Genomic DNA, 70,654 nt, shown 5'->3' with positions numbered 1-70,654 from the left:
CGCCATACAACAACGTGCATCAGCCTTAAGTATACATATATCCCCTCCTTCTTGAACCTCCCTTCCACCCCTCACCCCATCAGTGGTTGGCACAAAGTACAGGGTTGAACTCCATGTGTTATACAGCAACTTCCCATTAGCTATCTACTTTACATATGATAATACATGTTTTCTGCAAGTCTTCTCTCCATCTGCATCTCTCTTCTTGCCCAGCAAATAGGTTCATCAGCACCATTTTTCTAGATTCCATATATTTGCGTTACCATATGATATTTGTTTTTCTCTTTCTGACTTACTTCACCTTGTTTAACAGGCTCTAGGTTCATCCACCTCACTAGAACTGAATCAAATTCAGTTCTTTTTGTGGCTGAGTACTATTTCATTGTCTATGTGTACCACATTTTTATCTATTCATCTGCTGATGGACATTTAGGTTGCTTCCATGTCCTGCCTGTTGTAAATCGTGCTGCAGTGAACTCTGGGTTACATCTGTCTTTTTCAATCACAGTTTTCTCAAGGTACATAAGCATCTCTTTTTAAAAGAAAAAGTTTCCAGTTGAGTATCTTCTCTTACAAAAGGCAGCCCCACAGCATCTTGGTCCCTGGATGGGAAGAAGGCACAGACCTGGAAGCTAAGATGAGACACAAAAAGGAACCAAGTTCAGAAGACAAACCTCACCAACTACCATAGGCATTGGCAGGTCAGCTTGGGGTGGCTACACACCCCATTTGGAACCTAGGAAGGATTTATCATCCTTGCAGAGGCAGTTCTTGGCTGTTCACAAAGCACAAAGCACATTTTTAGGTGCTCTTCTCAAACCTCTCAACCTAGAGAAGTAGGTCTATTTAGACCCATGGCACAGAAGAGGAAACTGAGTACCAGAGATACGGACTTTTCCAATGTCACCAGCGTATCAGTGGCAGACCTAGGGTCGACCCAGCTCTGGCTCCAAGCCTAGTGCCCTGCGCATTCCACTACCGCCTGAAGCACCAGGAACAGGCCATGGTGAGCAGCCCAACCCCACCAGTGCCACTGTATCCCGCTATGGGGAAAACTTCAGGGGGCTCAAAGCCTAGGCCAGCAACTATCTGGCTAAGTCACAGTAGTAGGATTCTAACAGGTCCAGGTAAAAGCCCTGATCCCTGGGAGAAGTCTTTGGTACCCAAAGTGAAGGAGCGAAGTTCCCTGTGGGTCAGGACAAAGGGAGGGCAGGCCAGGGCCCCAGAGAGCAGAACCCACCCCTAGCCCTGGAGCAAGCAGCAGAGCCGCTGGTGGGCAGGCCCCGGACCGGGATGGCAGGGGGCCCGTCAAGCACTTTGACTGCAGGGGGAGGTCTGTGCAGGTCCCAGGAAGGAGCAGCATCAGAGCAGCTGCTGGCTGAGCATCAGCGGCTCCTATGGGTCACCCATGTTTTGGGGATGTCAGTCCCCAGAAGCCCCACAGCTCAGGGATCCACACAGTCTTCCTAATGAGACAGGAGAATCGCTCCACTTCAGCTCAGAGGCCTTGCCAGTGAGGTCCAGGTGAGCAAGCCCATCACCAGGCAGTGGGCTTGGAGACGGGGCTGCTATGCTGCCGGGTGGAGGGTGTGTTCATTCATGTGTGCAAATGCAAGGGGGGAGTGTCTGCAGGAAGGATGAGTGGAGAGAGTCCGGCTGTCCATGGGAGCCCTGAGGTATGTCAAGAGTACAGGCCTGCGGCTGTTCCTGAAAGGCAGAAACAGTGTGTGCCTCGCTCACTCCGCCCCGTGTCTGTCACAGAGCACCATCACCCGGCTGTGCAGCCCTAGGCAAGATGCTTAACCTCTCTGTGCTTCAGATGCCTCTTCTGTAAAATGGAGCTAGTGCCAGGCTGCAGGAAGCACTTAGCATGACAGTGAAAGGGCCTGGTACACTACCTGTGCTGGCATCCTTTGTACCCCCCCAGCCCAGAGCATCTGAGCTCCTCCTGGTTCACCAGCTGTTGGGAGAAGGAACTTCTGATCCTAGAAACCGGAACCACCCTCCAAAGAGAAGGTGAAAGGAGTGGAAAAGGTGACGCCTGGGGAATGTTGTTTACAGAGCACACTTCACGAAAGTCATCATTGTTTTCTCTGAGAAGCCGTTTTCTAAAGGGCCCTTGAAATACCTTACCAAGAAATACTCCAAGAACAATCCCTGTGACTCGCTTGGAGGGCTGCTTCAGACAAGGAGACTCACAAACCTCATTCATCCAGATCCAGAGGTGAAGGTGGGTCCAAGGCCAAGGACGAGGCCAGCTCCTTTCCCAGAGCTTGGCTTTAAAGCACAGGGTTTGAGACACCAAGGCATCTGTTTGTGAATGAATTGTATTTTGTTGGTGTAAGAAATGTGCCACACTCAGTCACACACACACAAAACTAAGCCCAAAGCACAGTGCTTAGCGTATGCCAAGTCTCCATAACTGGCAGCTATAGGTATTTGATTATGATTTATGTATTATAAATATTATTCGTGTGTCGATGCTGCTGCTTAGTTGCTTCACTTGCATTTGTGTGACCCTGTGAACTGCAGCTAGACAGGCTCCTCCATCCATGGGATTCTCTAGGCAAGAGTACTAGAGCGGGTTGCCATGCCCTCCTCCAGGGAATCTTTCCTACCCAGGGATTGAACCCAGGTCTCCAGCATTGGCAAGCAGATTTTTTACCACTGAGCCACCAGGGAAGCCCATATGTGTGTAAATGCATAGATGTAAGTAATATATTTATTTTAATAATAATATTATCATGCAGTAAAAAAAAAAAAAAAAAAAGAAAGAAAGATGCTACCTGGAAGAGAAGGAGAAGCAATCAGGTCCAAGTTCATCAGTTGGGAGGCGCTTGGAGGGGAACTTTGGCACAGCCAGACCTGCCAAAGCTATGCAGAAATTCAAGGACAAGTCTAGAATAAGCCCCTACCTCCTGACTTCCAGGGGCCTATCTGTCACACTCTAGCCCTGCCCACCCCCACTGTGGGGACAGAGCCCTCTGGGGTGGGGGGGGGGCTCAGAAGGACCAGTACCCCCATACTCTGACCTATGCTGTCTCTGAGCTGGCGGCCACTAGCGGTCTCACCAATACCTATCCTGGCTCAGGGTAGGAAACCTGAGAGCGCTGGGAGCCAGGAGACCCCAGGATCACATCAGCTGCCCACCCACCCATCCTGCAGAGAGGGACCCTGAGACCACCTGCCAGAACCAGCAGAATACCCTGGGAATTCTCCCTTCCCTACTCACTTACACATGGGGGCCACAACTTACCTATGGCCTTGGCCTCCAACTTGGAAGAGAGAGCAGCCCACAGGGCCCTGTGAATCTGGGAGGTCACAGGTCCCAAGTGACCCCCACCCACCCATCGAGGGGCGTGGTGGCTGTTTTCCCGGAAAAGGTCTGGTTCCAGAACTCACTCTCCCCTGCTGACTGCTGTCATGTGGGAATAAGAAAGAGCTTTAAAGTTCCAGAGCCAGTTTTGCTTTTCTCTTGGGTCCCAGGGGTTAGGGAAAGTGTAGAGAGACGTTTAAAATCCATTCATTTAATTTGCCAGGGATTCCCTGGTAGCTCAGCTGGTAAAGAATCTGCCTGCAATGCAGGAGACCTTGGTTCGATCCCTGGGTCGGGAAGAATTGTTAGAGAAGGGATAGGCTACTCACTGCAGTATCCTGGCCAGGAGAATGCCATGGTCTGTACAGCCCATGGGGTCACAAAGAGTGGGCCACAACTGAGTGACTTCATTTTATTTGCATATTTAGCAGGGTGCCAACAGAATCAGAGGCACCAGGGTTTGAAACAAGGCAGCCACTTACTAGCTCCTTGCGCTTGGGAGGTTCTTTGAGTTGCCTGAGCCTCAGCTGCTTCCTCTGTGAAATGGGGTAATAAGGCACTGCCTCTGGGAGCGGCTGGTAGAGGTGAGTGAGGCCAGACTCATAAAGAATCACTCAGCACAGATGTCAACAGCACTGTTACGGGGGAAGCGGGCCACAGCTGTAACTACTTGCCTGTAAAAGCCTGAAAGAATCTTCACCAAAATTTAAGCGGAGGTAGGGGCGGGGAGGTGGAGCGGAGAATGCACTGGGTGCGGCAGGGGAGGTTATCACTGAGGGGCAGCATTTCAGCGACTCCTTTTCTTTCTCTACTTTTCTTCTGGCTTATCCGAGTTTTCCAAATACTCCACAGTGTTTCCTGAATTCATTGTCATTCGAAAATAATAGAGTGAAAAATCAACCTGCTCCCCGCTGTGATGCGTGGCCGCCTCCATGCTAGGGATGGGGGAGGGAGTGCGGTGTAGGGAGGGAGCCCCAGGCAGCGGCTGGGCGAGGTCCCCCCCTCCCCTGGCAGAAAGGACTCCCCCTACCCCGGCGGGCCGGCCCCACGCTCCTGCTCGCTTGGGTTGCGCCTGGCTCAGACAATGCGAACACACAATCATTCATTATAACTCAATTACAGTGATTAAAGCTGGTGGCATGCAGAGGCAGGAGGGAGTGTTGCCAACAGAATTTACACTCCGTGTCATCAGCGAGAGATAACAGCAGCTGACGCGGCCGCTCGCCTCCCCTGCCATCTGCTCGGCGCGGGGGCCGCCCGAGGGGCGAGGTGCTGCGGGCGGACCACGCGGCGGGGCGGCGCAGAACTGCTGACTCGGGCTGCCTCCAGGCTGGGGCCGCGACGGCACCGCGATCGCTGGGGAAGCGGGCCCTCCCCGTAGGGAGCGCGGCCCAGAAAGCCAACATCTGAAATGCGGAATGTGGGGAGGCGACGGTACCGGCTCTTCTGGGTTTGTGCCCGCCCATGGCGGAGGGTGAGACTGGAACATCTCGGATTTGCCCCCATGCTCCTGATGAGGAAACTGAGGCCCAGACCCATGAGAGATGACACACAGGAAGCCAGACCTCACCTGTTTCGCTCTCCTAGGAACTGTGCCGAGGGGAAAGTTGGGCCCCTAGCCCTCGGGACTCTGGGGAGGGGGAGAGGCCAGACTTAGGCTTGAGATCTGAAATGGCCAAAGGTGGTGACAGAAGGGGCCCCAGGGGCAATGCAGGGGACACCAGCCACAGGGCGGGGACCCTGGGGACGGGAGGTGGGGCAGTGAAATGGCCATCGGTCAGCAGGCAGCGGATCAGACAGTGGTGGGCTCTGGGCAGGGGTACTCAGAGGGACTAGGAGGATGAGACAGGCCATGCCTGGGCAAGTGTCACCGTGAGGCGGAGGGGGGCACAGGACAGGGCTGCCTTTTTAGGGGCAGCAGTGTCGCCCCAGAACACCAGGCCTCCAGGTCTGGCAGCACCAGGAAACAGGAACCTGTCTATCGGACCTGCAGATGAGTGAGTCCCCTATCGGGAAAAGTCTCCATTCTGAGCCCCTGTGGAGCAGGGATGGGGTGGGGGAAAGAGAGCTCAGGGCTCCCATGTCCTGGTTATTCTCTTACTTGTTCCGCACGTTTTTCCAGCTATGCCAAGCTCTAAGGCCATAGTCACCATGGGTAGCGCAATACCACAGCTAGAGCTCATGCCCAAATCCCACCACAAGTCTCATGTGCTAAACTGTCAGCAGCTCCTTGGGGGCTTCCCAGGTGTCTCAGTGGTAAGGAACCTGCCTGCCTTGCAGGGGACACAGGAGACAGCAGGTTTGATCCCTGGGTTGAGAAGATCCCCTGGAAGAGGGCATGGCAACCCATGCCAGTATTCTTGCCTGGAAGATTCCATGGACAGAGGAGCTTGGTGGGCTACAGTCCATGGGGTTGCAAGGAGTCAGACACGACTGACTGAGCGTGCGCATACGCATACACGGTGGTTCCTTGGTTCCTCCAGGATACATCTGACACCCCCCCAGGTGTTCTCCCTTGAGCCTCATCTTTCCCCATTGCCCCAGGGCCTTTGTACATGCTGTTCCACAGCTCTACCCCTTCCCTTGGCCTTCCTCATCCCACTGGTCCCTCAGAGCCCAGCATAGGCCTCCCAACCTCCAGGAAGCCATCCTGACCTTGGAGCCAGCTGGGTGCCCCTCCTCTGGATTCTCATCCCACCCCCAGCCCCATGCTAGTCCCCTTGGAGCTCTGACCACAGAATGTTGGGGTCACCTGGGGACAGGTCTGTTTCCCACCTGCAATCCCGGTAGCAACTAGTGAGCAATGGCTGGGTCCTGTGCATTTCTGGAGTCTCAGGGCTGACTGGATAGAAGCTGGAATGTGGATGGGGGGCCCAAACAGGAGCTGACACAGTGGCTGCCTCACAAAGACCGGCTCAGGGGAACACACAACCAAGCCCACAGGCTGGGACAGAGGCCACTGTGAGAGTGAAGAGGGAGAGAGGGGAGCTGAAGGGGTAGGAACCCTGCTTCTGCCAGTCCAGACCTCTCCCGCAGCCATGAAGGCCGCTCAGTCCGTGTCTGACAAGCCCGCTCTGTGCTGCCTCTCTGGCTCCCAGGCAGGTCGGACAGGGCAGGGCTGATGGCCCAGGGTGAGGCTCAGAGCTGCTGACTGCTGAGGCCAGAGACAGCGAAGAGGGGGCTACCGCCTTCCCTCTCCACATCCAACATCAGGCCGCCTCGACCCTGGGCGGTCAGCCACCGGGGAGCCCTGGTGACATGGCACAAGAGTGAGGTCCAGGAGGGACCACATCACCCTGCCCTGAAAGCAGTCCCTGGAATTCCCCAAGTAGAACCAAAAGGGGAAGCTGAGGAGAGGTGCTGGAGGTGGGGGGCGTGGTTGGGGAGCCTGCGATGCAAAAGACACGCAGAGTCAAGAAACCGAGGTTTTAGGTTTCAGTCTTGACTCCGGCTGCATGAGGTCAATCATTCGTTCATTCTGCAAACCAAGAGAGTCCGATGTTCTGTGGAGCTTCCATTCCAAGTCACCTGTGCTCTCGGGGCCTCAGTTTCTCCGTCTGTCGTGTGAGTCATGGACTTGATCTGGTTGGGGGAGGATTCTTTTTAAGTAAGGTGAAGACGCATTGGAAATCATTGCCAACGATAGGCAATCTCCTGGCATAAACCATAATGAAAAAGAATATAAAGAAAGAATGTATATATGTGTATAATTGAGTAACTTTGCTGTATAGCAGAAATCAGCACAACATTGTAAGTCAGCTATACTTCAATTAAAAGAAAAAGAAAAGCATTGCCCACAGAGCAAGAAAGTTTTTCCCTTTCTAATTCTCTAGGATGCTGATGAGTTCTTAGCACCTCTCAAACGCTGCCCCATTTCCCTTTCCCTTAACAAAGAGGGAGTCAGGAGGACTAGAAGAAAGGTGTGGTTAGATTTGTTGACGTTACATTTAGTAGTATGGAGACCTTTTTTAAAAGATGAGTGATACCCATTTGCTGCTGCTGCTGCTGCTGCTGCTAAGTCACTTCAGTTGTGTCCAACTCTGTGCGACCTCATAGACGGCAGCCTACCGGGCTCCGCCGTCCCTGGGATTCTCCAAGCAAGAACACCGGAGTGGGTTGCCATTTCCTCCTCCAATGCATGAAAGTGAAAAGTGAAAGGGAAGTTGCTCAGTCATGTCCGACTCTTCGCGACCCCATGGACTGCAGCCCACCAGGCTCCTCCGTCCCATTTAGGAGAATGATATAAAGCTTCCCTCTTAAATGCTTATATTTAAGCTTTAAAAGTGAATTTATTTAAAGAATAACTACGAAGTAACTCCTTGCCTGGTGGATTTTAGTAAACCAGGGCACCAATCACCAGATGCTAATTTACAAATGACTGCAATTCCTTGATCCTTGGGTTCAGAGGGTGCTGCGTCAGCAGGGTAGCTCTGCCCATGTTGGGGGCAGGACTCAGAGGCCTGACAGCTGTAGGTCCTGGAACTGGGCCAGTAGGGTCTGAGGCAGGCACTACACCCTGATAAAAGTGAGCCAACTGGTAACATCGGTCCTCGGGGCTTCCCAGGGACTAGGGAGTATGCCCCCAAACAAGCTGAAATGCGAATAACTCTCATCGGCACACTGATCTACCTCATGCACGCGCAGCACTTGGCGCTGGTTTCCAAATAGAGCTCTGCAGAGAGGGCCGCCTCTCTGTACAGTGCTCTCCAAAGTGACTCGGGCCTGTGGGCTCCCTCTCTTCCTCCTTCCTCCCTCATACTTTGTGCCTGCCCTCCTATAGCCCCCTCATGGGAGATACTGAGGGTCCTCCAGGCAAGGGTCCCCAACCTCCGGGACCTAATGCTGGATCATCTGAGATGGAGCTGATGTAATAGCAATAAAGTGCACAATAAATGTAATGTGCTTGGATCATCCTGAAACCACCACCACCCCACGCTGGGGAAAACTTGTCCCTGGTGCCAAAAAGGTTGGGGACCATTGCTCCAAAGAGTAGCCTCCAGCCCCAGCATAAAGGATCTGTAAAACCTTTAGCCATCCAGGAGTAAACTAGCTCATCACTACAGAGGGACAGGCCACTCAAGGACCAGTGTGTCTAAAACGCCTTTCTTTCTCTCAACCCACAACTCCCGTTCATCCCTAAAAACTTGGGACAAATGCGATCTCCCTTATGGACGTCCCGTTCTGACCCTCTGAGAGCTGCCTGATCCTCCTCACCCCCATAATATGCTGTCCCTAGTGCTTATTAATAACGTGGTTTTATACCTGCTCTAATTGTTCAAGTTTGGTTTCCCTACTGATGAGTACACTGCTTGAGGCATGAACAATTCATCTTTATACTCCATGTCAGTCCCCAGCCTCTGGCACTGGCTACGTGCTGTCTGTGTATCTGTTGAATCAGTGGGTGGGTGGACTGGCTTGGCTTAAAGTTCCGAGCTAGTTTTCAGTTTCCATTCACTCTACTTCTCTATTTAAGGAGAGGGAACTTTTTGTTGAAATCACGGTTCCTTCAGGCATTCAGTAACTATTTACGAAGCACCTATCATGGGACAGGTACTCTGTTAGGAGCCAGGAGTATAGAGCAAACCAAATTTGATCTGTGCCCTCGGAAAGTTCACAGTCAGGTTAGAGAATGAGGCAAGCAACACTTGGAGTACAAGAGAAGGAGTTCAACATCCTAATTACTTCAATGTGAACCACTCAGAATTTAATCTACTTTGAAAGGAAATTCAGGTAGAAGATCAGTGAGGTTAAGTAAAAACCTACAACCCTGAATTTGAAGTATCAGTGGATAGGGAACCATATCAATATCTTGTAATAACCTGTATTAGAAAAGAATCTGAGAAAAAATATATAAGACATATTATATATATATATATATATATCAGTTCAGTTCAGTTCACTCAGTCATGTCTGACTCTTTGTGATCCCATGGACTGCATCACACCAGGCCTCCCTGTCCATCACCAACTCCTGGAATTTACTCATACTCATGTCCATAGAGTCAGTGATGCCATCCAACCGTCTCATCCTCTGTCACCCCCTTCTTCTCCTACCTTCAATCTTTCCCAGCCTCAAGGTCTTTTCAAATGAGTCAGTTCTTCATATCAGGTGGCCAAAGTATTGGAGTTTCAGCTTCAACATCAGTCCTTCCAATGAGCGCCCAGGACTGATCTCCTTTAGGATGGACTGGTTGGATCTCCTTGCAGTCCAAGGGACTCTTAAGAGTCTTCTCCAACACCACAGTTCAAAAGCATCAATTCTTTGGTGCTCAGCTTTCTTTATAGTCCAACTGTCATGTCCATACATGACTACTGGAAAAACCATAGCCTTGACTAGAGAGAACTTTGTTGGCAAAGTAATGTCTCTGCTTTTTAATATGCTGTCTAGGTTGGTCATAACTTTCCTTCCAAGGAGTAAGTGTCTTTTAATTTCATGGTTGCAATCACTTTTTTGGACCCCCCCCCAAAAAAAAAGTCAGCCACTGTTTCCCCATCTACTTACCATGCAGTGATGGGACCAGATGCCATGATCTTAGTTTTCTGAATGTTGAGCTTTAAGACAACTTCTTCACTCTGCTCTTTCACTTTCATCAAGAGGCTCTTTAGTTCTTCTTTGCTTTCTGCAGTAAGGACGGTGTCATCTGCATATCTGATGTTGATATTTCTCCTGGCAATCTTAATTCCAGTTTGTGCTTCATCCATCCCAGCGTTTCTCATGATGTACTCTGCATATGAGGTAAATAAGCAGTGTGACAATATATAGCCTTCACACTCCTTTTCCTATTTGGAGCCAGTCTGTTGTTCCATGTCCAGTTCTAACTGTTGCTTTGTGACCTGCATACAGATTTCTCAAGAGGCAGGTCAGGTGTTCGTTTCCAAGGCAAACCATTCAATATCATGGTAATCCAAGTCTATGTCCCAAGCAGTAGTGCTGAAGATGCTGAAGTTGAACAGTTCTAGGAAGACCTACAAGACCTTCTAGAACTAACACCCCAAAAAGATGTTCTTTTCATTTTAGGGGACTGGAATGCAAAAGTAGGAAGTCAAGAAACACCTGGAGTAACAGGCAAATTTGGCCTTGGAGTACAGTGAATCATGGCAAAGGCTAATACAGTTTTGCCAAGAGAATGCATTAGTCATAGCAAACACCCTCTTCCAACAACACAAGAGAAGACTCTACACATGAACATCACCAGATGGTCAACACCGAAATCAGATTGACTATATTCTTTGCAGCCAAAAGTGAAGAAGCTCTATATACTCAGCAAAAACAAGACCAGGAGTTGATGGTGGCTCCTCATGACCTCCTTATTGCCAAATTCAGACTTAAATCAAAGAAAGTAGGGAAAACCACCAGACCATTCAGGTATGACCTAAATCAAATCCCTTATGATTACACAGTGGAAGTGAGAAGTAGATTTAAGGGACTAGATCTGATAGATTGTCTGATGAACTATGGATGGAGGTTCATGACATTGTACAGGAGACAGGGATCAAGACCATCCCCAAGAAAAAGAAATGCAAAAAAGCAAACTGGCTGTCTGAGGAAGCCTTACAAATAGCTGTGGAAAAAAGAGATGCAAAGAGCAAAGAAGAAGAGGAAAGATATACCCATTTCAATGCAGAGTTCCAAAGAATAGCGAGAAGATATAAGAAAGTCTTCCTGTGTGATCAGTGCAAAGAAATAGAGGAAAACAATAGAATGGGAAAGACCAGAGATCTCTTCAAGAAAATTAGAGATACCAAGGGAACATTCCATGCAAAGATGGGCTCAATAAAGGACAGAAATGGTATGGACCTAACAGAAGCAGAAGATACTAAGAAGAGATGACAAGAATATACAGAAGAACTGTACAAAAAAGATCTTCACGACCCAGATAATCACCATGGTGTGATCACTCACCTAGAGCCAGACATCCTGGAATGTGAAGTCAAGTGGGCCTTAGGAAGAAGCATCACTATGAACAAAGCTATTGGAGGTGATGAAATATATGTGTGTGTGTGTATGTATATATATATATATATATATATATATATATATAATGTATATACATAGCTGAGTCATTTTGCTATACACTTGAATGGTACAACATTGTAAATTAACTATACTTGAAAAGCTATCAGTAGATTTCACGATGTACTTTATCTTTAACAAATATACAAACACACACGTATCCTATCTCTGCTACTGGAAAGAGCTAACTACAGTGACCAATTCATTAGCATCAAGCTCACTCCCCGATTATGGCTTCTAAATACTAATTCCCACTAAAAGGAACTAGGGCTTCTTGGAGAAATGGCTGACTCCAGATTTCAGATAGAAAATGTACAAGATGAGAATGTTGTACCAGTAAGCAATGAAGCTATCAAAGACTACCACAGGCATATCAAAAAGACTCAGAAGGTATCTTCAAGAAGTTGTCTAAAATAGGATGATTTGAGAAGCAATAAGGATAGCTCAGTTGATGATGAATCTGCCTGCAATGAAGGAGACCCCATTCTGATTCCTGGGTCAAGGAGATCCACTGGAGAAGGGATAGATTACCCACTCCAATATTCTTGGACTTCCCTTGTGGCTCAGCTAGTAAAGAATCTGCCTACAATGTGAGAGACCTACATTTGATCCCTGGGTCAGGAAGATCCCCTGGAGAAGGGAAAGGCTACCCACTCCAGTATTCTGGCCTGAAGAATTCCATGGACTATATAGTCCATGGGGTTGCAAAGAGTCAGACATGAGTGAGCAACTTTCACTTTCAAGGGTAACTCCACTTGACAGAAATGTATCAACTATATACAAATCCACAAGTTAAAAGTGATATTTTAAAAGAAGAAAATCTTTGACAATACTAAGAAACTAGCGTATTACTTTGAAAACTGAAAAATAAAGTAAAATAAGTAGGCATTTATCTTGCATTTAAACTCTACCTCAAGATGACCAAATGGTTCATGAGGGGTGGTTTCTTTTTATAGCAGTATCCAAGCAAATAGATGAAGGAATAATAAAATACCATGTTTTGTACCCCCAAATGAATTCATGCATCTAGACATGATCATCCATGACTGCTATCATACAGAAAGAGAAACATCTAGATAGTACGTGCCTCCTAATGGGTCAATGAGATATTCTTTTTGTTCCTCGGCACCCCCACCTCCCAGTGAAATCTGGATCTAATCAGGCTCCAAGACCTAACTACAATTTAGTGATCAGCACAATTCGGACTACGAGAAGCTTTGGGGACAAATAATTTTGTTTCTTCAATACATTAATGTGTGTATGTATGTGTAGGTATGTCAGAGAGAGCGAGAGACACTGAAATATGAAGAAGGAACTTATAAGACATATCAATTATAATCACTTTGTATGGACTTTATTTGGGATCCTAATTCATATATACAATGTTTTTTTAAAAAATCATGAGACAATTGAGGAAATTCAAATGCAGAGTGGGCATTTGAAGACATTGAATATTACTGTTAATTTTTGGGGTGGCATAGTGGTATGAATATCACAGCTATATTTTTAAAATAGATTTTACTTTTTGGAGATATTGAAATGTTTACTAGTTAAATGACAAAATGTCTGGGATTTGTTGCAGAAGATTCCAGTGGTCATGTATAAATAGAAGGGGTGTAGGGATAAAACAAGGTTAACCCTGAGCTGATAACTGTTGATGCTGGATGATAAGTATATGGAGATTCATGATATTGTTTTCTCTACTTTTGTATGTTTGGCATGTTTCATAATGAAAAGACAAATGGATTCAGTCCATGATGTCTCTGCATGAGATAGTTGCCCATGCAATCTACAGAATCATTAGAATCACAAAATATCTAGGCTGGAGAAGATCCAGGGATTGCTCACCCAGCCTTCAAGCATGACTCCATAAATAAGACCAAGATCTGGAGAGGTCTGGTGACATAGCCAAGGTGACGTGGTGAGCTTGGGGCTGTGATCCTCTGCCTCTGGGCATGTGCACCCATCCCCCTACTCCACACCCAAATGTCCCCTCTTAGTCGCCAGAAACCATGGTGCAAGTCCTGATTTTCCTGGCTTTCTTTCTTTAGTCTTCAATTATGAAATATTTCAAACATATAGAAGATATTCAGTTCAGTTCAGTTCAGTCGCTCAGTCGTGTCTGACTCTTTGCGACCCCATGAATCGCAGCACGCCAGGCCTCCCTGTCCATCACCAACTCCTGGAGTTCACCCAAACTCATGTGCATCGAGTCGGTGATGCCATCCAGCCATCTCATCCTCTGTCATCCCCTTCTCCTCCTGCCCCCAATCCCTCCCAGCATCAGAGTCTTTTCCAATTGATACTACTAAAACTACCACATGGATTTTTAAACATCGCTACGTACCAGTTGTGGTAAGCAGGGGACACTTTTTGCTGTGGTGCACGGTCTTCTCATTGCGGTGGCTTCTCCTGTTGTGGAGTGCAGGACCTAGGACATGTGGCTTCCGGAGCTACAGATCCTGGTCTCTACAGCACCGGCTCAGGAGTTGTGATGCATGGGCTTAGTTGCTTGTGGAATCTTCCTGGACCAGGGCTCAAATTCACATCTCCTGCACTGGTAGGTGGATTCTTATCTACTGCACCACCAGAGAAGCCCAACTACATAGATTTTTAAAACGTGAATATTTTGAGATGTTCTTTGGATTTTTTTTTAAAGGTAACAGAATGGGATGATGGATAGAGCCAAACTCCCACCTTCCTCTCCCTTCCTTCCCTCCTCACAGATACCAACATCCTGGTGGCAGGCTGTGTTCTTTCCACTTGCGTTTTTATAGCTTGATGTGTATACTCAAATTTAGAATTGTTTTGTGTGGATTTATATTTGACATAAATAGTATCATATCATATATTTCCTTTTGCAACTTGCTCTTTTCACACAACATTGTGTTTTTGAAATTTATCCAAGTTGATGCATGCAGACCTAGCTCATACATTTTAAAGCCTCCATACAATTTCTTTATATAAAAATGTACAGATTTTTCTTTATTCATTCCTCCAATAATGCACTATTGCATTACTGGTTATTTACAGTTATTTTTGCTGCTTCGAACCATGGGGCAATGAAAAAATCTCTGCATGTATCTCTTTGCGTAAGAGCTTCTCCAGCATGTGTACTTGGAAGCAGAATTATCAGGTCATAGGGTTGTGTTGCTTCTACTTGGCTGTTGCCAAATGCTCTACGAAGTGGGTGACCCAGTTATGCTCTCCCACAAACAGTGTCTGACCATACTAGTCATCCCTCATCCTCATGGAAGCTGCATGTTATTAAACGCAAAACTTGCCAATCCAATGGGAATGAGTTGTTCTCTTTTGCTTTAGCTTTTGAAATTGCATTTCCCTGACGACTAGTGAGGATGGGGCATTTTCGCCTGTTTCCTGGCCATTTGTGCTTCTCCTGTGAATCACCTGTGTTCTTCCCATTTTTCTGTGTTGTTTACTTCTATGTGCCAATTTGGAAGAATTCTTTACGTATTCCAGTTTCTATTTCTGTGTCAGCTATAGGTGTCACATTTGTATTTTTTCATGCTTTGTAAGTTTATGGCATCTTTTGTGGTACAGGTGTTTTAAATTTTAATACAGTCCAACGGACCTCTAATTTTTTCATTTTTTCAATTCCTGTATCTTGTTCAATGATCCTTTCCCTACTCAGATTTCTAAAAGCTTAAGTTTAATCCCGCTGCAATTTCTTTTTGTACGCTGAGTAAGGCCGAGGTCCATTTCCCCTCCATAAAGATGGTCTATTGTGATCTATTGTCCCAGAACTGTTTGCTAAAAGTGCTTTTCTTCAGTGATACATAATGGCACCTAGGTCACAGTCACATTTCATCTCTATGGAGACTGATTTATAGACTCTGTTTTGTTCCATTGGTCCATTTGTCTACACGTGCACCAAGAGCATATTTGCCTGCTGACTGTAGCCTTATTAAGTCCCTAATAAGTCTTGCTATCTGGAGGACAAGCTCTCCTTTCTTTTTCCTCTTCAAAACTATAGTCGCTATTTTGAGTCCTTTATTCTTCAGATAAATATTAGTATTAGCTTTTCAAATTACATAGCAATCATTCTCTTTGGGTTTTGTTTGATATTGCATTGTAAATTGATTGCGGGAAAGAGAGCTTTAAAAATGATACTGAATTTTCTTATCAATGAACATGGTATAGTTTATGATCTGCACAGGTCTTTTAAAAAAGACCTGTAACATTTAATGTTTTTCTTCAAAAAGGTCTTGTGTAGTTTTACTTAGTTTTACTCATAGGTCATATTTGTTGCTATTTGTAAAAGCATTTTTATTTCTTTACATTACGCTTTGAAATTGGTTATTGCTTATGAATAGGAATGCTATTGATTAATGAATATTGACTTCAGATCTAGCAACATAGTTAAACTCTCTTGTTTTAACTGTATATTTTCTACATATATAGTCATACTATCCATAAATAATCATAGTTGTTTCTTTCATTTCAATCATTGCATTCATTTTTTTTATTGTTCTATTTTGTCCAATTGCATTGAGTAGAGCCTCCAGCCCAATGCTGAATAGAAACAGTAATAACAACATTCTTGTTATGTTGCTGACTTTGAAATCATGCTTCTAAAACTTAATTTTTATCTATTATTTTTATCTATTATTGTTGCTGCTCATCTGGTTAGCTGTCCATCATAGGATTAAAGACATTTTCTTCCCCCTGTGATATCCAGGATATTCCTTGTTTGGTACCTTACGGAAAATCATGAATGTTGAATTTTGTGAAACGTCTTTATCTATTTCTTTTGATTGATGAAACTAGATCTTCTAGCTGGGTTCTTCAATAGTCGGTTGCAGGGTTCTGTGATTCAATTATGTTGTCCAACTCTTCCATATCCATATTAATTTCTCTCTCAGCTTGATCTACCAATTTCTCTTAGTGGTTTGTTAAAACCTCCCATTCCTCTTTATAAAATTCTGTCCATTTTTTAGAGTTTATGTAGTGTTCTGAACTTGGGAGCTCCCACTCTACCTTTAAAGTCGTTTATCTGTGACATTAAATGAGTCCCCTTTTTTTCATGATAGGCTATCAAAATTGTCTTATTTGCTTTTTATTTTTGGCTGCACCATGCAGCTTGTAGGCTCTTAGTTCCCTGAGCAGAGAGTATGGACTCTGGGCCCTGGCTGTGAAAGTGCTGACTCCTAACCACTGGACCTCCAGGGAATTCCGTTTTACTTTGATTTTATCCAACATGGCTGTCTGTCCACATGGTTAAAGGGAATCCTAATTAGCTTGCTGTTTCATTTGCCAGTATTGGACATTCCAGACCTGCTTTTTCCGAGTCTTGTCAGCTATTGCCAGCAAACGCTTGCACAAGTAGCTTCCCTCTGTGATATCCAGGAGAGACAAGACCACAGCCCCATCTCACTCTTGCTTCTGGCCTCAGTGGTGCAGGAGACCTCAAGGGCCCGCTTCTGAGCCATCAGCCCTGCGCTGGCTGATCTGCTTGGGAGGGGAGTTCAGAGTCAGGATCAGAGTGAGCACGCTGTGGAGCTTTCTGGGCATTGACACACATGCCCTCATGGACGTGAGGAAGGCCTAAGCTAGGCAGTGGACATTTCTGTCTTCTGTCTCTCCTTCCTATGTTCTTCATCTTGACATCACTCATCCCCTGCTCTACCTGTGGGGTCAATTCTTTCCAAGTTTCTGAACCAATCCTAATGGTCCACCACCCACCCACCCATTCATCCATCTACTCATTCATTTGTCCAGCCAGCCAGCCAGCCAGCAGCAGTATCGTACAAATACTACAAGCTGCGTGATCTTGGAACTTCAGTGACGTCATCTATAAAATGAATATAGTAATAGCATTGACCTCTTAGGACAGTCATGAGTTTGGAATTACATAATGCCAAAAAGAACTGGCAGACACATACTAAGTCCTCTATTAAGAATAGCTATTATCTTCATCCCACACTCACTGATTCATTCAACTAACATTTCCTGAGCATGTACTACATACTGAGTACCAGAGATGAGACACAATCCCTGCTCACACCCAGGTGGAAACAGGAGAGGATGATACCATTAAATTAACAGCCATGATGCACCATGCATAGTACATTCCACGAGCTGGCAGAAGACACTCCAACAGCACAAGGGAGACACAGCCAGTGCAGACTAAAGGAGTTGGGGGCTAGGGAAGGGCTCCCTTGAAGTGAAACTAAAGTTGAGTGCTAAAGAATGAACAGGGGTTCAAAGAAAGATGCAGGGCATTCCTGGCTGCAAGAGAAACACATAAATAACCTAAAATCAGAGTGTGCCCTCTCAGGGCATTGGAGGCATGTGTGACTGGTGTGAAAAGATGGCTCTAGAGGTACAGGGCTGCACCTGGGAACCAAGTAAGGAGTTCAGACACAGTGCTGTGCACAGGACCATCAAGGGGCTCCCAGCAGAGGACTGGTGGGGACAGATGTGCAGTTTAATGTCCTACACAACTGTATCCATCAGATAAAGGACCCAGATCATGTCCAATGCTCCAGTGCACAGAACCCCAGTCTCTGCATGTCAGTTGAGGTGGGGACCTAGTGCCTGGGGCTCAACACAGGCAGTCTCAACCCTCTGAACTGCAGCTCACCCCCTAATATTTCCTCCTCATCCCCCTGCCCCTCCTGGCTCAGGTCAGAACTCTGGCCTCTGCAGATCCCTCCTCCTAAGTTTCACCATCCTACTTGGCCTGAATCTGAGCCTGTTTTCTGCACAGGAGGGGACTGGCCAACAAGAGGCTACGGGAATGGGGACTTCAACAAGCTGGAGTGTAGCTAGATCAGGGCAAAAGGGAGAACTAGGTGGGTTGGGGGAGGGAGATGGAGGAGGATGTGCCTCTTACTCCAGGCCTTAGCACACGCTGTTCCTTCTACCTGGAACACTCTTCTCCCCACCTCCCTTGGGCACGGCACCTCTTTGCTCCTCGGGCCTTGGTTCGGCTCAATCCTTCCAAGAAGCCCTTGCTCTGACTCCACTCCCCGGGTAACATCTCTACTGCGTGGTGTGGCATCTTCTGGTTTGTGCCTTCACACGTCTCATCCAAGTTATGGGCATTAGCATTAACCTGCTGGTATCTGTCTTCCTTTTGGACTTCCCTGGTGGCTCAGACAGTAAAAGAATCTGTCAGCAATGTGGGAGAGCTGGGTTTGATCCTGGGTCAGGAAAATCCCCTCTAGAAGGAACTGGCAACCCATTCCAGTATTTTTGCCTGAAGAATCCCATGGACAGAGGAGCCTGATGGACTACAGTCCATGGGGTTACAGAGTTGGACAGGACTGAGTGACTAAAACACACACACACACATCTCATGAAGCGGCTGTTGTCAGTTTATGTGACAGTTTGTCCCAGCTGGCTGAGCACACTGTGGAGAGGGCAGGCATTATGTCTTACCGATCTTTGCATCCTAGCACCTAGAACCATGCCTGGCGTATGTTAGGGTCCCTCCATAGAAATGTTCGTGGGATGGATGGGTAGATGGAAGGATGGAGAGATGAGTGGATGAGTGGGTGGGTGGACGGATGGATGGATGAATGGGTGACTGGTGAATGGATGGAAACATGGGTAAGATGGGTGGGTATGTTCTAGAATGTTCTCAAGGCAGGATACTGGTTCCCACAACTCTTGTCAGCCATGGCCCTTCCCTGAGGAATTTCCTCACCAGTCCTCTTAAAGAAGATGCTAATAGAAGATTAATACTAAATACTAATAGAAGCTACTAAAGAAGACACTAGATGCTAATCCTTGGGACAGTACCGTTCAGTCCTGCCCACTAAGCGGCTCCTTCACCGAGGCCGTGGTATGGGTTTAGGGGAAAGGGAGGTGTGAGTCGCAATGTCGGCTCAGGCTGTGTGACTCATGGTGAGTTATGTAGCCTTTATGGGCCTTCACTGTCCTATCAAACTAGGGGCCAAGGATAGATGTCTCTTCAAATACAAACGTTCCAACTTTGGTGTAATATTTAAAAATACTTCACGAGTATGGTACATTTTATAGAGTACATGTCCTACTGTTGTCGCAAAAACATCAAATGATGCCTAACCGTGCAAATAAAAAAAGGCTCATCACGTTTGTTTGTTATACTTCATATTAAAAATAGTTCATTCTCCAACACTGTGCTCTTGGAAACTAAAAATGTACACCCCAGCTCCGTGGGAGAGCCCATGGCCAGTCTGTAACATTTAAACCTTGCCGACCACGCTTCCAGCTCCAGCTCTCTGCACCCGTTCCTTGCTGCAGATGTTATGATGTAGGAGGGTCACTGCCTCTGCTGGAGTCGGGGCTGCCTGGGGTGGGGAATAGGGCTGGGCAGTGACTCAGAGAGGCCTGAGAGTGAATGGCTATGCCACTGTTACAAATGGCCTGGACACTTGCACATCATCTGCTGTGACCTGAAACCACGAACTTGGCTCCTGGCCAGACTGTGGCTTCTGACGACCATGCCCTTTCTATTTGTTTCAAAGATCTTGCTTCGAGCAAAGGCAGGGTGACCATGCTGGAAGACCCTCAAAAGCCAACCCTTTCTCTGGGCTTCAGGGACAAGCCTCAGGACAGCCCACTTGCCCTGAGAATCAGGATAACCTCAAGCCAGGGAAAGCTCAGCCTTTATTCACTGGTGCTGCCCTGGGTCTATGATGTCCTGGGCACTGTCTTCAGTCAGCGAAACCAGTCTAGCTGTGCAGACAAGCGAACAGGACCACTGGAGAGTTGCAGATGCTATGATCAGTATGAGCCTGAATTTTTGCAGGAATGGCTAAGGGGTGACTTTGAAAAAGGCTTGGAAAATTAGACCTCCCTCGTAGCTCAGTTGGTAAAGAATTGGCTTGCGGTGCAGCAGTCCACCTGCAATGCAGGAGTCCTGGGTTCGATTCTTGAGTTTGGAAGATCCCCTGGGGAAGGAAATGGCAACCCCACTCTAGGATTCTTGCCTGTGAAATCCCATGGATAGAGGAACCTGGCAGGCTACAGTCCATGGGGTTGCAACTGTCAGACACAACAACTAAACCACCACAGGAAAATGGTATCGAGGTTTTCTGCTACTTTGTTGATGAGGAGGTAGGGGCAGTCTTGGGGGATTCGAGATGGAAATCAGAGTGCGCACAGTATTTGGGTCCCTCCCCCAAGATTCAAAGGGGCCTCCCAAACCTTCAAGTGCAGAGGAATCATCTGCAGAGTTGCGAGAGGTGGTTATGGCAGTGGATATGGCTTTAGTAGGGCTGAGTCGGGGCTGAGGTTCCGTAAAGTGGCAAGTGCGGGAGGGGAGCGGTGGTGGGGTGAGAGGCAGTAGCGAGCAAAAGACAAGCATGCGCAGTGACAGGCTCAGGGTGGAGAGGCTTGTGAGCTTGCCAGGGCAGTCGCAGAGAGGACAGGCAGGGTTGAGGCACCAGCAGTCAGAGCCAAAGGATGTGTTCCCAACTGCACTTTCACAGGTCAGGTGTCTCTCCCTGGCTTCCATTGTGAGCTTCCGGGCCTGAACTGAATCTTGGTCGTCTCCCCATGGTCAATTGTGCCCAGACCTCTTGGTAGAAGAGCCTTCCTGAGATGGTCTCCCCTTCTCAGCAATGGGCCTGACATTGGCCTTCACTGAGCCAAGAGTGGAGGGGAGCATTCTGAGACATTCTTCCCTTCTACCCACTGGGACCTGCAACCCTCAGGCAGACTGTTCTGGCCAAAGTCTCCCCCATTTGGCCCCGCTAGCCCTCTGCTGTGATGATCAGACTGTGACAAGCAAGGAAAGTATGGTTCAAAGGGGTGTTCCTTTACTCAAGTTTGTGCCACTAGTACAAGACAGAGATGTCAGCCAAACATAGCCCCAGATGGGCCTTCTTCCTACATGCTGGAAGCTTCTCTTCTGTAAGCCTGACAGCAAGCCCAGCTCCAGCTAAGTGATCCTGGTATGTGCAGTCCAGCTGTCCTTTCGAGGCTTAGAATAAAGGCTGCTTTATCTGGATGGTCACTCCTTCCTTCAAATGTTCAATCCCCTTTCTTGAATGAAACAATGGCAGGCAATCGTTTTTGTGTGTTCATTTGCAGTGACTTTGGCAGGAGTTGGAAACCACATTACCCCACATTCTGGAGATTTAGCTCACGGCTGCGTGATGCCCAGGAACCTGGGAACCACGACCCCAGGACAGTCCTGCCCCACCAAGGGCACTGCCCCCATTTCCTGTCTGTAAACCTGTCCTAAGTGGGGTTACCCCACAGCATCTCAAGTTAAGCTTAAAAAAGATGGTAGAGGTTTTCAGGGTCCTGATGGTCATAGACACTTTGCAATTCTCTACAAGTTCATCCCATTTCATTTTTTTTCCCCAAAGAGTTGGGCAGTGGCAGCTATATAGGACATCGGTGTTAACTGTGGACTTCCCCTCTGGGAACTGCCCCGAGGAAGCCCCCCACCCAACCCCACTTTAAACTGGGGAGACAGCAAGGGCTGGGGTCATGAAAACACTCCCTTTTTAGCTATCCCACATGACCACTTTCCAGGGGTGTGGGGGCAGCATGGGAATGCTTTAGAAAACGAAGCGCTCACATTCATGGGAGACAAAGGAAATCACCCAGGACGTGGGGAAGACAGCACCCCACCCCTCTTCTTGGGGGCCTGGGGGGAGGGAGAATGGAGATAAACTACTCGGGTGGGGCGGGGGGTGGGGGAAGAAGAATTAAAACGCAACAATCAAACCAACCTTTAAATAGTAACTTTTAAAAATATAAAAACAGGTCATTACAATGACTTTTCATTTTCTTTTTCTCTTCAGGAATCAATTTGTCTTCTACCCTCGCCCTCCCTTGTGGCAAGAGCCTTAACAACAGGTGGTGGCTTAGCATCCAGGACCCAGAGAGAGAGAGACTGAGAGAGAGGAAGAGAGACACAGACAGACTCTGGACACCCCTCCCCAGCCTCAGAAAGGTCAGGGCACCCACCTTGCCCTTCTCTTCGGCCTCCAGAGCCAGGTAGGGGGAGGGGCTCACCTCGGAGCAAGAGCATTGGAGAGGGCTTCACTGGGAAACCCCCTTCCTTCTCACCAGACAGGATCACACGTTAGAAAATAACCCATAAAAATGCAGTATAAAAATTATCCTCCATATGCTACATCCATGGAGAGCCCACCACCAGGACTCATAACGGCCTTTAGCTTTTCCTTAGAAGAAAAAAAAAAAAAGCAAAGGAAAAACAAAACAAAGAACAAAACCCTAACCTCAGAGCATTTTGGTACCAAAAAGCGGCACCCGCAGGAGCTGATATTCTACCTGTAAGCTGTCTGCACTCCTAAGGGAGACATGAAGCCGGGAGAAGGCAGCGCCCCCAGCCCAACCCCAGTCCCCTCTCCCCGCTGCCCTGCCTGGGGTTGGGGGGCAGGGCGATCCATCCTGCAGGTTAAATACACATTTTCCCTCTAAGGAGAGAGTAAGGGGTCAGAGGCAGGAAAGTGGGGAGAAGGCATTTTATGAAAGGACATCACTTCTAATTCTTTTTATTCAAATTAAAAAAAAAAAAAAAAAGCACCCACATCAGTTGCTATTTTTTCTCTGGTAGCTCCCTGAGCTGAGTTGCTATGCGTTCTTCTAACTTTGTGTCCTTTTCAGGTTGTGTCCGAAGATTAAGTAGGGCTGGAGACAGAGTGAGTGCCTTTGAACTTCCATTTCTCGTCACGACAACCAAGTGTGCACCAAAGAGAGATGGAGGTGGCGGTGGGGTGGGGGAGACAGACAGACAGGTTCAGACACCGGAGAGGGGAGCCAAGGGGCTAAGAGGCAGGTGGAACTCAGGAGGCCACAGAAAAACTCACGGTGTTTCTGCTGCCGTCAGCCTGGGCGGGCACCCATCCCAAGCTCTGCCTGTCCATCAGTCTGCTGGAGCTGGGTCCTGCCATGCTTTAAGACGATTCCCAGGTCCACATGGAGACACACTCGCCCAGGGGCTGCCTGATGGCTGACCTGGCCGCCAGCCGTACTGCCCCTCCTCCACCCAGGAGTCTTCTCCCTCGCCCACTCCCCTCTCCATTCTGCCCCCCCTCCCTGCCTCCCCTTCCCAGATGGGAACTTCTGTTTAAAAAAAAAAAAAAAGCCACCACCACGAGTGGATTACGAATACAGCAGGCGAAATACACGGCTGGCATTGCCGGTGGGAAGGGGCCTCCTCCCCCGCTGACCAGTCCGAGATAGGAGTCTGTTATTTACACTTTTCACAAACCTTGTGCGCTGCACAGTCGGGAACGTGAAACCCTCCCCCGCTCCCTGGTACAAACGTGTGGTCCACACTCCAGTGTCCCCGAGCCAGGGCAGGGGGACACATCAGAAGAAAGGGGAAGGAAAGAGATTCATGAGGGTGTATGTGGAGAGCCGGAGCCACAGGCCTCCAAATCTACGTGCAGCCTCTGCCAGCATCGTTATGGGAGGAGGAGGGGAGAAATCCATCGGAGTCCGTGAGACACAGGAGTCCATGCCCAGGAGTCCCGACCGTGACGGGCGCACCCTCTCAGCCCGCCGGAGGGCGGTGCTGGGCCACTCGCTGCCCGTCCTCCGTGTCTGCAGGGTCTCCCTGGCACAGCTGAGTCTGTGTCTCCCAGAGCTTGACAGCCCCGTCACAGTCCTTGCTTAGTAGATGACCTCATAAACCGTGGCCTTCTTGTCACCAGAGCCTGTTACGATATATTTGTCATCTGCCGAAATGTCACAGCTCAAGACTGACGAGGATTCCTTAGACTGGAGGAGGAGATAAAGGACAGAAATTCACTCTTTGGGGTACTCAGCGCTCTCTCGGTACTCTCAGAATTCACCCGCCCTCTGCACAGCCTGGAGTGCACGCTGCGAGGCCTTTGAACACAGCCCTTCCCGTTAGAGGGGCCCTTTCTACCTGCTTCCCCATAAGGAAAAACTCATTAACTGGGCCAGATGTGATCTTTACAGTCAGCTCCGAGCAGCAGAACAGAACACTTGAGTGTGAGCTTTGCATCCTGAGTTTACAAATAGGAAGAAGTGTTTCTGAGCTGGGAGCAGCTGTCAGTGGGCCAGACCCTCAGTCTGGTGAGCTAAAAAAAAAGGATGTGCACCTAAGTTTTGAACATCCAGTGTAATTAGAGACTCTTGAAAGTTACATGAGTGATGCACCAGATGCCAGACTTCCAGACTGCATCGATAGAGTGTCTTACTCACTCTGAGAGCGAGTGTGTATGACTTGAGTGTAGTTGTGCAAGACTGTGTGTGTGTGTCTCTCTGTGTGAGTGTATATGAGCGAGTGAGGGACAGTGCAGTGTCAGGCCCTAGGTTTTGAAAACCCACACACAAAAAAGCCTCTTCCCTCTTTCTCATCTCCTGGATCCTTCTCTGGCCCCAGACCTCTCTCCTTATATTGAAGTGTTGAGATGGAAAATAAACCTACTTTAATACCAGACAACACTGCTCAGAAAAAAAAAAAGCTGCCCAGTTTGCTCAAATGCCTGGTGCACCTCCTGTGAGGGCTCAGTGTGCAGGCCAGAGCCAAGAGCATGTTTTCATTCCTCCTTGCTCTAGAAATCCTACAAGAACCTCTGCTAAAAGCCCTCGCCCCAATCAGTCAGATGCCACTAGCAGCAGAGTATGCGTCCCACTGATGTGCCCAAGTCCAAACCCTCGCTGCTGGAGAAGCTGTCTGGGACCCCGAGCAGGTAGGGGTCAGGGCAAGTCCTGCTCTGCCTCCCCTATCCCTGCCCCATCACCGCGGCCAGGCCTGGACTCTCAGCAGAATCAAGAGGGGCACTTGGAGGGCGGGTAGTACCTGGAATATGCTGGCTCCATATGGAGTCCTCCAGGCGTTCAGGAGGTTATCTTTCCCAGTGCTCACAAACCACTTGCCTGCAGGCAAAGAAAACATCAGACTGTGGGCTGCTGCCCTCTAAAGCAAGACCCGCCCCACACATGGCCAGCTACCATGGAAACGTGGTGTGACCCGCTAACTAGCGCTGGGCTGACTCTTCCTTTGTGAGAAGCGTTTTGTAATCAAGACATACCACGGACACATGGACACACATGGACACTCAGACACTGCCTTTCTCTGCAATCAAGGGGAGGGGTGGGCAGGTTGGGACAGAGAAAGGCAGGATCTGCAATTAATCACAAGGATTACACTTCCCCAGAAGATTCTTTTTAAAGCCACTAAGCGCAACTGACCCATCTCGATTCTACTACTGAAAGATGGCAGGAAGTATTGGGGATGGCGAAGCTCCAAGCAGCTAGAGATCCAGCCAAAGGTGGTGGGTCTCTGCAGGCATGCCACCAGAGCTTTGCCTGTGTTAAAGCTCCAGGGTTCCCAAAGGCCTGGGGGGTGCCTGTTATTCCTGGTCCATAAAGACCTGTTGGGGCTCAGAGAGGCTGGGACTGTCCTAAGCTGCACAGCTAGTCAGTGGGCCGGCACATACTCCAGTCCAGAGCTGTGGCCACCAAAGCCCATGGTCCAAATCACCTGTAGGCACTGCCTGCAGGGCTGGGCACACTGCTCCTCTGCCCCAGGCCATCAAGGTCTGGCTCTGGCCTGGTGTCACAGGTGCTTGGTACCCTGTGGCAGTATCTGCATCCTGAGGTGCGGGGCGGGATGGGGGTGGAGCCTGGTTCTGAGACCATGCTCCCTTAGCGGGGCTCTGGCCCTTCTCTAAGCTCTGAGCCGCATCCCTGCACGGAGGGCTGGCCAGACTCCCACTTCCCAGGCTCACCGCAGTAGGCAAACTTGAGGGACAGCACGCAGCTCTCGTGCAGGTGCAGCTGGTACTTGTCGGGCTTGGTGTGGTGCAGCACCTCCACGTTGCTGCTCTCCATGCCCACGGCCAGCCACTCCCCGGTGGGGCAGTAACCCAGCGAGAAGATCTGCAGGGATGGGGAGGACAGAGATCAGCATCCTCCAAAAGCACAGCGGGGCAGGGGGACAGGAGGAGGGAGAGGAGGGGCGCTCTTCCACCGCCCTGCTCAGGAACCCTGTGGGCTCAGAGTCTTACCGACTCCCTCCCCCAGCACCTCCCCACCTGCCATGTGCAATGCAAAGTCCCCCTCTCTCCCCCTTAAGGGAACAGGATCTCATGTTTTATCCACAATCAACTTCCCAGGTGAGGAAGCTGAGGCTCAGAGAGATTGCTGACTCTAAAAAGTAAAGTGGCAGAGCCAGGATTCAAACTCAGAGGTGACACAGACATTTCACTTTCAAAGTTATTCTCTGTCTCGGTGACTTTTACCTTTCCTTAAGAAAAATATGAGTAAATAAAACACTAATGTATTAAACATGCAAGATTAAAATATTAACACAAATAATACAATAACAAAAAATAATAATACCTAGCATTTATGGAATGCTTTCTATAGCCAGGCTTACAGCCAAGGCTTTCAGAGGGACCATTTCAGGTACTCACACCAGACCCATGAAGTAGCTATGACTATTCCCATCCCAGGAATGAGAAAACTGAGGCCAAATGCTCAATGGCAGAGGAGCTGGGTATCAAGTCTGAGCAGCAGGGGCAGATGCGACCAACTCCAAAGCCTTGTGGATTCTATTTCATGGCCACTTCCTCCAGGAAGCCTTCCTAGATGACTCAGGTTGGTCTCAGGTCCATTTGTAATGACCACGTGTGAGGACCCCTTGGTCCCCTGAACCAGCCCCTGAGACCCAGGGAGGAAAGGCCCCACGCTGCTCCAGTGGATGGGGCGGGGGGGGTCTCAGGCGCACACCTGGGAGGTAAAGTCGTGCTGCTGCAGCTGCCGGCCCTCCCGCAGGTCCCAGGAGCGCACAGTGTTGTCCAGGCCTCCCGTCCACAGCTTGGTGCCGTCATGCGAGATGTCTATGCAGCTGGCCCCGTCCGTGTGGCCCTGGAACTGCCTAGGAAGGCCAGGCAGGGATGAGGGTAAGCCCCAGGGAAGCACTGCCTGCGATGTTGACAGCTGTCCCAGGCAGATGCCAACTCTCCCCCAGCAGAACAGAAAACTCGAGGGCCACGGTCCCTCAGGGCTCCTCTCCCACTCGAGCGTCTCGGCCAGGGCCAGGACTCTCATGAGGTCACAGGGAGGCAGGGCTGAGACCCAGCAGCTTTGCTCCCGAGGCCCCACACTTAAGCTCCTCCATAGCGGTCTCGACGCCGCCTCTTCTCCCCACATCTCTGCGTGTCTCAACTTATCCGAGTTCTGCCCTGCGGGGTCTGCTCCAGGGCCCCCTCCCCGGAGCCTGGTGCAAGCTTCTGGTCCACAGAGCCCTCCCGCCCCTGCTGGGCACCTGGCCTAAGCCACCATCCTTTCGCCTGGGTGCCCTCGCCTGTGCCACCCCGGCCACCCCACAGCACCTCCGACCGGCCGTCACAGCCACGCCGCCAGCGCGGCCTCCCCAGGGCGAGGACTGCCCCGCCCCTCCCGTGCCTCACCTGACCAGCGTCTGGTTGTGCAGGTCCCACACGGCAATGTTGCCGTCGCTGCAGCAGGAGAAGCAGACTTTGGCGTCAGGGCTGATGGCCAGGGCGTAGCAGGCCGGAGCCGAGGACGTCAGCTCAGCCTTGATGCGGGGCGTGGGCGAGGCCAGGTCCCAGATGGTGAGCGTGCTGGCCTCGCCGCCCACGATGAGCGTGCGCCCGTCGGGCAGCAGCTTGCAGGAGCGGATGTAGTTGTCCCTGTTCTGAAGGAGGAGGGGGCAGTGCTCAGCGCCGCCACCCCTCCTCCCAGGGACCGGGAAAGTCACATCCAGCCACACCGAGCACCCTCGCCACATCTGCTCACTTCCTGCCCTTATTCGCGGCTGCCAGGCCGACCCCACTGCTCCCTCGTGACTTTCTTTACAGACCCCTGGAGACCAGCATCATCTCCCCTTACAGACAGTGACAGCAGGGCTCAGAGAGGTTTGCCAGGTTGCCCGAAGTTGCTCAGTCGATACAGGGCTGCGCCTGGCCAGGTCAGTGGGGTGCCGCCCAGGCCCCAGCTCTCCTATAACAGCTGGAAGGGATGCCCGCAGCCCTGGGGTCCTCACCAGGCAGTCCAGCTGGGAGATGGGGCTCTTGCTCCCCGGCTGGCTGATGTCCCAGATCTTCACGCAGCCCTTGCCTCCTGTGTACACGTGGCGCGTGGGGTTGCTGATGGTCACCGCACACACCACCTCCCCGTGGCTGAGAGTGTTGATCTGCCGGGCGTGCCTGGGGATGCCAGGGCCTGCCAGGGCGTCGTGGGGAAAGGGCACAGGCTGCATCTGCCCGTCAGCGCTCACATGGAAAGAGTAGGCTCTGAAAGGGGGAGAACCACGCTTCTGCCATCTCCAGTCCTCTAACAGTTTCCTGACTGGCCCTAAACCTTGCCTGGCCTGCCTGCCTCCAGGTGTCCCCTGCCCTCATCTTAGGAAACCTGGTAACCCCAACCTCCTTGACCTGGTTCCACCGGGGCGGAGACAGCTTCATAGTCCTGCCCTGACTTCTGCCCCTGCTAACAGATCCTTGCTCCGAACCACGTCACTGACCCCTCATTGCCTTGGAACAACCTTTCCCGCCATCTATACAATCCCTAGCACTCTGGCCCCGGAAAGGGCCCAGCTTGAATGCCACCCCTCCTCTAGGAGCCGGTAGTATTAGGGAAGAAAATCCGCTTGCCCCCGTCCCTAAATGAATCACAGAGTACACATCAGAGCCAGGGGTGAGCCAGTGTGGTCTGCCTGCTGGTTCAGGTCATAGGCGTGCCAGCTGCGGCTAGAACCCACAGGAACCCCCAGGGCAGGGAAGATCCATGGCATCCAGCTGGGAAGCCCGACATGTGAAACGCTCCTTCCCTCTCAGAGCCCAGGGATCACAACCTCAACCCCAAACCTTCTCCTTCCCCTTTCAGAGGGAGCCTGGGGGCGATCAGGAGTGCAGCCAGGCAGCCATCAACGGGATTGCAACCTGCCCCAGGGGTACCCCTAGAGAGGCAGACACCCTTCCCCAGGAGAGGCCCATCAGGGCAGGGGGTAGGTGGGTGGGTGGTGTGCTCTCTGCCCTCCCCAACAAGCAGAAAATAAGTAGTCAAGGCTTACGGTTTTCCACCAGGAATGGAGGCGAGGCTTGAGGGCAGGCCTGTGGCCCGCATTGGGGGGTGAGGGTCAAAGCCAACCTGTAAGGCAAGACAAGGCCAGCCCTTAGTGAGGGGCGCCGTCCTCTGTCCCCCTGCTATACAACACCCCAACCCCAGCTTCCTCCTCCACCACGTCCTGTCCCACCAGCACCACACTGCCTCTTCAGAGCCCGAGACGGCCGAGCAGAGCAGAGCCCCTTGTTCCAGCGACAACACAGGCCCGGGCCCTCTCAGTAACAGCAGACACACCTTGGTATAACACATGGGCAGCCCCACGGGCCAAGGCCCTGCCTTGTGAAATCACCCGACTCACCATGGGAGTCCCACCCCAGAGCACCCAGAAAGACGGGTGCCAGCCCCACTTCCCAGATGGAAAGGGGCAGCCCAGGGAGGCTGTTGGTTGAGACATGGTGACAAAAGGGCAGGGGGGTGGGAACCAGGTCTGTGACCCCCAAGAGTGTTCCCTCCTGATTCCTCATCAACACTCTCCCCACAAGGCAGCTGCCTGGTCACTGGACCCAGAGGGCGCCCTCGGCATGCAGGAAGCGTCTCTCTAACCCCTTCCAACTCCCATCCGCACTCCTTGCCCAGCCCACCCCCCCCCCCCCGCCCCCGCCAAAAGGAGCCAAAAGGTCTACGTACAGCTCCAAAGCTCACCATTGGCGATCGGCCATAGGCGGCGGCGGCGGCGGCTGCGGCCGCGCTCATCTGCGGCGGGATGTTGTGGAGGCCCGCGTAGGCACCGGGGCTGGTGAGGGAGCCATTCATCTCGTGGTGGCTCATCATGGCAAAGGGTGCAGCGTAGGAGCTGGTGATGGAGATGGGCGTGCGCAGGGCCGAGGCTGCAAGGAGGCGGACGTAAGCCCGGACTCACTGCCAAGGGAAGAGGTCCCACCCCCTTCATCCAGGAAAAGCCCAGGCCACCAGGCTGCCTCTGGCCCAGAAGCAATCTTTGCTGTCTTCTCAAGCTATCCACTCCAGGCAGTCCTCCTGGGCTGAGCTCACCTACCAGAGACCCCCATGTTCACAGCCCAAGAAGGTTTGAGGTGAGAGATGTGCCCACCTTTTTTTTAATTGAACAAGATTCAGAGACCCAGAGAAGAGCATTTTTCAGAATCTCACAGAACAAAGGCAGACACACACTGATGGTATCCCGAGCTGTCGGAAGCTCCTTCCCCACGCTGAGCTCAACAGTGGCCCCAGTAAGCCCTGACCTGAGTGCTGAAGCAGCAGGCATTCACCTCGGTGTCAAACCTGACCAAGTCCCGCAGAGACAGGCCCTGGGACAGCCCTGACTCTGACTCCCTGCCTCGTGCTCCGGCCCATCTGTGAGGCTCCAGCCCTGGCCCGGGGCAGACCCTCCCCTCAAGCACAGTCAGCTCAGCCCCATTGTGCCTACCCATTATACCTATCGGGTCCATGCCTGGAGGTTTGCCTGGCATCGACCGGAGCCCCGGGGTCGTGCTGGTGCCAGGAGTTGGGGCATCATTCCGCGGGGTTGGCGTGTTGGACTTGAGTCCAGGGGTGGAGGATTTGTCATTCTGCAAGAGGGAAACGCAGAGACCAAGGGAGGCTATAAAGACTCCTTTCTCCGAGAGCTCGGCACCACACGAGGCCTAGCTCCCAATCTCCTGCCACACAGCCCCTTCACTCTTGCCCAGTCTTGTTTGGCAGGGACTGTGTTCCCATTTTACAGATGCAGCAACTGAGGCTCAGAAACAGTAACTAAGCACAGGGTTCAGCCTGTAAGTGGTAAAGCCAGGATGCGAACCCAGGCCAAGCCCCAATCCATGTGCTTTCTGCTCCACCCCTCCACCTTCTAATCAGCAGCACTCCAGGTCCAGCCCCTTTTCCAGAAACTTTTTCCCTCTGCCGCAACCCTCCCCAGCCCTCTCCTAGTCTCTGTGGTGCCAGGGGCAGACTCCACATACATGACCAAGGTCTTTGGTCTTGGAGGAGGGCGTGCTGCTGGAGGAGGCCACCGAGGCAGGGCTGGTGGGGGCATCCTTCTTCAGGCCACGGGCCTTGTCCAGGCCATTTTCAGGAGGAGAATGTGCCGGGCTGACCCGGGGTGTCGCAGGGTCCTAAGGACACAAGTGAGGCAGAGATGTGCTAACAGCTACGATGAGCCTGAGTCTTCTCTGGTCCCAAGGGGTGGCCACCAGCTCTTAACAACCTAGTCTGACCCCTCCTCATCCCAGAGACGGGGAGACTGAGGACAGAGGGGGTGGGTGGACGGGATCTGCTCAAGATCGAAATGAGTTCAGGCCTCCATGCTGGACAACTGGCCCTCTTGCCTTCGTGTAGATCCCTTCCAGCTCCTCATTCCCAGCTGAGGCTGACCCACGGGGCTCCCCACCCCAAGACCCCAGGGATGGTGGGGAGAATAGAGCTGACCTAGAGGACCAGGGGAGCCGGCGCTCCACTGGGATCTTCAGGGGTCTCTCTCTCTCTCTCTGGAGACCCATCCTAGGAAGCCAGCATGGTTCATGACTCCCCGGCCACCAAGCAGCCAAGCCCTGTCTTCTTCCTCCTGACCAGGCTGACGCCCCCAACCCAAAGGCGTCAAACCCAGCTGGGGCTGCCGGTGAGGGTGCAATAGCGGAGACGCAGCAGCTCCCACCCGGGACAGGAACCATCTCTAACTCCCCACACAGAGAGCCGCCCTGCGACCGGGAAATGCCCTCACCTCATTGGAAACGTCCACCACTAGATCATCACTCTTGTCCCCGTCACTATCCTGCATGGAGAGAGAAGCCAATGAGAGGCCACACCCACCCCAGACCGAGCCCGAACCATCCCACTTCCACCAGCCAGGAGCTGAACCCCAGCCAAACCCCAAAGTCCACACTGTCCCCACTCAGCGCCACCAGTGGCGGCCTCCCCTCTGCTGTTTGCTAGAGCAGCCTCCTGGACCCGGGTTCATTCGGCTCCCACAGCCACTGGCAGCCTCACCCACACCTGCCCCATTGTATTTCTAAGCTCCCTTTAACTTTTCCCTCTGGAGCCAGACACCTCTCTCTAGCTGGCCTGACATCCACCATCACTTGTACGCGCGCTGGTCTCATTCCATCGTTTCCATCATGGTGTGGGAGGGGTGATTCGCCTCGTCTCCCAGAAACGCAGCTGAGGCTTTGGCTGCACGATATGCCCAAAGCCCCAGAGCAGCCAAGTGGCTGGACAGGGAGGGCTGGGCCCAAGGGCACTGGCTCCCAAACCACATTGCCCCCTGCCCTCTGCCCCAGCTCTCAGCCCTGCCCAGCCTGGCACAGAGCAGAAACTGTGGCCACCTGCAGGGTCAAAGTATAAGGGCAGCCCACAGATTCTGAGGGGGCCGTGATGGTAGCACGGGGTTGCAGGTCCATCTAGGGAGGGGCCCCAACTCTCCCCAGACCCCACAGGGCCCAGGAGGACCTCTCTGCTCACTCCCTCCTGGCTGTGGCCCATATGCTCACAGCGCACTGATCTATGCAGGCTTCCCATGCCCAGGCCACCTGCCCTCCTCAGTGGGCCACCTCTCCTCCCCCACCTGTACGTGACTCTTCCACAACCAGGCCCTGGGGCGGGAGAGGGCTTCTCCTTCAGCCCGGCCGACCCAACACAAACCCCAGTGGAGCCCCGGGACGTACGTATCGGCTTAAACTGTCCTTCTCCTCTGCTTTCCGCTTCTTGGCTTCCATGCTGTAGTCCGCAGATCCCCGATGCTTCTCACTAGCTCGCAGGCTTTCTGAGGGCGACACTGAGTTATTCTGGAAGCAAGGAGACTTAGTGTGAACATTTCATTCACGCATCGATCTAGCTCAGCGGGGTGACCCGGAAGGTCAGTCGAGGTGCTCTGTGTGTCCTGCAGGTCTTGGCTCCATCAGCCTCTCCAGGGAGGGACGCCCTCCCAACTCTCCAGATTTGGTTCCTCAGATTTTGGTTCCTGAGGCCCTGAGAGCATGACAGTTCTCGACTGTAGCAATGCCGCTGCTGTCAGATAATTAACCTTGCATGAGCCATTGGCCTCTGGCCCATGACCCTGCACGCTCCGTGAAGGGGGGGTCGCACCTATCTCCTCTTCCACCCCTCTGTACTCAAAGAATGGATAAGCTGAAAATTTGTACGGAGTCTTGAAGACAGATCTGAGCCGACAAACTGGGGCTATGCACAATACCTCATCTGCTAAACCTGACAGGAAGGGGGGACCGACAGGCAGGGGAACTGCCAGGTGCCAACAGGTCTCCCCAGTGCAGGTACGCAACGGGCATCTTGTGTGAATGCCCTTCTGTGACGGCTTGGCCTTCAGCAATCTTAGAGAGAAACACCAGGGTTGCAATGAAGCAGAAAACACAACGTCATGAAGCCTCTCCCTCTGAAGATGGGAAAAGGCATAGAGGGCAGGTAGAATTCCCCTCCCCTCTGTGATGATGGCCAAGTCCAGGTCCCGAGACGATGGGAAACGTGCCCAAGGTCCCCCAGCAGGAGGCAACTTGAAGAAAACCCGAGGTTTTTACGCCTGGAAAAGACTAATGAGTTCTCCCTTCAACTACAAAGCAAATGAGGATGAGAAGAGTTTGGAATTTATGGCCTGGGAAGAGGGAAGGTGGGCTAAGAAGGTAAGGCAGGAGAGACAATGCCAGCGGGCCTGAGGATGGAGCGGAAGTTGAGAGCTTCTCTCAGGGAAGGACTCCAGCTGGTGGTGCGAGGGTGAGTAGGAGCGACAGGCATCACGTGGACGCCAACACCGGGCTGGGAGCAGGCAGGGAGGTGCGATGGGCAGGGGTGCCTGCCAGCAAACCTCTCTGCCAAGGGAAAGATACCACAACCCCCTCTAGGGGACCGCTGAGGTTTGTCCCTTCCTAAGAGACCACACTGGTGGCTCAGTGGTAAAGAATCCCCCTGCCAACGCAGGAGACACAGGTTCATCCCCTGGGTCGGAAAGATCCCCTGCAGAAGGGAATGGCAACCTATTCCAGCATTCTTGCCTGGAGAATCCCATGAAGGGGAGGAGCCAGACAGCTACAGTCCACGGGGTCGCAAAAGAGTGGGACACGACTGAGGGACCAAACACCACCACCACCAGAGACGGCACCACGCCTTCCCCGCGTCACTCGGCGCCCTCTCCTGTGCACCTGCGCTGGGCCAGGCCCGAGGCGGGGTGCAGGTGTGCATGAGTGAACAAGGCGCAGTCCCTGCCCCCCAGCAGCTGACCGCCCAGCTGGGGCAGGGCGGGGAGCAAAGTCCAGTCCACCCTCGCCCCCGTGCCCAGGGGAGTGTGACAAGCCCACACGGGGGCCTGCAGAGATGTCTCCTCAAAGGAGGAGGCCTTCCAGAGGCAGATGCAAAGTCTCCCCACGTCCCCCAGAGGCAGGGTCTGGCGTTCTGCGGGGAGCGGTGCGGGAAGGAGCCGCAGAACTTCATTTCCTCCCCTAAGCCGGTTTCTGGGCAGCCCTTCCCTGCCAAGCTTCTGCCTGAAGCAAATTAAAATGGCAGAGTTATCAAGCCTTGAAGAAAATATGGAGGTTATAATGGAAGTGCAGCTTCAACCTTCCCCGCAGCTGGGCAGGCGCGGCAGCGATGCGCGCACAGCCGCAATTCAATTAGCCGCGGCGAGCGCCGGCAGAAAAATCACTGTCATTTCATTTCATTTCCTCCGACGGCGGCCACCCTGTGCTAAGCAGAAACGCTCCCAGCCCCTCTGCTCTTGCGTGGGTAGCAAGGAGAGGGGGGTGTGCGGCCGCTCCTGTTTCCCCCCCGCGACCCAGGCCGCGGCTCGGAGAACAGCGGGCTCTTTCTTCTGCAGTCAGCTGCAAAGCCTCGCTGCTACCGGAGGAGAGTCATGTCAGGCGTTTAGCGGCATCGATCCAGCCCGCCTCTGGCTGGCAGGCGGCCAAAAAACTAAGTATTTTTTATTGCTTCGGCTAGGCAAGGAAATATGAATGAAGCTACCTCTAATTGGACTCCAGACTAACCCCTCCGGGACAGCTTCCAGCCCGGCCAGTCGGCCCCCCTCCCACTCCGACATGGCCCTGTCTTTCCTGCCGGGGCCTCATCTGTTGACAACCTGGTTTCCAAAGGGCTGATTACGTTCATTTCCACTCACCCCGACACCATGGCTGCGCGCACACGTGTGAGCCCCTACGGCCCACAGCCCTCCCGCCAAGGATGGTGACCCCATTCATTTCCACTGAACTCTCCAGGGGCCCCTCTGCCCTGAGTCTCAACATCGAAGAGCACTGTGAAGCGCCCCAATCTTGGGGGCTCCTCGTGGGATTCTTTAGGAGAAAGCATTCACAGAGAGGGCGCAAAGCCAAGGCCAAGAGAGATGAGGATGAGGACGTCTGAAGGCAGTGAAAGGATTGAGCAGCCACTGCTCTCTGTGGCAAGTCCGTGGTAAGCAGGTAAAGCTGGGTCCTGGGTCCTGTGCTAAGTGGGGTCTTCCTAACTAAGCAGAGAGGCTGGCTGAGCAGGAATATTCCCATATTACAGATGGAGAAACTGAGGCTGGGAGAGGCCGAGAGGGCTACCCAATGCCCCGTGAAGCCGGGACCAGGCTGAGCCTTGAGGTGTCTAGCCCAGCCCTCTTCCCGTCTAGGCAAACTACCTCTCCAAAAAGGGCCCCTGGGATCAACATGAAAGCTATCAGAATGGGTCTGCAGCTTCAGCTGTTCCTTTCTGATGTACCTAGTCATTCCTGGGCCCAAATGACCTGGACTTCTGAGCACACAGGCAAGCAGAGAGGGGACGGACGTGAGCACGGCTGCTGATGGGAGGTTCAGAGTCAGCCCAGTGGAGGGCTGGGGAGGGGACGTGGGTCGAGATGGAGAAGCCACCCGAGGAAGCTGCTGTTTAGATGGTTAGTTAACTGCCTGACCTTCCAAGTCCTACTTAACACGAGGTAATAACCAAAGCCATCCTAACAGATTAGATGGCCCCAGATACAAGGACGGCGATGAGGAATAAAATAGCTTTGCTAATCGCTGGAGGATTTTTTTATCCAGACTCCACTGCGCTTATTCAGAAGGCTTATTCACTTGAAACAGAACCTCTGAGCCTCAGTGTGATCAGAAAGATTTACAGCAAATCTCAGAGCTGGCAGACACGCAGGCAGCCTGGCCTTAATGCTCGCTTGTGAGCACTTCTTAAACCAAGTTAAAGCCTGCAACAGGGAGAAACCTCAGGTGTTGGGAGGAAATAAAGAGGATACAGGATCATATAGGAGACAGCCAACCTGGGGGACAGGGAGGGACTCCAGCCCCAAACGAGGGAGGGACGGCAGGGTCCCGAGCTCTGGGGTCAGCCCCGTGACTCCACAACCCCCCTTGTAGGACCCAGGGCTGGCCGGCTGACCTCTCCAGTAATCACCTCTTATATAAAAAGGGGGTTAGCTACAGCTCACTTAGCCCAAATCTTCATTTGACAATAATGGCCCTAAAGCCTGGAGACGTAAAAGCTTGCCCAAGTAAAGGTCAATCAACAGGTGACAACAGCTCTTATTTCATGACAATACCCAGCCACCCCCGGGAGCCCACACAGGGTACCCCAAGTACCCTGCACGCCAAACGCACCCCACAGGCCCCAGAGTGCCAGCACTTACCGCACTGGATTCTCTCTCTTCGGGGACAGAAGGCCAGGAAAGGAGGAGGGTCAGGTCCCACAACACAGAAAAACAAAAAGAAAGCAAGGTCAGTCTCGTCCAGCTGGCTTTTATGCTTTGCTAGTTCACGGGTTTTAAAATGGGCAGTGGCCTGGCTCTCTGAGTCACCCCGGGTCAGCCAAGGCAGAGCCATTAGGTGACGTCTCTCAGTTTGGAAATTAACCGCCCCAATTCCACTGCTTCTCCGGGCCACCAGGCCTGGGTGGGGCTGCAGGGGGCTCTGTGGCCTAGCTCTCCCTGCCATGCTGAGAAGGGTGCCAAGATTACTGGTCAGCAGTTTTTAAAGCCACAAGCTTGGGAAGGATCGTGCTATATAAAATATCCATAGGATCTGAGAGTTGAGAACACTATTGTTATTTTTTTTTAATTAATTATGGGAGTGGTTTTTTGGTATGGTGTTGTTTCTAATTATCACCCTTCTCTGTTTCTTTGCCAAGAAGCCCCTGGAAGCAGAGGCCTCTGATTATCTGCCCAGTCAAGCACTAGCTCCCTGGTCCTCCTGTCTGCTGCGGAGAGGCCCTCTTCCTCTGCCGGGAGGATCATCCTAAGGCAGAGACAGAAATCTCAGTCTCAGTTCCCAGGACCTGCTACCGCTCCCCAGCCCTGGCCTGGGTAGGATGGTGACACTCCAAGGCCCTCAGGCCCATAGGGCACTGGCATGTGCCCATATCTAAGCATAAATCAAACCATCACGTGGTACACCTTACATGCGATGCTATGTGTCAATTACGTATCAATAAAGCTAGAAGAAAACATCTGCGGGCAGACCACACAGAGTGGTCCTATTTGCAAAGGGTCTGCTAGGAAGCCAGGCCCTTTCCCATCCTGATAAAACTAAGCGCTCCTGATGCCCCACAGCTTCCTTGCGGGAAGGGCTGAGTGAAGGGCAGGGGCGTTCTCATTCCCATCTCCCCAGTCCTCTCCCTGCAGCAGCACCAGCACTGTTTCTGCGTAGTGTGCAGCCCCTAACAAGCCTTTACTTGAGAGTCAACTGGGTGCCTTTTCCAAGGACCCTCTATGGGTTAGACACCTGGGAACTTGGCCTCTGTCCTCAGAGGGCTAATGATCTCTGTGAGGATAAAACATTTTTCAGGGAAGGATAGAAGATGATGGCAACAGAGGTCTTGGGACCCCAACTCTTAAACTCCTCTGGGAATTTGAAAAAACTCTCAGCTTGGCCAGGAGGGCCGCCTGAAGGAATGGGACTGGGGCTGACCCTTGGAGTATGGGCAGGATGTAGCTAGGAAAATGGAAAGGTCCTCCAGCATGAAAGGACCCGATGATGTCTTCCAGGGCAGAGAAGAGTGGGTACACCTCAGGGATTGGGGGGGTGGGCCTGGGGGATGGGGCTCTGGTTTCCAAACACCAGGAACTTCACTGATGGATGGCTCCAAGGCTTGCTAACTCCTGGTCCTTGGGTCACAGCATTCGCTGTGTCCACTTACAGCAGGGCCTCTAGAGCCTCTGCCCACACCACACCCCCGCCCTTGCCCCTGCCCCGGCCCCAGGTCGCACCTCTGTGGTCCAGCTCATGGTGGTTCTTCTCGTCCTTCACTGACAGGTGGGCCTGGCTGCCCAGTGCACCAAGTGCCAGCAGCCCCGAGCTGCTCCCCGTTACTGGGGGGATCCCTGGAGGCTGGAGGCCTGACGGGTGGGGTGGCAGCTGGACCGGGGGGCCGTGTGTGGCATGGGAGAGGTGCTGCGCCTGGAGCTGCTGTTGCTGCAATGAAGTGGGTGGTGAGCACGGCCGAGCCAGCAGGGCGGGAGAGGCCTAGGCCAGCCCTCTCGCTCCTCCAGGAGGCAGCAGGGGAACACGCACGCACCCCCCCAAAGCCTCATCCCCAGCTCAGGCCACATGCTGTCATGCTGGAGGAAGTCTGTTAATGGACTGCAATTTAGACACAAGATTTATGATGGCAAACACCACCTCCTCCCCAACCAGGACAGAATTTCTCAATGTATGATTCCCAGCCCAAGATAAATAAAGCATGCATTTAAAAACCACAGTCATCAGGGCTCCCTCTCTGTGGAGGGCAATCCACTTTTAAGCTCCCAGCAGTCACAGTTTTGCTCATGCTTACATGCCTGCGAACGTCAGCAGCCAGCGTCTCCCACCCTTATTCCCAGCCCTGGGGAAGACTCCCTAATTCTGAAGAACTCCACGCCTGTCTTTCAGAGCAAGAGCAGCACACAGCAGAAGAGTCCTGGGATCAAGAAGAGTTTGGGGCCAGAGGAATGAGAACCAAGGCCACTGAACAGGAGAGCAGAGAACAGGGTGAAGAGGGGGGCTTTGGAATTAAGACAGATCTGGATTCAAATCCCAGCCCTGGCACTTTCTAGCTGGGTGACCTCAGGTAGGTCACTAAGTGATCTCTTAACAATAGCGAACATCTACCAGAGGGCTTTCCATGGGCCCCCTTCTCCCCTACTTTCCCCAAATCTAGACAGGTATTAATTCAGTTATTATCATCAATAGATGGAGAAGGAAATGGCAACACACGCCAGTATTCTTGCCTGGAAAATCCCATGGATGGAGAAGCCTGGAGGGCCACAGTCCACGGGGTCCCAGAGTCGGACAGGACTAGGCACGCGCAATGACGACTACCATCAATAGCAAGGACAACAATCCCGAGTCAAGGATTCTGCTCCGTGGATGTCCCGAACTCCTCAACCCAGCACTGGTCTCAGGGTCTTCTCTTCCCCCGTCCCCTTGTTCTCCCCCAGCAGCCAAGACAAAACACCCTTCATCAATCTTAAGAACCGTGGGCACTGTGCCGCTGACTACGCCATGACCAATGTCTCTCTTTCATAGAGATTGAAACATTTCTTGGGAGTGACTGTGGCCTCGGGTTATACATATGTCTTTCCTTTCAACAAGCACGAGGGGAGGGGATGGAAATTTACTGAATGCCTGAAAGAATGCCTGGGCCCTTTCCAAATATTACCTCTGACCCTTTCAACTACCTGGCAGAAGGGTTGTGCCCACTTTAAAGACGGCGAACTGGTACTCAGGGGCTGGAATAGGGTCAACTACCAACATCATCCAAGGACTGTTCCTAAGGAGACCCCCTGCCAAAGAGTTTATGGGGGTGACAGAGAGCCAAAGCCTGACAAGCTCACCTGTCAGTGTGAACCGTGGCTCTCTGGCCACTGCTGACAGACGACAGATTACAGTGAAGGCCCACAGTTGGACACACGGCTCCAAGAGGCAGTAAGTGTATTTGAGATCAGGGGTTAAGAGCTTCCCAAATGGATTCCCAAGTAAAGAATCTGCCTGCAATGCAGGAGACCTGGGTTTAGTCCCTGGGTTAGGAAGATCCCCTGGCGGAGGAAATGGCAGCCCGCTCCAGTATTCTCACCAGGAGAGCCCCCTGGACAGAGAAGCCTGGTGGGCTAGAGCTCATGGGATCGCAGAGAGTTGGACACGACTGAGTGTCTGAGTACAGAGCACACGTTAAGAGACCTGCTCTTCCCCAACTAAACTGCAAACTGCCAACCTCGTGCACCCTCAAATTCATGATCCCCACTTTGCAAATGAGGAAGCTGAGGTACTACACTCCTAGCCCTGCAGGGCTCATTTTTCAGTGTAGGGAGAAAAGCCTGGGACCACAGCCACTGCTCAAGACCTGGGACGTCTCTTGGTGGGAAGTTTATGGAAGCTGCTGGTGGGCACTGGTCCGGGTTGTCTGCCCTGAGACGCCAGAGCAGACACAAAGTGGAGGTGTCTACCCTAAAGCCATCCACCCCCCCAGAGGCAAGGCCCAAGGAGGTGCAGCTTGAACAGTTAGTTGGGACGAGGAGCGTCAGTGGGGCATCCTGCTTCCTGAAAGGTGAGCCAGTGAACCGGCACCAGAAACTTGTAACAGAGTCTATAATTGTAGTTGCAGTGTCTGTATGGAAGACACTGGCTTTCAAAGCTGTTTAGCTTCCAAGATGGAGACGGTGGTTTTCTGCAGTGGCCCATGAAGCAGGTATATCTTCTTTGCAACAGAGGAAAGGCAGCTTCCATGTACTTCTCATCTTCAAGCACAAGAGCAGGACCTCCTGCACAGCCAGAAATTCCCCCAAGGTCTGCTCTGGATGGATGGAAGGCATGGTCAGGAGCAGTCCAGTAGGCTCCAGGAGGCAAGGACAGACAGCCGACCTCCGAGGCTTCTCTCTCAGGGCAAGGACAGATGCCAGGGCTTGTCGGGTCAAGGGTCTGCTGACAAACATCCTGGTCGTGACAGAGAGTGAGAAAAAAATCTTCTCCAAAGCGGGGCGGCTGGCAGTGTTCCACCTGTCTCTCCATCCCAGCATCGCAGGCAGGGCACAGCCATCCTCAGGCTGCTTTCCTGCCCCCATGACACATCTCTGACTTCAGAGGACGAGGGGAGGAAACACAGTGACATCCGAGTGGGAGGGTGATGGGGTTCTCAACTGGGGAGAAACGGGATCGAGCCCCCATCCAAGGCGGCACTGGGCTCAACTCTGCAGCTGCCTGTCTCCAGCTTCCACTGTCCCCTCTAAGACCAGGATCTCTCTGTCCGTGAAGTGAAAGAAGTCAACAATCCCCCTCAAACCCTCAACCAGGGGGCAAGGCCCCTCACGAGCGCCCCCTCCTCATGCCGGAACAGCAGCCTGTCAGAGACACATCCTGGGGGCAGGCGTGTGTCCCTGCCCTCCTCATGGGTGCCAAGTGCCCAGGTCCTGGGCTCAGAACACAGGGCTACTCACTCACCAGGCACGCTGACGGGGAGGCCCTTGCTGGCCGAGTCTGTGTAACTGGGTTGTGCACATCATGCTTCATGCCTCTGCTACCTGATTTAAGGCTTCGCTTCTCAGGTTCATGATTTGGGTTAAACCTAGCGAAGTGGGCTAAGCCCTTCCAGGGCCGAGACCCACTGAGGATGCCCTAGCTGTATGAGATGGAGACCCCTCGCCTCCCGGGGGAGAGGAGAGCAGCCCGGACCTCTGCCTGGTCCTTCTACGTCTTGCCCACAGAAGTGGCCCCCCAGCTCCAGGTGGAAACTGTGCCTCTGTGCTCTACTACAGCTGGGAGGGCTCACAACAATGCTGTTACTCCATTTCCCAGACAGGGACAGGCTCAGAGGGGTGAAATGACTCTGCGAAGCCAAAGAGACCAGGGCCAGAACTCAAGCCCAGTGTGACTTTTCTCTACCATGGCCCCCAGCTGAGAGAAAAGGATGCATTCATTCTAAGGCTCCCTTTCTACACCCCCTGTCAACCAAACCCAGTTCATCAGCTTTGTGAGGGAACGCAAGAACCTCAGGACTGGCTTCAGCACACTCTGTGCAATTTGTGACAAGCTACAACCTCCCTCTTCCTCACCCCACCCCTACCTAACCTGAAGAAAAACAGTAACCACCACCAAGGACCCACTGTACAGCACAGGGATCGCTGCTCAATATTCTATAATAACCTATGGGGAAAGAGTTTCAACAAGGAGATACATGTGTATGTATAACCGAATCACTGCTATACACTCGAAACTAACATAACACTGTAAATCAACTATACTCCAGTACAGAAAGGAAACCTATCAACACTTTATAATATCTCTTCCACTAATAATTTTCAAGGGAACACAGCCCAAATTGTCAGTAGGCAAGTGGGGTGAGCTGGCCACTTGACGTGAAGAGCCGACTCATTGGAAAAGACCCTGATGCTGAGAAAGATTGAGGGCAAGATAAGGGGGTGGTAGAGGATGAGATGTTTAGATAACATCACTGACTTCAATGTACATGACCGAGCAAACTCCAGGGGATAGTGAAGCACAGGGAAGCCTGGTGTGCTGCAGGCCATGGGTTTGCAAAGAGTCGGACGTGACTGAGCAACTGAACAGCAGCAAGTGGGGTGCGCACCTCTCCACCCGCAGGACCTGGAGCCACTGGGGCAAACCGAAACGTGAGCTCTGGAAGTGGTGGGTACCATCAGCTCACTGCGTCTAATCTGCCTAGGGAGACCTTCTGCAAGTTGCTGACCAAGGGACAAAACTCTGCCCCCCGCCACCATGCTCAGCAATCTTTTGACTGTGTAAGGATCCCCTAATAACCTGGATCCAAGAAGAGAGGGTGTGGATCAGGTCTGCAGTAACCGGGTTTCGTAGGCCCTTCACGAGCACACACACACCTTCAGGCCTGCCTTCCCCAGATGGACATGAGTTCCCAGTGGCCCCGCAGACCAACAAGCCTGGGCCTCCGTCAGTCCCTCCATCCCCTCTCACCTCACACCAAGTTGATGCTAGACCCTGGCCTCTCTCACCTGGAGGGGAGACCCTAGAAATCCTCTAACCTGTGTGATAAACATGCTCCTCACTGCAGGCACACCAGTGATCAGGCTTGCCAGATACCCGATCTCTCACCTCTCTCTGATATAAGCCAAGGCACGAAGGCAGAATCCTTCCACCCCATGCCCAAGAGAGCCCCAGATGACTGACTTTAGCGGGACATCATTCGACACTTGCCCAGCCCTTCACCTTTCCACAGATGGAGTAACAGGCCTGGAGGAACTAGGTAACTTGCACGAGCCACCCAGCTCCCAGATCAGGAGGCCGGGCCACTCCTTCCCGCAGAGGGGCAAATCCCCCTGTGCCACGGGGCAGGCACCAGCTGCCGTCAGGGCCTCCTGGGCCCTCCCTTCCCTGCCCTTTACTGCTGAGGCAGGACTCCAGGCCCCTCCCCACCTTTCTCTCCATCACTTTCCTGAATCAGCCGGCCACAAGCCCGCTCTCCCTCTCCCTCCTTCGCGGGATGCCCCGGCTCGAGAGCCTGTCCGTAATTCCTGCCTTGTGAGGCTCTGTCAGGCGCAGCGATTAGACGGCTGCCTGCTTAATGACAGGGCGACGGCTGCGTTCACTCAGAGCTGAAGAAGCAATTACCTCGAAAATGGGGGTCACAGGCCCCACTCGTTGGCTTTAATTGAATTCCAATATCTGCCTCGAGCTGCCTTGACCTAACGTGTAGCTTCCTAAATACTCCTTGAAGGAAGCAGAGCTAATCCAAGCAGTGCTTCTTCCCAATTCCGCTCTTTCTTAGAACTTTAAAAAAAAAAAAAAAAAAACTATTTTCATAAGAGGATTTTAATTCCAAAGGGGCGGGGAGAGGGGACCCCACTGTGGCCACGGCAGGGGTGGGAGGGCTGGGCCTACAGTATGGATGAGGGCAAGGAGCTGGGAGAGGAGAAACTTCAGAGAAGGCACTTCCCACCCTGAGCCCTTGCCTACCACTCTCAGCACGGTCATCTAGCTGTGAACTGACCGCTGAGGACACTGGCCCCACACCAGGGCCGGACTGGGCAGAAGGTGGCAGGGGAGGAGCCCTGAGCTGAAAGCCAGCCTGGGGCGTCTGGCCTGACTTTGCTCCTGAACCCTGTGTGACTGGCTGTCACTCCCAGCCTCTATAAAGCAAGGGCATCAGTTGAATCAGTCGCTCTCTACCTCGGGCCCTTTCATGCACTGCCCCCGGGTCCCCCACTGGGACATTTTGCAATGTCTGGAAACATTGTGGGGTGTCACAACTGTGTGTGGAGGTCACCAGCATCCAGTGGGTGGAGACCAGGGCTGCTGCTGAACGCCCTCCCGTGCATCCTCACAAAGCACCCGGCCTCAAAGTTCATGAGCCTAGAGGCTGCAGGACCCTGGGCTGGGTGGTCTCCGAGGAGACTTCAAACTGTACAATATTATGGTTTTCCTGCTGGGGGCTCTGCCTCCCAGATCACTGGCTAGAAACAGTTACCACCCACTCATGCTCTCCTTCCCAGCCTCCCCTCCGCTCCTCCTGCACAGCAAGTGAGGGTCTGCCCCTCCCCCGGCACTGCCAGGATTCAGACCAGGCTAGCTGCCCTGCCCAGCACCCCCGCAGGCAACTCAGGGCAGAAGGACGGAAGCCCATAACCATCACGGGTGCCACTGACATGACGAAGGGTGAGGATCCACCAGCATCACTCTGTCACTCCGACCCTGCTCTCCCAGCAGTCCTGGCCCAAAGAGGTGAGCTGGTTCACCCCTCTCCTGTAACAGATGCAGAAACTAGGGTGCGAGGAAAAGACGGGATCTGCCTGAGGTCACACGGAGAAAAAGTGGAACTAGAACAGAGGGCCCCAGGTTTCTCCGCAGAATCAAGAGCCCAGTGACATCATTCATCCCAGCAAGCCAGAACATTCTGCACCTTTAATTCCACCTTGAAATAATGACTGTACTTAAGGACAAGAAGAGGACTGAAGACCAATCAAAGGGCTAGAGAGACCCTAGCCAACCCGTCTACTGCTTCCCAAGCCAGACTATGGTTCAGAATGATCTGGAAAAAACACAAAAACACAGACTCCCAGTCCGACCCCAGACTGATGGAAAAGAATTCTGAGGGGGGTGCCCTGGAATGTATATTGTCCAAAAGTCCCTTTGGGGACGCACACTCAGTGAGGGAGACCTAGCCAGGGGTCCTGGCTGGACTTCACACAGGTCCCTGATGGATGCTCAGCCAGGCAGCTCAGCGCACAGGCCAGCAAGGTCCAGACCCGAAAGCCACAGCACGCTTCACAGCACAGAGCAGCAGAGACAGCTCTGACCTCAGGAGGCCAAAGAGGGGCAGATCTGTGCCAGGGAGGTGGGAGACATCAGGCTGGCCGCCAAGGTGACCCCAGAGCCCACCCCTTCTCTGTTGGAGACACCAAAAGCCGGTAGGATTGGGCGGATGGATTTAGAGGTGGATTAGGGTTGGGTCAGATACCCCTTTAATCTGGGGACTGGGAGGCAACTGGGGAGCCACGGGGGAAGGTATCTAGGTGGGTCCAAGCCCATGACATGCTGGGAGCACTGGAGCCCTGGGGCCGCCATTCTTTGAGGCCAGCTGAGGTCAGGGTCTGTCTCTGGTTATGGTAAATGAGAGGAATAAAAGGGCTATACACACGGTGAGAGGCAGACTGGGGAGTCCACGTACCCCGATGATGGCGTTCAGCTCTGTCATGGTGACCTGCTTGGCTCGCTCCACCGCCTGCGCCACCTGCTGCTGGTGCTGGAGGAGCAAGATCAGGGTCAGAGGCGGCCTTCCCCGCCCAGGGAGGCATTGGGGTGCGGGGGCCACATGGTCCCTGCCCAAGGGGGCCTGGGGTGCAGGGGCCACACAGGACAGGCAGGGTCAGAGGAGGCATGGGGTGTGGAGGCCACATGGGACAGGCAGCGTCAGAGAAGGCATGGGGTGCGGGGGCCACACGGACAGGCAGGGTCAGAGGTGGCATGGGCTGCAGGGGCCACACGGGACAGGCAGGGTCAGAGGAGGCATGGGGTGCGGGGGCCACACGGGATTGGCAGGGTCAGAGGCGGCGGCCTTCCCTGCCTAAGGAGGCATGGGGTGCGGGGGCCACATGGGACAGGCAGGGCCACAGTCCTAACAGGAGGCAGGCCAGGGCCACTAACCAAAACAGGACATGGGGGATGGGGAGCCCTTTTTTCAATGAGCATGTATTACTTTTGTAATGAAAACGTCCCATAATTTTAAGTTAATATAAACGAGCCAAAAGATGGGAATTTGTCAACTGTCGCCCTCTACCACTGGAAACAAAATCTTTATCCGAGGCCCCTGAGAAAGAGCTGGACATGAGACGATGCTGCTGCTTGGCTATTCCATTTCTAAATGCAGTGACAATATTGTCGTCCATGCAATAGGAAGGTGTCCTGTTTTTAGGAGAGGCAGCCTGAGTAGGGAGAATGCTGTGAGTTTTCAGGATGTTTGCAACTCCATTCGAAGGGTTCAGAAGAAAAGTACATGTACCTATACTCAACCTGTATCTATCTAAACAAAACAAACCAAAAAAGTATGTGTCTAAATAGAGGGCAAACATGGCACAATGAACCCTGATCTAAGCTACGGCCTTGGGTGATGCCGTGTGAGGCAGGTTCGTCAGTTACTCCAGTGTGGGATGCTGATGGTGGGGAGGCTAGGGGACAGCTCTGTACCATCCATTCAGCTTTGCTATGAACCTCAAAGCGCTCTAAAAAATTAAGTCTATTTAAAAAAAAAAAAACTTTTTTTAAAGCATTCATTCCCTTCAGCCTTGGGGTAGTACTGGCTTCATAAGGCAGTTGTCTCCCCTAGTGGGCTACGAGACACGAGGGCATCACTTACATCCTGCTTTTACAGGAATTCAAACAGGTAGGGGTCAGTGCTCCCGCTCAAGAGACCTAGCACCCAGGAGGGAGTGCAGGTGGTCTCAGCCATGGAGGAGGCCTGGAGGGCAGGCCTGTCCAAGCTGCAGTGAGCTCTACGGGCCCCTCTCGGCAGCCCACCCATCTGCCCTGCACCAAGGGGCCTCTTTGGAGAGGGTTTTCTCCTACTGCCCACCAGTCCAGCACTGTCTCAGGTGGGGGCTGAGGGGGTCTCCTGGAAAGAGCACTTAGAAGATGACGTGACTGACTCGGCCGCCCTTCTGACGAGTCAGAGCCTCTGGGTGAGTGGTTCCCCGACAGGGTCTGGCTCCTGGCACTGACTGGGCACGCTTCCTTGCTCTTAGATGTCTCCAGCAGTGGATGCTGGGACATGGGGAAGCTGAGGCTGGGAACGCTGGCTTGGATGGGCCGAAGGGTGGGAACGGGAAGAGGCAGAGGTACCCACTGCCCATTGCGGGCTCCATCACAGGCCGGGACCCTCCTCCTGGGGCTTTGGCAGAAGCAGGGAACAGCTTCCACCGGAAGAAGGAGCGAACGGCGTCTCTGATATGCCAGAGACGGTTGTGTAAAGCCCCAGGTTGTCAACTTCTGCCCACATGAACGGATGGACAGGGGCCGCTCTGGCAAGGCACAGAAGACAAAGCCAAAGAAGGTCTTACCTCTTGTGACAGGAAAGGCATGATCTGTGCTAAAATCGTGTTCAGCCTCTTCGCAATCTCTGTCTGCAAAGGGAAAGAGACTGCGTGAGGCTCAGGCAAATAAATCAAGTCGCCGAAATGTCAGATTGTGGAAGGGCAACCCCCCCCGCCCCCCCTGCCCCCAGCCAAACCACAGGCCCTCGACAGGCTCCGTCCTTCCACCCTCTATGGACCTCCTGCCAGGAGGCCTCGCTGAATCCACAGCGTGAAGCAATTCCTTCCAACTCCCTCCAACCAACCCAATTTCCAGGAGCTCCAATTTCCTATCAGAGGTGGTCTCCGTGTTTGGTTCAGAGTATACAGTTCGCCTCCTCTGGAATGGAAGCCCTAACCAAAACAATGCAAAGCTAAACAGGAACCACCCCCATACCACCCACTGCGGCGAAAGAAACCTTTCACAAGAGCGACACAGCGCAGTGAGAAGGCACTGCTTTGCCCAGTGGCCCCAAGGGCAACTGCAATTCAGACTCTCAGACGCCCAGACACATCAGGAGGTGGTGGAAGACCCCGGACTCATGTGCCAAGTGCCCCCTGGGGCCAGCCTCATGCCCAGTGATGTGTGCCAAGTGCCCCCTGGGGCCAGCCTCACGCCCAGTGATGTGCCGCTGAGAGGGTTTCCCTCACTCCCACTTCCCACTGCTGCCTCTCCCTCCGCAGACCAATCCCTCGCCCTTCCAGCGCTGTCCAGCCAGAAATCTCACCATTGATGCTTCCTTCTGGGGAGATCAAGCCTTGCCTTCCCTAAGATGCTGCTCAGGACGTAACTATCAGAACCCTAGCCCTTCATCTAAGCTGATCACAGAAAGGCAGATCAATTCTCTGCCCCACCCCTAACACTCCAGAAAAGATCACATTCAGAAAAACATCGACTGGGGGCTTCCCTGGTAGTCCAGTGGCTAAGACTCTGCAGTCAAAATACAAGGGGCCAAGATCCATCTCTGGTGAGGGAACTAGATGCCACATGCTGCAAGGAAGACTGAAGGTCCTGCGTGTTGCAGCTAACATCCATCATGGCCAAATAAGTAAGTATTAAAAAAATAAAAAAGAAGAAAGAAAAAATCAACTGTTTTTGCCATCCGTCTATGTGAGCCATCTCAAATGAAGAATGGTTTTAAAAAAGAAAAAAGAGTGGGGCTAAATGGTTAACAGTCCAGATAGGAAGGCTGAGGACCACTGACAGACACGTCTCAGAAGTGCCTCTCTTATCTCATTCTGAATCCCAAGGCTGCCGGGACTGAGGTCCCAGAGCTGGCTTCAGAGCTCTCATCAGCACATAGCAATCTTTGAGAGACAAAACCATGACAACAGCCTTTAAAAATCTGTGATCATCTGCATGTCAAATGACTCCGGATGAGAAATCCTTGTGCATTTAAAGTAAAAGCAATGCTGTACAGTGTCCTTGCTGAAGTAAACCCCTTAAGTACAGATGCGGCTGAGAGTCCCTCCCTTGGAACTCAGCCAAGGATGAGTTTGGAAATGGGACCATTATTGGCAAGCAGACCCTGGCCCTAAGGAGAATTCGTGGGGCCAGCACCCCTATTACCCCAACCCCCCGCCACAACCCATCCCCAGCCACTGATAAAGATGCCTCTGGGTGGTGAAGAGATGGGTCTCAGGCTAGCAGTCTGTGGGCTTTTGTGGGCCCACATCCCGGGGCTGCTGGCTGCAGTGCAGGTTCCAACACAGACCCCTTGTCCAGAGCAGCAAGAGCTCCTGGGTGGGGGTCACAGATCACAGCTCTCTCCTGGAACACTCTAGATTGGGCACTGGGGGTAAAAGCAAGTCTTTGGTGCGAAAGACTGTCCCTCATATCCTGGACCAACCAGTGCCAATAATAGTCCCACTTCCAAACTCATCCTTGGCTGAGTTCCAAGGGAGGGACTCACAGCCGCATCTGTACTTAAGGGGTTTACTTCAGCAAGGACACCGTACAGCAGGGCTTGTCGCAGCGTCAGTGCCATCCACATATGTGCTCAGCTGTGTCCGACTCTGTGTGACCCCATGGACTACGGCCCGCCAGGCTCCTCTTGTTCACAGGATTTCCCAGGCAAGAATACTGGCGTGGGTTGCCATTTCCTCCTCCAGGGGATCTTCCTGACCCAGGGATCGAGCCTGAGTCTCCTGCACTGCAGGCGGATTCTTCAGCACTGAGCCACCTGAGACGCCACGCTACACACATTTGGGGCCAGAGAAAACTCTGTTGGGTGGGGCTGTTCCGGGCACTGTAGAGTTTTTAGCAGCAGCCCTGGCCTCTGCCCACTAGATGCCCATCATTCATACTTATAAGTCTCCTGGGACGATTACTAACTATTGTATAAATTATTAATCTAGGTAAGTGGAAAGAGTTCTAGTCCAAAACAGGGTCCCTTCTCATTTCTTTTCACTTTTTCTTCTCCCACATTGATTGATAGTGGGAAAGGGAGATGAAATATAAGCGTCAGAATTGTATATGTCAGGAATTCTAGAAACAATCAGCTCAGTCCAAACCTGTATAGAACAACATAATCACTCACCTGTCACATGTTTATGTGCCAAATAAGACTAGAAAGTTTTATTTAAAATACAAAGCAAAGAGAAATCAACAAAATAAATCATCCTTACCAATGAGCTGAGGGAGCTCACTGGTCCAATGTCTCTTACCTCAAATGACTGGCTTAGCAGAGGCTGGTACATGATAGATGCCCAGTAAAATCTAGAGACAAACGAATCTCACTGGCTTCCCTGCATGTGTGTTTCAAGACGTCATATTACAGTGTCCCCTGGCTGGGGATGTGGGCCTGCTTCAGTGTGGGCAGCATTAGGGGGAGAGGCAGCGGTGGACAAAGGGCTGACCTACAACCGGGAGACGGAGTGGGCAGCAGCTCAAGCAGTGGTCAAGCCAGACCAGTCACAAGGCACCCAGCGGGTCCCTAGCTGCTGCCCGCTCCTCAGCCAGGAAGGCAGGCGGCAAGCTCGGAACCTTCCCCGTCACTTTGGCCCACTCAATAACTGCAGGTCTTACCATCTTTGGGGTGATTATCAAGGAGTCCTGTGTGTGCATGCTAAGTCACTTTAGTCGTGCCTGGCTCTTTGTGACACCTTGAATTGTAGCCCAGCAGGCTCCTCTCTGTCCATTGGATTCTCCAGGCAAGAATGCTGGAGTGGGTTGCCATGCCTTCCCCCAGGGGATCTTCCCCGACCCAGGGATTGAACCTAGGTCTCCTCCACCTCCTGCATCAGCAGGCAGATGCTTTACACTGTCGCCACCTCGGAAGCCCATAAAGGAGTCCTAGCTGTTGCTTACTTCCTCTAGCAAACAGGTCAAGTGTCAAGATTTTGGTAGGTGAAGGGACGAAAGGAAAAGCAGCCAGCCAGCCTTCCCCTCCCTGCACCTTCTAGCAAACGTGTAGCCACAGGCTGCCTCCAGGTGGAATCTTTCCTGGCAGGGCCTGGTCCAGAGCCCAGCATCCTCTGGTTATGAGGAACAACCTGCTGGGATTCATGTAGCTCCAACTGGTTCCAGGCTTGGCATCCAGGCTACAAGATGACCACAGTTGGGTCGCTCCGAGCAAGTCCCCTCTCATCTCTCCTTTCCACCACGGGGAACAGTTCTTGCCTCCACAAGTCAACCAAGAGTCAGCAGAACAAGATACAGAATATTCCAGAGGCTTGGGATATCAGCCTTCAGGCTCTCTCCTGGGGCCCAGACTCAACGAACAGCAGCTTCGCTGAGAGGCAGGACGGACTCTGGTCCATCATGGGTCAGGACTACATAGGGTTGGGGGGGAGGCGAGGTAGGTGGTGTCACCCTTGGTCCCTGTTCTTGGGTCTGGGGATTTCTTTCTGGGGGGAAGTGGGGGTGGAGAAAGTATGCACACCCCATCCCTCCCAGCTGGGACTGTCCCCTGCCACGGGCAGCACCACCCTCCTGGTCTCCCCACCACATGGAAGCAGGAATTGAGCCTTGGTCATCTCTAAACCGGTGGCTTGGTGGTAAAGAATCCTCCTGCAGTGCAGGAGACAAAGGAGAAGTGGGTTCCATTCCTGGGCTGGGAAGATCCCCAGAAGGAAATAGCAACCCATTCCAGTCTTCTTGCCTGGGAAATCCCATGGACAGAGGAGCCTGGCAGCTACAATCCATGGGGTTGCAAAGAGTCAGACACGACTGTGCAACTAAGCACACAGACCAATCCAAACCCGAGTTCAGCATACAGCAGAGGGTCAAAGAATGAACAGGAAAACTGTTCCCTAAACGACTTTAATTTTTTAATGTTTATTTGTTTGAGGGTGGTGACTGAGGATAGGAAGCTCTGCAAATAGAAAGATGGCCTGACAGAACCACTCTTAACAACAACAATAATAATAGCTAACATCCACAGATCCAGCTGTTCTGAGCATTTTACATGTGTGAGCTCACAAGAACCCTATAGGGAAGGCACTTCCTATAAATCTCCAGTTTTCAGATGGAGAAACTGACGCCTGGCAATTAAGCAACTTCACTAAACGACTTCCTACCAAGAAGCCAAATTTCGACATTTTGAGAGAGCTCAGAGAAGCATTTTTGAAAGAAAAACTACTGTCAGGGTTAATAATTGACAGCATTTCCGAATGGAACAGCTGTTAAAACAGCATTTGATCCAATTCAAACAAGCTCTAAACATCGCTTCCAAGAAAGGAAAGAAAAAAAGAATCAAGATGTGTGACTTTAACAATCAGGACAGGTCACAAATCACAAATTGGAACTAGAGCCTACGTTGGAGAAGTCCTTCTGGCAATGCCGGGCATCCCATTATCAATATGGCAGCTGAGGCTCGTGGGGTAGACCTCCACCCTTCCCTCCATCTTGGCCTCAGCAAAGCCTCTGCTCCAAGTCAGAGCCTTGGAGGGGAACCTGGGAGGAGGATGCCAGGCAGCCAGAGGATGGCTTCCTTTGGAAAAAGGTGTTTGGGGAGCCTGGTGCTGCCTTTGAAAGTTTCTTTTCAAGTGTGGTTCAAAGAAGGCAGCTTTGCTGGTGGAAAAACATCATTCCTCAGAAGGAACTAATCTACTCAACACAGAGAAGCGTACGCAGAGATCCTGCGAAATCCGGAGTCTGCGCTCCCAACTGGCTCCGGCTGCGGGAGGAACATCTGCCCCGCGTCTCCATCGAGACTGTTAAGCAAATAAATGTCGGAACACAGGATAGTAGGGGGTGAGTGTAATTTCCCCAAGAGCTGTCTGCTCAGCGTGCCTTAGGAACTCCCATTCACACAATCATCTCCTCACTGTAGCAGGATCTCGGAGCATCCTGCTATAAACAGAGGGCTTTCTCAAAGTTGCTCCAGTCACACCCAGCCACTCACGTTTGCTGCCGTTCCCATCCCTCTGACCTTTGACCCAGGACACTGAAGGGAGAGGGAATCTGCCCTTGGCCCACACCCTCAACAGCCTCTTGCTCCTGGCCTGCAGCCTTCAGCCAGCCTTTGGCTTGTCTTTTTTTTATTTATTTAAATGCCTGCTTAAGAAACAACCGACAGCCACTTCCCCAAGACTCACTCTCTGGTATTTAAACTGCCCGGTAGGATCAGGTCTAGAAAATGCAGACTTCATTCTAACCTCAGCCAAATACAAACAAGGAGAGAGAGGAACTTGACTGCTTTAGAGTTCTGAACCCTGAGCCACACAGATGTGACCTGCGTGGATTTGGGCAAGTCCCTTCCCTCATCTGGGCTTCAACTTTATTGTCTGCAAAACAGGGGGATGATAACAAGATCCAAGAGCCATCGTTTAGAGTCTGAGAATACTAAACGCTCCCAAGTTCCTCTGTGAAACAGGGATTCCTCCAGAAAGCTCAGAAAAGTAGAGCCGAGCATGAGTTTAAAGGATGAGCAAAGAGGCAAGCCACCTTGAAATGTGGATGGACCTCGAAATGTGGATGCATGCTGGGTGGTGTGGGCGAGACTGGGGCTGGCTGGGGCTTGGTGCCCGCAACCAGTCTTTATGGCACGTGAACCATTCAAGTGTGTCCATCAGACAAACTGCCAACAACAGTCACAGAGCGGGCAAAAGCAGGGATGTCCTATCCTACCTGAGAGTGTCCAGCTGCTCCTGTCTGGGTTCTTTCCATGATTCACAAGGAGCTGCAGCCAGCCAGGAAAGGGCCCCTCAAGGTGTTTCATTCAGCAGGAAGAAACCACTGCCTCTCTGTGAGGCAGCCAAGGGGCTGCTCCTAGGTTCCTGCGTTAGCTTCTAAAACAAGGACTTCTTCACCGGACAACCATGCAGGCTCTTGGAAAGAGCTGTGTGATTCTGGAGATGCGTTTGTGGATGTGTGTGAGAAAGATGAGCTGAGGAAAAGACACCTACGTGAGACACTGAGTTATATTCCAAGCCACGTGGAATGCTGGCTTGCTCGCCAGCTCCGTGTCTGACAAGCCATGTGACCTCTGAAAAGTCACACCCTGGTGGCTGGGCCTCTTGAAGCATGTATGTCTGAGGTGGCCACTTCAGTCTGCTCTGAGGTTCTTGAATTTGAATCAGGTTTTACCTAGCTCTCTGACATACGTCCTGGGGTGTTCAAAGTGAGTCTATCTCACCTTGAAGTAACATCACAGGGGCAGAGGGAGAGATTGGAGGCCGCGCAGAAGGCAGAAGCGCCAGCAGCCAGGTGTCACAGTCACCCAGCAATCAAATATTACAAGATTCCAGAACAATGCAGCCGAGCAATTTTACCTTAAAATATCCCATTGCATTTCCTAGGAAATTCTAAATTGATAGGCCCTCGATTATTGGACTACAAGATGAAATTCCTTGCCAGGCAGCTTCTCCTCGGACCAAACTCAGAGAGCACGGAAATAAAATAAGTGGGTGTTTTATCACCAGAGAGAAGGAAGTCCAGGGAGGGATGAGGCCTCCAGCAAAAGCTGGGGCAGGGCTCCCAGGCCCTGCTCCATCCCTACCATGTACAGGCTCAATGAGAGAACAGTTCCAGGGTATCTTTAAGAACGGGGTGAATAAATGACCCACTTAGCAGCCAGGGAGATAATGACCCCTGCTCCTGGAGGGGCTGGGGAGGTTTACATCACAGATCACTCAATGATAGGTGAGCCTCCTTAAACGCCCTTTTAGCACTGACATATTGATCAAATTATATATAACTACAACGCCATTAAATATTTATGCTTCTGAGGAAGCCTGCTGAATTCTTTATGCCGGGAGGGCTTGGAACAAGAAAAGGCCCAGCCCTGGGATGACCCTGAGGATCTGTCTCCTGGGAGAGGGCAGGGATGCTGCTGGAGGCTGGCCTCTGACACTGGCCCCCACGCCCTTCACAGAGTAAGGATGGCAGCCCTCACCTGGCAAGGGCAGATGAAAGGCGAGGGAATTTTGGGGCCTAGGTATGACATGACCCTGCCGTGTGCTCCACTGAAAGGAGTCTCACCTTCCTTTTGTGTGCTCACCAGAAACCTTAGACACTTTCTGCCAAGAGTCCAGGGAGGAAGGGAATTGGGAACGGTGATGCTGTGAGGAAGTGAGGGAGTGGAGCGGGGTGGTGGTGGGCCGCTAACCCTGGAAAGAGCTGGCAATGCGATGTCCGGAGACCTGCACGCCTGCCCCAGGTGTGTCCTGCGCTAGGACCTCAGCTTCTGTTGCATAAATGAGGCAGATTTGGGTTCAAGATAATGTTCAGTGCTCTCAAAACCAAACTCAGTGCTGCATGCAAGTGAGTACCCTGTCCTGGAGAGCATTCAACTCCAACCTTACAGACACATGGGAGTGGACACCACTCCATGGGAGGGACCTGGAAATTTGACAGCCAAGTCCCTCTCTGCCTCTAAGACTTTCATTTCTCAGACTCTCAGTTTCTATCCACCGGGCTTCCTGTTAACAAGATCCAATAATCTTTAAATATTTGTTCGCTTTAATTTCTTGGTTTCTAAAACACATTAAACTCTGCCCGCCTCCCACCCCCACTCCAGGGAATGGTCCTCAAAGAGCCTGCTTGTATAGATGAAACAGGGAAAGTCTTTTCAAATTACAGCTTCTCCCAACACTGTCCATTCATCCCAGGCACGACCAACCCACCAACCCCCTCCCCATCTCTCCCTCCCCTCCCCATCTCTCCCTCCCTCCCCTCAGATAACCCCGGCCCCCCTCCCCCACCTTCCCAGACTCCATTGGCCAACTCCTGCCAGGAGGAAAAATTCTCAATTCATCCCTGTGGGGTTGCCATGGCAACCCCCAGCCACCTAATCCCCCTTGGAACATTATGCAAATCTCCCTTTGCCCCTCAACAGGCTGTAAAAGTCACATTACCCTTGCAGAGGCAGCTCGTTAAATTTTGGGGTCTCCCTGTAAGGTCAGTGCTACAAATGAAGCATTGGCTATGAATCTTAAGGATGGGGCTCTCTGGGAAACCTGGGGGGCAGGAAGGGGAAAGCAGGATGTCAGAGTATTTCTTAACAGACTGTCTGTGGGCAGAAACAGCCCCATTTTACCCTCACCACCAAGTTCACAACCCAAGAACAAGTCCTTTTCCTAGTTTAAAAGTGTCAGAGGGGCCTCGCTTCCCCAGACAAAGATGGCAGGGCTGGTGGCATTTCATAGGCCGTAAAAGTCAAGATCAGGTATTTCGGAACTTGTTTATATGATCGGCTCCCTCGCGGGCTGCCCTCCTCCCAAACCGCCAGCACATTCAACATGTCATTTTACAGATGAAGAAAACAGCCCAGAGAGGGCCTGGCTGCCCAAGGTCACACAGCAAGGCAGGGGCCCTAGAGCCAGACATCCCCTTCCTCCACCGCGGGTTCTCGAGCAGGGCAGCTTTGGCTCCCCTGGGGACATCTGGCAGTGTCTAGAGACATTCTGGGGTGTCACAGCTGAAGAGGTGCCACTGGAATCAGGAGGCAGAGCAATGCTGCTAAACATCCCAGGACAACCCCACCACCAAGAATCATCTGGCCCCCAAATGCCAACAGTGCCCAGGGCGAGAAACCCTGGTCTACGCATCACTGACACATTTCACTGAATTCTTAAAATCTCTGTCTGAGGACTTCCCAACACTGGAATTGAAGCCCTGATGCACAGGTGGGTCTGGAGGTGGGCCAGTGGGCAGACCACAAAAGACCACACCTTGCTGTGGCCTCTGGATAAAGATCACTGGTCCAAATGAAACGAGCCTAGTTCCCAGTTCTGAACCCGCCCCTGGTGACCGTGAGACCGCAATCCAGTCACTTAAACTCTTGAAACACCCATGTTCCTACTGTGAGATGGGGCTTCAGGTGTCTACACGATAGGGCTGGCACGGTGGAGCCAACCAGTCACAAATGAGAAAGGGCTCTGGGAAGTCTTACAACGTTAGCAACACCAAGGTCCTCACTCTCTGAGGCCTTGGCAGCTCCGGGGACTGTCCCGTTGTGAGAAGCCCTTGTTGAGGTCTCCCCACACACAAAGGAGTCAATACATCATCTCACATCACCCTCAAAACACTATAAACGCATAGGCCCATCTATGATGCCGCTGCCCACTCGAGGTTAATGAATGTTCACTAAAGTTCAACTCGAAACTCAGTTCCTCGGTCACAGCAGACACACTCCAAGGCTCAAGAGCCCCATGCGGCTGGTGGCCGCCATACTGAACAATAAGACAGGCATTTCCATGACTGCAGAAAGTTCTACCAGGCAACACTGCTCTAAAGGTACACAGGCATCCTCATCACCTCTGTTACAAATTCAAGTTCACAGAGGACAAATGGGCCACCAAGTCACACAGCCAGTAGACCCTGACTGAGGACTCAAACCTAAGTTTGTCTGACTCCAAAGTCTGTTTCTTAGCCACCAGGTCAGGCCAGTTTCCAGATCCTGGTACTCTGCCCCTAACTTTCCAGGATCCCCTCTTTGAGAACCAACTGACTTCTGATGACGAAACTCTGATTCCACCGGCATCTTTGTGAAAAAGGGTTTATCAATGACCTATCACCTGGAGGCCTGGGAAAGGCCCAATATTCCTGTAGAGCCAGACGACTGAGAAAGGGATGTGGTCAGAGGGACAGAGGGAGAGCCAGGGAAAGGTGGTCCTTTGAGAAGGAGGGGGTAGGAATCAGGTAAGAGATGAGAAACCAAAAAATGGATAACACAGGGACTTCCTGGTAGTCCAGCGGCTAAGACTCCAAGCTCCAATGAAGGGAGCCTGCGTTCCATCTCTGGTGAGGGACCTAGATCCCACAGGCCACAACTAAGTCCCAGCACAGACAAATTAAATTAAAAAAGAAAAAAAGGGCTAAGAGAGATGATCACACACACACAACCACCTTAAGGGATCCCTGCAGACTGAGCTCCATGGTGCCACACACACTTCCCAGGTGACACGGCCAGAGTCAAGCCAACAGGGGGAGCACCCTGGCAAGGGCAGGGTGCCTCTCTGGGGCTCTAATGCTCCTCATTTCGGGCTGGCTTCGTAGAGAGCTGTTTCCCTGGGATGAAGTGGGAGGCCCCGGGAGACAGGGTCACTGACCTCAGTCCCTCCAGAGTCACGGCCTAGGACTCCTGCTCTTAGGCCAAGCGAGAAGACGCCAGTCTACAGGCCTCTCCACGGGTGATGGAGCTCTGAGGAAGAGTCCCTGTCTCTTCTCAGAGGAAGGGTTTAAGGAGATGCTAAAGCACCCACTGACCGATCAGGCCCCGGCCAGCTCACCACCTCCATCTGCCTCATCTCATCTGTATGTCTTCCCACCAGACCATTCAGCCCCTCACTCTAGACCATTTGGTATCACCTGCAGCTTCTCCACAGGGCCACACAGAGTTGGACATGACTGAAGTGACTTTAGCAGACACACGTAGCTTCTCCCAGGCCCGTGAGGCTGCCCAGCGTCTTCCTGGGCAGGAAGTCTGACAGAGCCTGTACCCAGCCCCACCTCAGCTGGAGGACGGACTCCTGTCCTGGTTCCCCAGTCTACGCTAAACTGCCTTGCTCCTCCCCAGCAGATATCACCACTGATTCCCAAACCATCTGCCAAGATGTTGTTTCAAACCAGGAGAAGAACAGATCTGTTAAGGGCTCTCCTTTAAGAAGCCCTGGGAGACTGGGTAGGGGCCCCTCCTCCAACCCTTCGTCACACCATCCTCACCTACTGGCTGGCTGGTGAAGGCATTTAAAACCAAAGAAAGCCTCCCCAGCTGACCAGGCAGGAAGAATCCCCTCCCCTGCCCCTTGTTGCATAGAGTTGGAAAGAACTCTTTTTGTGTTTGAGGGAAGACATAGCCTTCCAGTGCAAACTAAGAAGTTCACATTCGGAATTAAAAGAAAAAAAAGTCGAAGAGCTGTGAACAATGGTTATCAAGGATTTAAAAGGGCAATGAGATAAGGCCCCGGCACTTGGAACTCCAGGCCCATATAGATAGCTAAGGCATGACAAGCATCACTGACTAAGTTACCTCCAAGCCATTAACCCTTGCTTCCTGCTGCTCATGTCCTCCTATAATCTAAATCCAGCATGCTTTCCCGGCTCTTCCCCATTCCTAACCCCTCATACCTCTGCTTTATCATCTTTCCCCAAGTATCTGGTTCTTCACCCCTCTCCTTTCTTCCCCTTTCACACTGTCCTGTCATGTGAAGGGGGAGGGGGGGAAGCGCTTAAGCCTATTAAAGACACATTAAAATACAGGTTTATTACACATATTTCTTAAGCCTGGCAACGTTCCCAGAAGGTCGGTGACGTTACAAAGGGTCAGGGAGCAGGCCCCCCAAACTGGAATGTAACAGTCCTGGTCTGTGCCTGCTTGGGCGTGCTCAGTTGCTAAGTCATGTCTGAGTCTTTGCAACCCCATGGACTATAGCCCATCACGTGAAAGTCGCTGTCGTGTCCAACTATTTGTGACCCCATGGACTACACAGTTGATGGGATTCCCCAGACCAGAATACGAGAGTGGGTAGCCATTCCCTCCTCCAGGGGATACTCCGTACCCAGGAATCGAATTGGGCTCTCCTGCACTGCAGGCAGATTCTTTACCAACTGAGCTACGAGGGAAGCCCTATAGCCCGCCAGGCCCCTTCTCTAACCACAGGATTTCCCAGGCAAGAATACTGGAGTGGGTTGCCACTTCCTCCTCCAGGGGACCTTTCTAACCCAGGGATCGAACCGGGGTCTCCTGCATTGCAGGCAGATTCTTTCCCTGGACTGAGCCACCAGGGAAGCCCAACAGTCCGAGTCCCCCACAAAATACACACCATGCACCCACAATGGGCTCAGAAGCCTCTGTGAACACAAAATGGTCTTGTCCCTCACCGTGCTCACAGACTCACTGCTGCTCCACACGCGCCCCCTCCCACCCCAGCCCCAGCTTAGGAACACAGCTTGGTGGCACCCTGAAGCATACAGGTCATCTTCACACCCCAGGCCTTTCCTGACACGCTCTGACGCTTTCCTCCTGGTGTGTTTGTCCTGGACCCACATGCCTGTGAGTTTAGGTTTCTAAGACAAAAACGTCTTATCTGCTTTGCAAACAAGTGCTCCGCAAATGCAAAAGCCTGTATTATTGTAGTCTCTAACTATAGATCAGAATTTTCACTCTGTCTTCGATAAAGGCTTTCTCTTGGCAGTGTCTAGAGGTGGCGGCAGCTGCCCCAGGATCCCACCGGTGTCCCTCGCGTGGCAGGTGAACAAAATGGGGCCCCTCTAAGGAGACAAGGCCACGGCCACAGCCAGACTCAACCCCAACAGGGCTCCCTGGTCATCTCAGCCCCACTGCTAGGAACTCTGTTCTTCCTTCACCCTGTAATGGGTCAGGGAAGGTTTTGGTTATAGCAGTGAAGGGAACCCCTTCTCAAAAGTCTACTGCACCATCAAAGTCATGATGTCGGTGGGGTGAAGTGGAAGGAGGTATTTGTTCTCAGGCAGAATCTTCAGGGCTGAGTCAATGGGTCCCCCTGTTAATCCCTGAAGCTGGGATGAATGTCCCCTGCAGAAGGCAGGTCCCTGCCCTACTCATCCTCATGATTTCCTGAGGGACCTCTGTACAGAAGGGCCTCCTAGAATCTCCTTTCAAGGGCTTAGAGGGTTCTAATCTGACTCCCCAAAGGCCAACCCCTTTCTCCCTCAGGTAGCCTCTGCCTGCTCATCCACGGTAACAAGGTGACATCTTGGAAGCCTGCCCCACTCCACCCTCACGCTCACCAGGCAACATCCTTACCCACCGAAGAACTCTATATCACTGCTGGGGAGAACTGCAACCCCCCCCCCATTACCTCCTCCAGAAGACCCTCAGGGGAGGCACCCCCCCTCCACCGCATACCCCACAGGCTGCCTGCAGTGGATGGCACCCCAGACCTTACTTCTGCGGTGGCAGGAAATCCCCCCTTCCCTAAGTTTCTCCTTAGCCTCAACTTGAGAGGGAACATTTCTTTTGAAAGGCAAGAGGGAAAAAAAAAACAAAAGCCAAGGGAGAAAAGCAAAGAGAGAAGGGGAGAGAACGCATCTTGGCTGTGAGTCTCGGAGAGCATTTGTTGAAAACAAGATATTGTCCCTTTAAGCATATAAAAACAAGGCCCTTGAGCGCGCAGTTCTCACTCTGGTACACAATTATGGGTGCTTTCAGCTGTCTAGCACTACTTCAAGTGCTCTCTTAAACCAGACTGTCAATGGCATGTTGAAAGCTATTTTGCTGGCTTGCTATCATTAATAGCAAAGTGGAGAGCTGGGCTGATGAGAATTAAATATGGGGGAGGGGGCGGGTCATAACCAGTCATTACAGAATTACCAATATGAGCGAGAAGACAATGCCACTTTGGGGGATAAAGTTCAAACCAGCAGATGATGGTGGGGGTAGCCAGCAGAGAGGGAGACAGACTGCAGGGAGCGGACCCCACCCCCCCCCCAGCCCAGCAGATGGACACGGGCCAGCCTTGGAGAGCCATCTGGGGATGAGGAGCCACAGAGCAGTGAGTGTGAGCGGCGAGAGGCCTTGGGGATCACTTCGCTGCAACATGTCACCACCTCGCCTCCCGCCCCAAGTGGAGTCCCTCCTCCCCTCCCCCGGGCCGGTTCCCAAGACTTGCAGACTTGTGGCTCTGGGACACCACATAGCCCTGTGTTTCCAAGGGCTGCTGCCACCCCCAGAGGAGCCTCCGGGCGCGCCTGCCTAATGAACACGGCCCTCGCTTTAAGACTCGGCTCAGGTAACAGCCCGGCCGGTGTAGTCTTCTCTGACCCGACTCCCCTTTCCCAGGAAGAATGAGCTACTCTGTCCCCGGGGGCTCCTCCCGTGACACTGGCCCGGTTAGCACTTACCTCACTGCATTGCAATGACTTATTTAGATGCCCGACTCCCCCGAGGAGGGAAGGGTGTCTGTGAAACCAGCCCCAGCCCAAACCCAGCACATCCCAAGCCCCTAATACCCGTTCTGGGAATCAGTCCAACCCCCTCCTTTGACTGATGAAGAACCTGGATGCTGAGCCAGAGGAGGAAGTAGGAGGAAGCCCCGCAAGAGCAACTCCCCCCCGCTCCTACTCACAAGGCTAGGGGAATGGGAATTCCACCCTCTGACACCACAGTAATCCTGGGCAAAGAAAAAGCAATGTGTTTACCGGGCACCTATTATGTGCAAAGCACACATAGGAGACCTCAACAGAGGGGCTCCCCACAGATACTGAGACTTCGTGCATGCGGACCAGTGGGACACCCCACTGAGGTCTGGCCTGGAACACCTTTCCCTGGTATCCCAGGACTTTGTACAAACGAGATGAAAAACATCTTCCCCACACAGGAAGAAAAAGGGAATCCATCCCTTGACTGACTTACTTCAACAACAAAAAGGAAAAAAAGGATCTCTGACACAAGACTAGCCCCCTCCTGTATGAGGGAAAGGAGGAAGCCACAGACAGAAAGAGGAGCTCCTGGTCCGGCAGGATTCATGAAGAGTCTTCAATAAGGAGCCAGGTCCTCATCTGGGACCAGTTCCCATGATTGGTGGGGACCACGTGCCCCTCTCCCAGATCATTTCAATAATAGCGTGGATAAGAAGGAAAAGAGCCAGAAAGCACACAGACCCTCACTCTGACAGCTCCATAAACAAGAAGCAATAGTGTCCAGAGACGGCAGTCTTGAGGGTCCAGGGTGCAGGTTCTTCCTAGGTGGACAGGACAGGGTGAAGGGAGCTTTCAACTTGGTGGACCCCAAAGTGGAGCGAGGCAGATACCCTACTCCACTGCTGAAGAGGATGAGAGAAGAGACAGCTCTGGAGAAGAGCAACAAGGCAAAAACGTCAGAAGGAAATTGAGTCTTTAGAGGGGTTCCCGGATGCCAGTATTCTGACCAAAATAAATGATACTCAAAGGTATTTTTTCTTAGCTCAGATGCCACACAAACAGGGACTGCCCTAGTATGAAGAAATAAGTCCCCTTCAATTTGAGTGTCCCAGCTTCTCCCCACCCAGACTGACTCGACTCCTGGGCAGGGTTTTGGTAACTTCATCATCTGCTGGTCCCCTCTCGCTCCTCACACCTTTACAGTGGCCACAGAACTTCCAGATGTTATGTCTGAAGCTCTTCCAGCCCAAGCCCCTTTTCATGTGGGTGTGAGGGCCCAGAGAGGGGAAGTAGTAAGTGAAAATGTTCCATCTTCCTTTTCAGCCATGTCCACGGCCACCCCCATGGGCCATCCCCATCCTCAGGTGAAAGATTCACAGGCTTTATCACCTCACCGTGCCTGTGAACCTTCTCTCCAGGATTGCTGGTTATGCATTGTGTTTATTACCAGGCGCAATGAATCATTAGTTGTGCAAATAGCTGGCGGTTCAGAAGAGGACCCTGGGCAGGCAGAGGCGATTCAGCTGATATGGTTATACAACCCGAAATGGGGGACTTTGGACTTTGGTGTCGCCAGGTCTGTAGCCTTAACCTCCTGAGATAATAACGCAGAAAGCAGCAATGGTAATTAAAGACACAGAGTGCTATTAGTTAGTAAATGAGCACTCTTCATTTCTTGAGTTTTGCTAAGAGAGCTGGGTAGGGAGGAGAAGTGGTAACAGCAGCTCCTCTGGTAACTTACTGGACTGGATGGATCTGGAAACCTCAGCTCCCCTGCCTGGGCCTTAGTTCCTTCATCTGGACCTTGAAAGGTTTGCAGGAGAAGCCAAAGGGCTCTCCCAGTTAGAACAGAAGGTCAGAGGAAGGGCTGCTTGGTGATGGGAAAGTGGGGGCATGACACATTCCCCAAATCAATAGGCCTCCAGTGCTCTTCCAAAACCTCAGTGATAACCAGCAAGGGGTGAAAAGGCAGCCTGACCCAGCTTCTCAGAGAGAGCATCAGTGCCTCAAACCCTACGCACTGCAATTGCTCTGGAGCGCCTGTTTCCACGCTGGCTTTGTGATTTGTGGCTGACACCGGAGAGTGTCAGCCTCTGTGGGAACGAGATGGGAACTGATGAGCTGGCCAGCCATCATCACCTCCCTGGCCTTGCTGAATCACCCTTGACATCCTGCCTAGAAGCAGAGGCTTGGAGGAGGTGGGTGACCTCTTGAAATCTCAGGCCAGGCCCATGATTCTGTAATCTCTGCTTTGCCACAATTAGGGAGGGAAACCGAGAAGGGGAGGAGAAACCATCGACTGTGTTCTCTGGGATTCATTCGACAGCTTGGAAAAAGAACACAGAGGGAGACAGAGACACAGCCAGGAAGGGAGCCAGCCACAGTGAGTGTAACCTCTCAGTAAAGTAAAGACTGGCTGGACGTACCTCATCAGCTGCCCTCTGTCAATACTCAGGCCCATCTGGCAGAACCTGAGGTTCCGAACTAACAAGCATTTCCCATTGAGCCAGCAAAGAAGGGCTTTTGAAAAAAATATGTGGTGGTGTTGGTAAGAGGGGTGTGCGCGCGCACGCATGTGTGTATGTGTGCATGTGTGTGTGAGCTGGCTGAGGGCTGCCACACTTCCCAAGGTGCTAGCTCTGGAGATCATCTATTATATAAAAGTACAGACAGTCCCCACCCCCACCCCTGAGCTTCAAGATGAAGAATCCAGCCTGTTTGTTCCAGGCAGATGTAATCACACGAACAGTCAAGTCTAGAGGGCAGGACACTGCATGAATAATTCAAGCACTCCAGTCACTTGATTGTGTGTGCAGATAAAACACCAGTCAACCGCTAAACAGGTCAGCTGATAAACTTGTTTGCTCAGGCCTAACCACCATCCGCCAAATGCACCCAAGACCCACACTACAATTAGTGGCCGGTTCTCTTCTGCAGAACCCTCGCAAGCCTAGGGAGGTGGCCAGCCCCAGGAGGTCAGGACTGCATGTCTTAGTGCAGCGTTTCTTCACCTCCTTGCCTCTTTGTTCCTCCACAGCCACAGGGCGATTTCACCCAACTCAGAGGTTGCCGGAAACCCAGCACAGGCACTGTGCTCAGAGCACAGACAGTCCTGCTGGGAAGCAAGTGGGAGCTGAGGCTCCAAGGCAAAGGTGAGTGGCAAACAGGGTAAAGTGCTCGGTCTGGAAGCCAGAGGCCCACATTTAAGTCCCACCTCTGCCCTCCTGGCTTCCCTAAAGCCTCGGTTTCCTCGCCTATAAAAAGGGGGCAAAGAAGACATCTATCTCCCTCTGGCAGCTCAGAGGATTAAATGAAATCATGTCGCCAAACCTCAAGCATTCTCCTCCTAAGAACCCAGGGTCTGGGGACGGGCCAGAAGCCCCAGATGCACGCAGCTGCTTCTTATGTAAACCCCACCACTGAATGCACTAAGAAGGTGAATAACTCTTCCTGGGTTCAGAGTGGCCCAGGACTCCAGGAGCAGCTTCGCTCCAACAGCCAAGGTGGATTCTTTGTGCCAAAGAACCATCCACTTACAGACACAGGGAACACCACCCATGCAGACCTCAACATGCAACGACATATTACACCTTAATTACGAAGCTTTTAGAAGAACGGCTGCTATAAATTTTAAACCTGGTTGCAATTACCCTCTTTAAACACACCCAAGATACCAAGCACTGAGGACAAAAAAAGAGGGGTGGAGAATGGGAGGAGGTGGCATCTTGCATAACAGCCCAAGGTCCTCGAACACCTGGGACCCCGTTTCACTTCACACATTCTTAATGGACTAGTCGGATCCAGCCAGTTCCACTTAAAGTTAGGCAGTCTCTAGCCCATACTCCCGAGGACAAACATCTTTACTTACAAACTGGTGTCTGTTTATGATTCTTGTGGGTCAAGAAGTAAAAGCCTGGTAGCCTTTTCCCATGTCTCCCTAAAAAGCTAATCCCTGACTGCCTCCCAACATTCCTCAACAAACTCAGGCCCCTTTCTGGCTGCCCTTCACCCAACACTGGGGTTCCCTCCAGGAAGGGGAAGGAACCTGGATTCCAAAGGCTCGCTGTGAAACCACTGGAGCGGGCAGGCAGGAATCTACAAGCATTCCAGAGGTCACCTGCCCTTCTCACCTGCCCTGGGTCCTGCCCCCTTAAAGAGCAAAATTTAAGCCTTGTAAACCACTGTTCATTTAGAGCAGAAAATCCATTCAAGTCACGGTCACCAAAGGCTAGAATGAGTCAACAGCCTTCTGAGATTTCAAGAACACCAATTGTTAAAAAGAACCACCGGCCTGCGCCATTTCTCCATGCCAAGTCAACGCTAATCGCTGGCCAAGCCAAACTATAGGCGGCCTCTCCTCGGAAGACAAATATACAAACAGGCCTCTCCCACAGCCCAGCCCAGCGCCCAGGACAGAGTTACTGATATGCACTGAGATAAAGGTGTTTGTATTTGCCCAGTTTGAGGTATACTGTTATTAGAAGAGTGACAATACAGGGTAGTTTACATATCCATCACACACCAGCTAAACTGGTTTGACTTCAGGATTTCAAAGCTGAGCTCAACCCCCAGTCATCTCAGAAGTCCTGGCTAGGCTGCCCCTGGGCTTGTTACTTCACCTCTCAGCTTCCCCCTGGAAAATGGGAATGACCAAGGCAGCCTTTAGATTAAGATGGAAATGAGAAAGTTGCCTCATATACGGAAGGTACCGAGCTATAACTCCTCCTGGATTTATATTTTTAAGCGGTAGGTAGCCTGTTCCCTTACATTTTGACAGCTCAGCCTGGCTTTTAAGACTCTTGAAGTTTAATCTTATCAAGGCAGAACATCACATTTTTGCGCATGCGCACACACACACACAAGCACGAACATACACACACACACACACACACACCCTCCTGCCTTTCCTTTTGTAAAGTTTACATTAAAACAGATTAAAGCAGCCACCTCTGGGTTACAGAAGTTTGTAAAGGGGATCCTGAACAGACAACTTTCCTTTTGCTCCTTACCCCTCCACCAAGATCCAAGACCAGGACAAACTTCAAAAGCTCGGATGCTAAAAGCTCAACATGTCTGAAAACTCAACCAAGTCTCAGACCCTGCCTGTCAAGAGCAGGATCTGTAATTAGGTACATATCCTAAAGCACTTACCTGCTTGTGCATCTCAATGTTCAAACCGTAGGACATCTCGTAGTACTAAAAGTAAAAAGAACTGCCGTTAACGCACAACACCAAGATCTGTGTTCCAGAATCAGCTTTGGAGAAGGTTTTGGCCAAATGGTACTTTTAGGATACATTTGCTAAAGAAGTTTAAGTCAAACCCCAAAGCCAGCTACAAAGAGGCTTGAAGAGATGAAGGACTCAGGAGTGTTGTTCTCATCTCAACAGAATACCCTATGTGCAATAAATAGTGTAAGAAGAGTTGGGCCCTCCCTCCCACCAGCCCTGCCTGTGCCATATATCCTGTTTATACAATGTTCGGGTTCAACAGGGAATCAATCGTGTGTACACTGGGGCCGCTTGCCCTATCAGAGTTCTTTAGCAATGTGCCCAAGGTCTCTTATATGGATAGCAGTGCAAGGAGTCCCACTTAAGGACCTCCAGCGCCCTCCTCACCATCAGAAGATTAAAACTTGCTGGAAGAGACACTGGGAAAAGGGAGGACCCGTCTATACACTGCCCCAGGGTCCATGAGATTCTCAGTGGGGTGAGCCCTGAGTGAGCATGGAGGCAAAAGGCTCCTCCACTCTCAGGAACCCCTGGGGAGAAAAAGAGGGAGGGGGAGAGGTCTTATGGCCCACTCTGGCTAAATCCCAGAGCTGCAGAGCAGAGAAGTTTCTACACACTCCCAGGAGGTCTCTAAGAACGGCTTTTATCCAACCCCGAGACAGGACAACCAGCCCTCGGGGAAACCTTCAGAACACAAATCAAAGGCGCACAAAGGTAGTGTACGAGGAGAGGGGTTGGGTTTCTCTTTCTGCCCCTCCTCTCACCCACCCTCCTCCAAGTGGCCCGGGCTGACGGAGGCTGGTGAAAAAGGGTCGGATGGCACACTCGGAACACACCCGCTGCGGGGGCTGCCCCGCGGAGGCTGGGCAGGGCTCCCCAGGCCCACGCCACCCTGGCCGGGTCCCAGCCGCCTCTCACCATCACATAATGGCGCTGCATCTCCGTCTTCTCGTTCGCCAGCTTGTCGTATTCCACTTTGAGGCTACGAGGGCAGGAGGAGCCGGCTCAGGCCTGGGGCCTGCACAGCCTCCTCTGGGACCCCAACCCCTAGGGCGTCTCAGAGCCCCTTGGCCACCTTCCTGACACCCACCCCCGGGGGTACTCCGCTCATCCCGCAGCCTCGGGCGGAGGGGGACGTGGGTCCCCGACACAGGGAGGGGGAGTGTAACAACTTGAAACTTCCCGCGGCCGAGCGAGAGAACTTATCCCGGGCGCGGGGTGGGGTGGAGTGGGGGCCGGGACCCTGACGCTGGCTCGCGACCCCTAGAATCCGGAGCGAGCCGGCTCGCGCCCCGATCCCTCAACTTCCCTCACCCCGGGAACGGCACGGGGAGCCGGGAGGCTGCCGGCAGCAAAGGGTTAAGCCGCCGCGCTCGGAAAGGGGAAACAAAAGGAGGAGGCCCGGGCTGCCCCGCCGCCCCGGGGTCGAGAGCCCGCTCAGTCCCCGAGGGGTGGTGGCAGGAGCCGCGGGGGGGACGCCCCCGCCCTGCCAGCCCCGGGGCGGCCCCCACAGGCCTTACCTGTGATATTGAGCTTGAAGGAACTGGAATTCGTCTTTGATCCTGTCACAAGACTCAGCCACCGTGAATTTAAATCCTGGCTGCCCTGGTTGATGGGGAGCCTGAAGCCGGCCAGGACAAGACAGGGGAGGGGCGGGGGCGTCAGACCCGGCTCCAAGCTGCCCAAGCCCCTCAGCGGCTTTCCCCGGTCTCCCCCCGCCCCCACCTCAGCCAAAGGGGCCTCCCACAAAGCCCAGAACCTTCCCAACAAGTTTCTCCGGTCCCCGACGGGGAGGGGGGCGCCCTAATCTCTCCCTCTTGGCCGCGGGGCTCCTATCCCTTTTACGAAGGGGCTCCTATTCCCAAGTAAGACGGGGACAGAGGAGACACAACGAGTGAGTTGGGAGACTTATGTGACGGGGCGGGGGATAGCATGAAAACAAACAGTTCCCCAGTAACACTGGGAGCCCCTCACGCCATTAGAGCGGAATTAACCTCCTCTCTCTACGGCGCCCCCCCATCCCCATCCTTTGTGTGAGCGCGCGCGCGCGCGCGCACACACACACACACACACACACACACACACACACATACACACCATAAAGGTAGCAACAAGCAAAATGGAGGTGCCAGATAAACTGCCTCGTTTACCCTGCCATGATAGATGCTTAAATAAACCGAGTTGCAATTACTCACCGGATGTCTGCCTTGCGGATACATGGCAGGGAGGGGTCGTGATTCCGAGAGCGTGGAAGCGCAGAGAGCCCGGGCCGGGGAGGTGCGGGGGAGGGGGGAGCCAAACCCGAGCGGGGGGCGGCCGGGAAACCGAGAGCTCGCCCCCGGCCCCCCCAGCCCGATCTCGCACCGAAATCCCAGAGTCCGGCGCTCGCACCAAGCGGAGACAAAGAGCCGAGGAGCAGGCGGCAAAGTCGTCGGCGGGCGCGGGCTTTGTGCACCTAGGGCTCCGCGAGCTGCGGCCGGCCGCCTTCCCCCCGCTGCGTGGAGCGCGTCAGAGCCGGGGGCTGCGCGGACATCGTCGTCTCCCCGGCGGGTCCGGCGCGGGGTCCCGAGGTCTGGGGGCCCCTCTTGGGGCAAGCGCGAGCGCCCTCCGGTTCACTCAGCGCGTCGCGCCGGGAGGGGGGCGCGCCAGGGCAGCCCCAGCATCCGGGGCGCACGGGTCCGATCCCAGGGGCGGCTCTCGGCGAGAAGAGGAAGGAGGCAGGCACCGAGGTGGCGGCTTGGGGCCGCAGGAGCGGCGGAGGGTGAGGGCGGGAGCCCGGCGCTGGCGCTTCGACGCCCCCCCTCGGAGAGGAAAGCCTGCTGTTCCGTCTGCTACTGCCGCCGCCGCCGCCGCCGCCGCTGCAAGCCCTTCCCAGGGCCGAGGAGGAAACTCCGGGTTCAGTGGGTGGGAATCAACCGCCCTGGCATCCTAACTCCAGCAGGCACTAGAAGCCGCCGCAAGAGTGTCCTCGCTGCTCCCAGTTCGAGCGCCGAGTCCCCAGCGAGGAGCGCTCGGTGCCGCCACCGCCGCCTCGGAGCGCGCAAGCAGAAGAGCGCTGGAGGGGAGACGCAGCTCGAGACCCAGGAGCTCTGCGGCTTCCTTCCTTCGCCTCGGCCCGGCTCTCCTCTCCGTGCCCCGACACTCCCCCCCACCCCCAACACACACCCAACGCGCGCGCCCGCGCGCACGCACACACGCGCGCGCGCGCACACACACACACACACACACACACACACACCAAAAAAGTGCCCCGGACCTGCGGATACCACACACAGACAGGCGAGTGGGACGA

At 52.6% G+C, this 70,654-nt stretch overlaps 1 protein-coding gene across 7 annotated transcripts; it reads right to left on the bottom strand.

The window, feature by feature from the left end:
* Positions 1-23,381: 23,381 nt before the first annotated feature.
* TLE3 (TLE family member 3, transcriptional corepressor) lies at positions 23,382-69,642 on the bottom strand. Of its 7 annotated transcripts, none has more exons than XM_068964308.1 (20): positions 69,558-69,642; positions 68,883-68,983; positions 68,281-68,344; positions 67,285-67,329; positions 47,835-47,897; positions 45,950-46,024; positions 38,529-38,733; positions 36,954-36,970; positions 33,004-33,123; positions 32,064-32,114; positions 31,306-31,458; positions 30,774-30,915; positions 30,017-30,216; positions 29,337-29,413; positions 28,308-28,557; positions 27,712-27,959; positions 27,029-27,176; positions 26,026-26,176; positions 25,095-25,171; positions 23,382-24,043 (listed from the first exon to the last, which is right to left on the bottom strand). In XM_068964308.1, the coding sequence occupies exons 1-20, from the start codon at positions 69,579-69,581 to the stop codon at positions 23,936-23,938; spliced, it is 2,319 nt and encodes a 772-aa protein (XP_068820409.1). In that variant the 5' UTR covers positions 69,582-69,642; the 3' UTR covers positions 23,382-23,935. The 7 variants fall into 7 exon arrangements, with proteins under 7 accessions (XP_068820409.1, XP_068820411.1, XP_068820408.1 ...); XM_068964310.1 differs by having other exon boundaries at positions 30,032-30,216; XM_068964307.1 differs by having other exon boundaries at positions 30,783-30,915.
* Between the last annotated feature and the right edge of the window lie 1,012 nt (positions 69,643-70,654).

The sequence above is a fragment of the Capricornis sumatraensis genome, chromosome 2 (genome assembly GCF_032405125.1).
Source record: "Capricornis sumatraensis isolate serow.1 chromosome 2, serow.2, whole genome shotgun sequence".
Lineage (NCBI taxonomy): Eukaryota > Metazoa > Chordata > Mammalia > Artiodactyla > Bovidae > Capricornis > Capricornis sumatraensis.
This window is presented reverse-complemented; position numbering and strand designations above follow the sequence as displayed.

Bases quoted from the DNA above. Each gene is read 5' to 3' on its own strand.
- TLE3 (XM_068964306.1), bottom strand. From the start codon at position 69,581: ATGTATCCGCAAGGCAGACATCCG. The intron at 27,960-28,307 runs GTGAGGACCCCA...CTCCTCCTTCAG, and splicing joins TCTCCCAGCTGGACTGCCTG to AACAGGGACAACTACATCCG. The intron at 26,177-27,028 runs GTGTGCGCCTGA...CCATCCCTGCAG, and splicing joins AGCACGACTTTACCTCCCAG to ATCTTCTCGCTGGGTTACTG.